At 32.8% G+C, this 69,684-nt stretch overlaps 2 protein-coding genes across 28 annotated transcripts; both read left to right on the top strand.

Annotated features, from left to right (window-relative positions):
• The first annotated feature begins 9,420 nt into the window (after nt 1-9,420).
• LOC126736853 (cyclic AMP-responsive element-binding protein 1) lies at nt 9,421-69,263 on the top strand. Of its 27 annotated transcripts, XM_050441440.1 has the most exons (10): nt 9,850-9,915; nt 25,006-25,178; nt 25,850-25,909; nt 26,758-26,820; nt 34,545-34,682; nt 42,932-43,061; nt 49,397-49,489; nt 56,043-56,174; nt 64,230-64,486; nt 64,539-69,263. In XM_050441440.1, the coding sequence occupies exons 1-9, from the start codon at nt 9,876-9,878 to the stop codon at nt 64,457-64,459; spliced, it is 1,059 nt and encodes a 352-aa protein (XP_050297397.1). In that variant the 5' UTR covers nt 9,850-9,875; the 3' UTR covers nt 64,460-64,486; nt 64,539-69,263. The 27 variants fall into 27 exon arrangements, with proteins under 27 accessions (XP_050297434.1, XP_050297502.1, XP_050297558.1 ...); XM_050441477.1 differs by lacking the exon at nt 9,850-9,915 and adding an exon at nt 9,421-9,624 and having other exon boundaries at nt 64,230-69,263; XM_050441545.1 differs by lacking the exon at nt 9,850-9,915 and adding an exon at nt 9,425-9,624 and having other exon boundaries at nt 25,006-25,091; nt 64,230-69,263.
• Nucleotides 56,763-57,746, top strand: LOC126736999 (uncharacterized). Its single transcript, XM_050441663.1, has one exon. The coding sequence runs from the start codon at nt 56,804-56,806 to the stop codon at nt 57,662-57,664; it is 861 nt and encodes a 286-aa protein (XP_050297620.1). The 5' UTR covers nt 56,763-56,803; the 3' UTR covers nt 57,665-57,746.
• Nucleotides 69,264-69,684: the final 421 nt, after the last annotated feature.

Genomic DNA, 69,684 nt, shown 5'->3' with positions numbered 1-69,684 from the left:
TTTCCCTATTTCTTTCATATTTTATCAAGTTAACAAAACAAAAAGTACAAAATTAGAAGAGAGGGAGGGTTCTTTCCTTTTTTATGTCATTGAATATATATCCATCATATATAAACAAAAGAGGTCTATAAGATTTTTTTTGGCATATTCTCACAGGATATTCAGCAATTAAACAAAAGAAGTGAAAGAGGGAGGCTATCTGTAAAATATAATATATTTGCCTTCTAAATTAGTCAGTAAAGGTGACGTCAGCGTTGTCACGCTGACGTAAGCCTCGGCGAGAGAACAAGCACGCGCTTACGTCATCGCCTAGGGTCGTCGTATCTGACCTTTTCTTCTTTTATTGTTCGGTGCATAGATTTGCGGAATTTAAGCCTAAATTACAGATAATGTGAAAAAAGAATCGAAGAATTCTCAATTTTTAACAAAAAATTAATAATAAATCGGGCGTGTGCGTTAACTAATATTATTAATAATTTGGATAATAAACAATATGTAGGTATATAGAAACGCCATTATTCTTGTACCAGTAAAGCAATAATTCTCTTTCAGTTATTATTTTTTGAATAAGCAATGGAAAACGCTAAAATGTTAGGCAAATTAGAAATCGCAAACGAGCAAAATACGAATTAAATTTAACTGAAGTTACGAGGGTTACACAGTAAGATTGAGAGAACATGGAGTTTTAGTCTTGAAATCCGCCCAGGAATGCGTCATTTAAATTATGACGTGCCATTAATTTTTTTTATTGAAGAAGTCCATTTTGGAAGTGGACTTAAGTAATGGAGTGAATGATTAAAATGGAAGAAACTTTCTTATAGAGGCAAGTCTTTTCTCCACCAAAAAAGCGATTTCAAGGTTGATTTCGATGAGATAATTTATCATAATGAAATGTTAAAATGCGTTTAAGTAGAAACATTACTTATTAAGAGATTCTGCTTTAATTTATGAGTATATTTTGTTTTCTTTTATTTTAAATAGATTTTTATAAGCAATGAAAAAGATTTATACTCTATACAGTTTGAAAATTATAAAGTAAAGAATAACGTATAATTTCTGTCAGTTTAAATATATCTTACTAAAAAAATATTTGAAGGATAGGTAAAGAACTTTCAAAAATTATTTGTTAAACTCCAAGAAACTAATCTCTTAAGTCATAAAAAGTAAGGTTTATTCCAATAAAAACCTGGCTAACATTGCAAAAACTCTGTATAAGCTCACGGAGCTTAAAATGGTATTTAACTGACTAACTGAACTGATTAGGGATTTGACATGCAGTCGATACTTGAATGCTTCTAGGGAAAGAAAATGTCAAAATTCGTCGTGTCAATATGTCGAATGTATTTCAAGCACATGAAACTTTGTTTTTTAGTTGACTTAGGAGATATGTACAATCGATCTGTTGATGCAAAAACATAAATAAATCGTTGGCTTGCTGCAAAAACTCATTAAATCAAAAATGAGTTTCTGGAAAAATCAATTGTTTACTAATGCCGATGGTTTAGGTGGTTTTGGGAAAAAATCATTTTGTAGTTTTTAGTTTCCGGCAATAAAATATGGTTTTGTGTGTTATTTTAAAACTATAACAGTAAAATAATAATGAAATAGTAGTATTTTGTTAATCAATAATTGAAAAGAAAAATATAAAATGTGACTTAGTGAGTTTTCATTTTATGTGAAATATTATCAAATTTCTGACTTAATGAGTTAATTTTTATAAATAAACTTGATGTTGAAAAACTAGTAAACTTTTTTTGGTAATATACCTTTTTTTATTAAAAAAAATACAAAACCTAATAATAAATTTTGTTAAACATAATGTAACTAAGAACTAAAACGTCTCCCCGTCTGAGTCAGAATATCCAGGTTCAGGAATCACATCCTTCAATGTTGTGCTTATTGGCAGCGATTTATACCAACCATAGTACTCATTAGGTATCACTCCTTTTTCGCATAACTTTAAAAGGTCTTCTTTTTTTTTAACGGATATTGGCAGCATAGTTTTGTACAACTTGCTTATTTTCGAGGTACTATAGTCAATTTTTTGAGTGGCTCTCGATTTTCTTTCAATATTAATGCTTTTATATTCACCAAAATAATCATAGCGGTATTCAAGAATACCAGGCTGTATTTTCTGAAATCTGAAGCACTTTACTTTCAACCAGTTTACTTTATCATTATTACAATCAGTTGTCTTATTTCTAAATAAAGTCTTGGATAAATCCAGTAAATTAAGAAATTCATTAAACTTAAACTCTTTGGTGATGAATGGATCTCCAAATTTATTTCGGTTACGTTTGGATCTAGCTCGTTTAAAAATACTTATCTAGTCATGGAGTACATAAACTGGTTGATATTTTTTCTCTTTTTCAATGGCACTGTGCATGGAATCAACCTCCATGTAGCTGTGGCCACTTTCTAAGAATTTATGCTCTATGATATCAACCGCAGTTGTTTGAACAATATAAAGAAATAGAGCAGCAATATTCTGGTTTCGGTTTTGTCCACCGCATGCATCCGAATATAAGGTTACGTGTTTTACTTCCGGCTTTAAGCCTATAAACCAATATACAGTGATGTTCCAATTTCACAGTCCATGCAAAGCAGTATGCTCTGTGTGGTTCTGGAGCTTTATAAATAGTTAAGTTATACATATTAATTTTTCGGCTGTAATACATCGGTGAAACATCGGAAGATGGAATCTGTAACACAGATTGTAGATCGAACGTAACCATGATAAATGCAGAATTGTCTTCCAAAGCAGCTTTATCAACTTCTTCTGATCGGGCTGCTTCGTTTTTCCGAGTAATATGATTTTGGTATGTATCTTCCAAGTTACAGCGGTCTTGAATGTTAGAATCTTGATACCGATTACAAGTTGCACACTGATCTTTTTTTGGCTTAAAAAAAGAAATATTATAAGATATGCAAAAAATTTTTCTATATGCATGGGAAGAAAATGATTTAAAATTATTCTTTAAACAGTAGGCCCGGTATAGGTCGTACATCTTTAAGATTGATAGCTTACGATCTAAGCAGAGTCGTTTTGAAGATTTTCGATTGTAATGACTTTCCATTGTTGGAAAACTTTCAATGTGGGCCTTTACAATATCTATGTCAGAATCAGAAGTTTTATTAACAGAAGCTTTTTTTCCTCTTCCATCTTCACCTTCGAATACACCCAAAGAATTTCTCTTTTTAAAAGCTGTCAAAATAGGACCATTATTTATATTAAGCGTTTTCATAAAAAATTATTGACAAATTCTTATCTTGTTAGTACCTTTATAGAAAACAGAATTTTATTTTGACGTTTAAAACTCACTAAGTCCCAGTGATGGCACCACATTTATTATATAAAACTCATTAAGTCACTTAGTGAGTTTTTGCATGAATTCAAAACAGGCTTAATGACTTAGTATGATTTTTATGGACTTCTTTTTTGGTACTTAGTGAGTTTTTAAGCGTTTAATATTTGGTTCAGTGATAGAACAACATTAGACTTAGTGATATTTATCAAAATCTCAAAATCTGAAAATATTGACTTAGTGAGTTTTTGCTGCAAGCCGACGAAATATTCTAATAAATTTAAAAATATTCAAGACAAGCATTTTAACTTTTCTATTCTAATATTTCTCTTCTATTCCAAATAATCTATGAGCCCTAGCCGACAATGTCCGTTTTGTTTTTTGTTCATTGTTTTTTGTTTAATTAAGGTTAATTTATTCATAAGGTAATTAAATATATTGTTTGCACATTATGTTAACCAAATTATTTTTATGTACTCAACAAAATCAGGAAGGAAAAAAATTTCAAAATCAGGCAGCACCGCATTTCGAAATACTGGGTCTACAGGCCATCTAGTTGAATTAGAAGTTTTAGCTTTTTGCCGCGTAATCGCGTCCTCATTTACATATTCCTCAAATAAGACACTTATAGATAAACGAATCAATTTTTGGCTATGTAGGGTAAAAAGTTTGTATTTTGTGGACTGCTTGAGAGGAATTGTTACATAGACATCTTTTGTAACGAATGAAATAAACTATAAGATAAAAGGAATGCCACATATTGTAACCGAAAATGAAACTTTCATCGCCAGGCTTGTTTCTAACATCCAGTATTGTCAGCACAACTTCTGAAAAGCCTCAATCACTCACAACAATAATTATTTAAAGTAATTATTCCAGATAGCGGTAGGTAAAATAAGGTTGTATGTCAAATTTAAATCGGCTAGACCACCTTGCTTCGGTCTGGAGTAAGAAAAATAGTGATCTATTCTCCTTGCACCAAATTGCGCATAGCGATGACTTGGCCTTGAACATGCCCAGTAGGAAAAATATTCTTTTAAAAAATTAAACGATGTTTAGAAACAGTCAAAGTTTCAATAATTTTGCCATAGTGCTCACGAAGTATTTTTTGATGTGAACTCTTAAATTCAGACGTTGTAAATTTAGATATTTCCGACTCCTGATTATACTAATAATAATAAGTGTGAATATATATTCACACTTATTAGTATAGTTCGGATTGTTTTCCATTTTTGATCATGTTACTTGGTGGCCTATGGTTTAGACGCGTGCCTGTGAATCTAGAGGTTGCTGGATCGTTCCCCACTGGTGACATTTTGCATTTTGACTGGAATTGTTGGCTTGACCTGGCTTTTCTTTTGTTGTTGGTTGTAGTGTGATCTGTGTAGGTCTAGGTAATGAGTTTTGTGGGCGTTCTTTTTGTTTTGTGAGGGGTATCTTAATGTATTTTTTGGGCCTGATGATGCTCCGGTAGGAGCGAAACACGTGTGGCTTTAAAAAAATTATATGGATTTGATGAGTGTTTTGTGTTTTTACCTTTGTTTTGTTTTCGTTTGGTCTCTTAGTGAAAAATGGATGATACCTTTCTAGTTGTCCTGTTAAGTTTTCTTCAAAAAAGTGTGGCCCTTTTACTTTATTTTCCACGGTTCCAGCCCAAACATTAATAGATTTACGGTACTGTGTATCAGCCTCAGTTGTCCAGTGTGGATTTGACACTGACCAGTACCGACAATTTTGCCGATTTACGACACCGTCTAAACAAAAAATTACTTCATCCGAAAACAAAACTCGTAACACAAACTGACGGTTATTATTGCAAATGTTCATCATTTGCCCGCAAAATTGGTTTCTTCGATTAGGATCGTCCTAATTTTATAAGGGTGGTATTCATTTGCTTTTAAGATGCATCTTACTGACGTTCCGGCTATATTATTATGAACTGAAATTTGTGAAGTTGCACTGTTTGGATTTTCTTCGACGGAGAGCAGAACGTTTAATTTTGTTTCTTCAGAAATTTTTGGACGACCTGATCTTGGCAAATCCCTAACATGACCTGAAGTGATGAATTTGTGCTCTATTCTACTAACTGTTGACTGAGAAATAGGATGGTTTGGGTATTTGGCATTAAACACTTCACTTACTTCTTTTTGCGTGCGCACTCGATCCCCGTACCCTAGCATCATGAAAATTTCAATTCGTTGGGTTTCCGTTAAATTAGCCATAATTTATTCTGATAAAAACTATTAATTTTCGAACTCTCAGTGACATTTGAAAATGGAGATTCTTTACAAGTGCAACCATGGAAATAGAAACAATTGGCAGTGTTTATAACATTATTTTTGTCCTCGATTTTACCTTAATTTGTAAATAGACGTACTCATTTGTTTTCTTATTATTTAAATGTAAATATTTTGGAAACAGTTAAGTTTTGAGATAAGATAGGTGTGTTATACGAAACTTGCTTGGAATTTCGCCTATATTTCATAAATGCAATAAAAAATATAGCATTCCATTTAAAAAAATGACCGATGACGCCATATCTTTTTTTTTTTGTTCAACTCTGTATACAAAAAATTATGTGAAATAATGCGCCACTTAAAATAAAAATCGACGGGTCCGCGCGTTTTCTCAAAATATCATGTCTCTAATTTTTATCGAATTTATGCGGAACTTTAGGCGGTCACTGTATAGAGTTGTTGATAGAATAATATATTTTTATTATATTAACCGTTGCTAATTACAAACCCTGATAAAATTATTTATACAGGGTGCTCGAAAAATAGACGGATATTTCAATGGTTGATTCCTTGTAAAAAAATATGAGAAAAAGTTTCTATAAACATGGGTCCGAAAATGCACAGTTTTCAAGATTGAAATTTCGTCTCATTTTAGTTGAGGATTACTTTCTTTCATAAATTTTAACGAAATTCATAAAGAAGTCAAAGTCAAAAGTCAAAAAAGTTTATTACCAAAAAAATAGTTATAAATATAATTAGCTACATGAGAAAATAAAATTAGCAATTTTTGGTAAAAGGAACTGCTTCGCGATTATATAAAACCGATAGCGCAATTTGCGTGAAACAGGCCTTGAAAACATTATAAATAAACACAAAAAAAAATCCTAATTAACCTAAAAAAGAACAAAACTAAAACTAAAACTAAAAAGGGCAGAAACAAAAAATGGCAAAGCAATTTGGCTGGCATGCGACGGAAGGCAACAAGAATAGACAAAAAAGAAAGATTGGACAGCCCAGCTTATCTTTGGTCTTAGTTGATTTTGCAGTTTATACTACTAGGTATCTACTACTAGTCATACTACTAGGCATCTCGTTGGGAGTCGAGAAGAATTTGCTTAACCTTGGTGTAAAATTGATTAAATGACAAATCTTTAATATTATTTGGCAAGTTATTCCACATTGTAACTCCGACAACCGAAAATGACTTGTGGAAGTTACTTGTTCTATGTTGAGGTATCCTAAAATTTCCAACATTACGAGTATTGTGTAAATGCGAGAGAGTAGTAAGGAGAGAGTAGTAGTAGTCGAGTAAGGAGAGAATGAGGCTATTGCAGAGATAATATTTGGTTTTACTCTTTAAGACATTTTTAAATCTGTACAGATTTCTAAGACGCATATAGCCTATATTTAATTTGTTCTTAATGTGTGTCTCAAAACAAAAGTTAGAATCTAAAGTCAATCTTAATATTTTCATTTCATTGACAACTGGAATTTTTTCTCCACTAATCTCAATATTTATACTTTCATATAAGTGTCTCAGAATTCCTGACTTACAGCCATATAAAATGATGTTAGATTTAGCAGGGTTAATTTTTAAGTTATGCTCATTGGAAAAATTAACTATGTTAAGTATATCCGATTTAATTTTTTGCTCAGAAATATTAAAATTTAAAAAAATTAATGGCATGTATATTTGAGAATCATCAGCATATTGTTGTAATTTACAATGTTCAATACAGTTAGGCATATCCGCAACATAAATCGAAAATAAAAGAGGTCCCAATATGGAGCCCTGAGAAACACTAACTTAACTTATCCCAACTTCATCCCAAGGAGCATTGAGTGATTTATAGTATCTTTATGCTTTGCTAAAATCAAGCACCGCCATGCAAGTACTTTGTTTATATTCTTCGTTAAGTCTTATATTATCTAACATTCCCACCAGACTAGTAGTTGTACTATAATTCCTCCTAAATCCTGATTGCGTATCTGGAAGTATACCAAATGAGTTAACAAAATTATAAAGTTGTTGGTGAATATGCTTTTCTAGAATTTTAGAAACTTCTGATAAAATACTTATAGGCCTATTATGCCTTATTATGTCTTTTAGTTCTTTTGGATTAGAGATTTTTGAAATGGGTCTTATAAGTGCTTTTTTCCAGATATCAGGATATACATTTGTAAGAATGCAAGTATTTAAAATGTTTAGAAGTGGTTTTTTACAAAAAGGTAGGCAAAGCTTGATATCATTTATACAAAGTCCGTCAGCTCCTATAGCATTTGATTTTATGGTCTTAATTATACTGTTAACCCTTTCTTCATCAAGAAGACTTAAATTTAATTCTCGAATACTATTATTCCATTTATTTTCATTGTAAAAATTTAATTTGGTTTGTGATATATTATTGTTAATTTGGTTGATGCATTGAGAAAAATTATTATTTAGGGCTTCTGGATTACTAAAATTACAAGGCAAATCGGTATTCTCTGATTTAGTTAGATGTAGTTTATTAGCATTCATCCAAAAATCACGATTTTTTTTTTGTAGAAAGTGTGTTAAAATGTGATATTTCTTCCCGCTAAATAGCATGTTTTGTATAGTTTCGCAATTGCCTATAATAGTTTAAATTTAACTCGTTCTAAGTTTTATTTTTTTTATATTTTCACAGTGCTTTATCTCGGAGCTTCATAAGCAATTTAATATTGTCCGTTATCCAAGGAGTAAATGGTTTATTTTTAATAGTTTTAGTCTTAATTGGTGCATATTTATCAACTAAACAAAGTATATTGTTGTTAAAAGCCACAAGTTTATCGTTAATGGAATTTAGGTAATATATACTATCCCAATTAAGTCTTAAAGCGTCATGCTCAAATAAATCCGTATTAATAACACTATAATTCCTACATTTCATTTTAAAATGTCCCTCTTTACTTTTAGGAAACTCAAGACAACAGAATACTAAGTTGTGATCGCTAATGGATTGTGGCAAAGACAACGAACCGACACCATTTATTGGGAAATGTTTATTTATAATAATGACATCAAGTAGGGTACTTGTATTGTTAGATATATTCCATCTTGTAGGCTCGGTTATTACTTGATTTAAATCAAATATATTTAAGAGCGCTAATAATCTTTCAGACAGATTCAGAGATTCATCAGAGATCAGAAGTACAAGAAAAATCACAGATCTAACGCAACTATCTCAAATTCTTACCTATATGTAACTTTCTATTTTGTATTTTTGTAAACATAACCTCTCAAAAACTTTAATTGTTTTGTTTCCCTACAATTGGCACAACTCAAATTTGTCATCGTGACCAACATCGAAAAGACACAACCACTATAAAAATGGCGGCTCCCTAGTAGTGGTCATTTACTTTTAATTTAATTGGCAGTCCAGGTAAAGTCCAGTGCAACGATATATTAGAATGGTCACCCGTCAAAACACCAGCATTTTACTTCTCAAACAATGTAAATAGAAGGTGGATGACATTGTTTGGCAGGTGGAATGCTGGTGTTTTGACGGGTGACCATTCTAATATATCGTTGCACTGGACTTTATATTTATTAAGTTCGTGCGTCAATCACATTATTTTGACGTAAGGAATTTACTGTTCTATGTCCCATTACTTTCGGGACACCCTGTAAAAAAAGATGTCTTATTTTGAATCCAACAATATGCTCTTAAAATATTTGCACCGAATTTTGTAGCACCCTGTATAAAAACTGACTTTAGCCTAACCTAAAACTAAAACTTATTCATTTGTTTTTCCCTAACCCGAATACTTTGGAAAAGCCCCCCGTATAAAGCGCGATTGAATCGTATATTCGCGTAGTCGGTCGGCTGCCGATGCGATACATAAACGACAGACACATGCGACGGGCACATCCGGGACGTAGGGGAGCGCGAGGGGGCCACCGCGACCCACCGGATCCGCCATCGCTGTGACGCGCACTCGTGTTCAGCGTTCAGTTCTGACGGTGTGACGACCGCCCAGAAATTTGACGTGGCTACTACGTATACCCAGTTTTACCCACTCCGAGTGCAGCAAACTTGGTGACGAGGAATACGTAAGTGGTAAGTGTTTTGCCCAGCTGAAGAATAATAACAACTGACATAATGGTACAGGCGGCCCTTCTTCGTCCACATCCCAAATAATCACCTGCATAATCCTATGAAATGCTGCTTGCAACTCGTTTTACCACTTTTCTTCAAAAGGTAGTGAATATGGCGTCATATCTGTGAATAGCTTTTAAAATTAGATCGCGCGACTACCGAATGGCGCTCCTATGATCCAGTGAATTGGTTTATTTAACGCGCCAAATTTAATGAAAACAACGTTTTATCCGTGTCTGTGTTATGTATGTGGTGTGTATGTTTTGGCTAAATTCATTTACAAAATATTTGGGGTTATGTTGTATAATTTGTGGCATAAAATTTAAAATCGCGCCCCGTTTATTAGCGTTGTAAACATTTACGTCATCTACTAATCCGAGCTTTTCATAGTTTGCGGTTTTATTGCCAGTGATATGAAATGCGCGGGCTCTTGATTTTATTTAGTTAAATATTAAGTTGTTTAATTTTACTATTTAATACAAGTGTCCAATTTTTTCACAAATCACGATTTGTTTTGTTTAACCATACCTGACCTTGCTTAAAATAAACTGGTATTATGAATGTATCACACTTAAATATTAGTAATAATTTTTAAGTGTGATACATTCCTTTCAAAAAAGAGACTTAAAATCGAAAATAGAAAACCATGGGTCACAGCAGGCCTCAGAACTTTAGCTAAAAACCTCCGTTTTTTGGCTAAGCTGTGCAAGTTTACAACTAATGCAAACATTATTCTTTATCATCAGAAATATCGTAGTCTATATAGAAAGACGATAAAAGCAGCTAAAGTTAAATATTATAGAGACCCCTTGAATATGTCCTCAAATAGGCAGAGAGAATGTTGGTCAATTATAAATGACTTCAGGCATTCTCACAAGAAAGTTTCAGAACCAGAAATAAGACCAAATAGTTTAAATGATTATTACTGTAATATTCCTCATTTATTGCTCAAGGATGTGAATACTTATATTGATCCTTTTATATTCAACAAGTGTCACTTCAAAATTCTTTTTTCTTTTATCCTATTAGCCTTACTGATGTTAGAGATGCAATTAAAAGCTTAAAAAACCATAAATCAGCGGGAGCTGATGGAATATCATCAAAATTACTACTCCTTTTGCCTGACTCAGCATTGAATGCCTTAGCTTCTGCCATAAACAATTCCTTTCATAATGGGATCTTTCCAGCATGTTTGAAGGAGGCAGTGGTTATCCCTCTTTATAAGGGTGGAGATGTGAGTGAGCCTTGTAATTTCCGTCCAATTTCTATATTATCTACCCTCTCCAAGATAGTTGAAAAACTTGCAAAAATCAGAATTTTATCTTTTTTGCAACATAATTGCATTTTATCTGCAAATCAGTTTGGATTTCAAACGGGAAAAGGGACTCATGACGCTGTTTTCGGCTTTTTGGAGAGTGTCTATGTGTCCTTAAATTCTGGAGAGTCCGCGGCGGCAGTGTTTTGCGATTTATCCAAGGCATTTGATTGTGTATGGAATACTGCTGTCTAAGCTCAATAATTATGGCTTTAGAGGTGTGCCATTGCAATGGCTGGAATCCTATCTGTCTAATCGTACCCAAAGAGTTACAGTATCTGGATGTTTATCCGATTCCAGATCCCTTAAAACTGGAATACCTCAGGGTTCAGTGTTAGGACCACTATTATTTTTGTTCTATGTAAATGATTTGGGTTCATTAAAACTGCAGGGCAAAGTGGTTCAGTTTGCTGATGATACCACCATTTTATGGAATCATAGAGATTCTGATAATGTTAGAGCCCAGGTTTTTAAGGATCTTAAGATTTTATCAGAGTGGTGTGCTGCAAACAGGCTTGTATTTAATGTGGGCAAAACCTTTATTATGGGATTTAAGTGTGACGTTCAGGGCCTTATGTTTAGTGCAAACTCCCCCTTGCAAAACAAAGAAAGCTGTAAGTTCCTTGGTATTACCATTGATGGTCGCCTTCGCTTCGAAGATCATATCCTAAATCTTGCATCAAAATTATCCTCTGGATGCTTTGCAGTAAGAATGGCGGGGCATGAGCTTGGAGGGGTAGTTGCACGTTCAGTGTATTTTTCTCTTATTGAGTCCCATCTTCTTTATGGCTTGCCTTTTTGGGGTTTAAGCAACAAGAGATTATTAAACATTTTTTATTTATTTATTTATTCATCAATGTATATAACATTTCAAGTACTTATTAATAATTAACAGTAGTCTTAAGTAAAAACTATAATACTAATAAACAATACTGTGCTAAACATAATCCAAAGAGTGGGAGTAGGGCACTATCCCAAGATAGTATATATTTATTTAAAGATGTACTGAAAAAATCAAGATCTTTTGCAAATCTATTCACTGTAGAAGCTATTCTATTTATAGGACTGTTTAGTAGATAGGATGTTCTGCAAAAGGGAATGTGGAGAAGCGCCTGACCTCGTGTTGTGTAAGAAGATACATGCAAAGAGAAAAGGCACAGACATTCCGGACTTCTAACAATACCATTCAGAACCTTAAACGCAAAGCAAACATCAAAGAACTGCCTTCTACTTGATAAGGAGTTTATGCTCAGGTAGGACATGGTCTCTGAACAGGTAAGATCCAGGCCTGACTTCATAAGAGTATATCTGGCAAACCTGATAAACTTGTGCTGGATATTTTCAAGCCTCTCAATGTGAATCAGAAAATGAGGTGACCAAACAATATTGGAGAATTCGAGAAGAGATCTCACCAGGCAAATCTATAGTGTCTTCAATGCCGACACATTAGTAAAGTCTTTGCAAGATCTTTTGATAAAACCAAGCAGTTTATTAGCTCTATTTACAGTATTTTCGAAGTGGTGGGAGAAAGTAAGACTCGGGTCCAGAAAGACACCCAAATCCTTGACTGAGTCAAGCTCCTTTAAGGGGATACCATCAATAACATATTGACAAGGAGGGGAGACCCTTAAACGAGTAAACCTCATAAACCCGCATTTCTTAACATTCAATGACATTTCATTCGACTTACACCAGGAAAACACTCTGTTTATATCTCTCTGAAGCACCAACTGATCCTGAGAGGAGGAAATCCGCCGAAAAATTTTCAAATCATCAGCGAAGAGCAAAAACTTAGACTCCAGTAGGGAGCCGAGGTGATTGATAAAGAGACTGAATAACAATGGTCCCAAATGGGAGCCCTGAGGGACCCCTGAAGTTGTCAAAAATGGGTTGGACAAAAAACCACCAATTTTAACACACTGCTCTCTATCCATCAGATAAGACTTGATCCAAAGTAAAAGAGATCCGCTGATGCCGAGATCTGAAATATGAGAGATAAGAATATTATGGTTGACCCTATCGAAGGCCTTACTAAAGTCCGTGTATATCGCATGTGTTTCATTACCGTCGGCAAAAGATTTGAAGATATAGTTGCTAAAAACAAACAAGTTTGTATCCACAGAACGACCTCTGGTGAATCCATGCTGCTGATCTCCAATTATTTCCTGAAATGTGCCAGATAGAACCACCTCTACACAGTGCTCGAACAGCTTAGGAATTGCAGAGAGGATACTAATGGGACGATAGTTAGTTATGTCACTCTTATTCCCAGATTTATAAATAGGACATACATGAGATAGCTTCCAGTTCTCTGGAAAAGTTCCAGAAGTTAGGGACAAATTGAAAATATGAAAAAGTGGAAGGAAAAGGGAATGGCTGCATTCTTTCAAAAGCCTGTTTGGAATTCCATCGGGACCCGCTCCCTTTCTGCTGTCCAGTTTAGCCAATGCTGTTTCAATTGTAGTAGCACTAAGGAACACGTGGTTGATATGGTTAAATTTACATGAGGTATCGAGACCGTCAGAGGCATTAGAAGGGTTAGTATTCTTGTTAAATACAGATAAAAAGTGGGTGGCAAAGAGATTTGCAATAGAAATACCAGTATCGGCCCTGAGATCATGAAGGAACATCTCATCTGGAACGGTAGAATCGCTTTGATTGGACTGAAGTCTTACAAATTTCCAAAAGGTCTTGCTATCGTTCTCTATTGCATTTTCGGCTCTTTCAATGTAATGTCTGTAGCATTCACTGGATAATGAACGGCATTCTGAGCGCAGAACACTAAAACTTAAGTAATCAGACAAAATAAACATAATTTTTGTGATTCAAAAAAAGGCAGTTAGATACCTATGTTCCGCTGGGTTAAGAGATTCTTGTAAACCTCTCTTTATATCTCAAAAAATCCTAACTCTTTTTTCTCTTTTTATCTTAGAAACAGCTACTCTTATTCATAAATGTCGTAAACCTCCCTCTGACACTGGTCATATGACTCGCCAGGTTAACGATTTTCCCTTACCAATCCCTACATCCTCCCTCACCAAGAACTCACTTATATACCTTAGCAAAAAAATTTACAACCATGTTCCTCTATGTATCCGACAAATTGTAGAAGTTAAGAGATTCAAAAAGGAATTAAAATCACTTTTATTATCCAGGGCATATTATAGCCTTGACGATTTTTTTAATGATACCTTTTAACCTGTGCTCTGACATCATTTTAGTGTTTTAGTTTTGTTTCCTGTTAAATAATTTAATTTACTTCTTCTAAATTCTGTTTTATTGACAGCTTTACTTATTTTTTAATGAAATTTATCAAAAAGATGCTTTTTTTTTTCTCAATTTGTTTTGTTATGATTAATTTTGGTAATGTGTGTAAATTTTATGGTAAAGTGTTTTAGATGTTATGTTTGTTTGAAATTTAAAGTGAATTTGGAATTTTTTAGTTTTTAGGATGCTTGTACACAAGATTTTGTTGTCTTACGTAATATAGCACATTTTCTTTCTTTCTTTCTTAATGGTTTTAATACATCATTTATGGGTTAAACTTACACCAAATAGGTCTTCGAGACTTATAGTACAAGTTATTACAGGATAAAATTGCCGTTAAATGACCCCAGAACTTGTTAAATGAACCCAAAAGCCTAGGTTACAGCATAACTTATCTTATGTTATTATTTTGATAATCTATTGAAGGTTATGAAACTGACCTTAGTGATACTTTTCATATGATTGTCAGTTCAAGTCTTACTATGATTGGTCCAAAAAATAACATTAAACATCACCTAAGATAGGGTAAACTACCCAATGGTTGGCACTTTAAGGGCCAAATTATGGACCAACTGGTAAAGTTCCTGTGTGTTATCAGGCAGATAAATTCTATCCTCTCCGTAAACCTACCTGTAGCTGTAGGAGGAATTATGAACCAAATTTTAACCTGTTAAGTAACAGAAGGTTTACAGTTTTGCAACATTGTAATTGTTCTGGTCCCTACAATAATCTTAAGAAAAAAAGAAAGATTAGGGCTATTAATCTCCGGTCCTGAGAAAATAAATAAAATAAACAAAAATAATGGAAGTATTTGGTTTTTAATTTGTACTAATAGTTACATGTACTTGCATACTTGTTTTGTGCCAAATCCTATATTCTTTCTTTTAGTACTAGTATTAATAGGTATTTGCATTCTCGCTAATTGTTTGTAAATATCCCATCAGGCATTTGCCAGTGAATCACAGTACAAAGCTTTTGAGAAACTGTATACTGTGCAGTGACTTTGGTAGAATTTTAATCAATTTTTTTATATTATTTTTTTAGAGGATGTCTCAACAACCTGATAAAAAAAAGAGGTTGGTAAACTTTTCTGAAAAAGAAGTTATTTTGCTCTGTAGTTCAGTAAGTCAATGTGCCGGTACAATTAAATCAAAAAAGAATGATGCAACATCTTGGAAAGATATTGAATAATTTTTGAACAAAGTATAAGGGTATAAAAAAAGATATAAGAAAAAAAGTAGCCAAGAACAAACAGGAAATATTTAAAACTGATGGTGGTAGTGCAACAATTACACCTCTTACCACCTATGAGGAAATTATTTATAATTTAATAACACTGAGTGTTGAGGGACTGCCTTTAAGATATGATGATGATAGTGACAGAATATAGTGGCTTAAATTTGATGTTCACCTATATGGGATCTCTTAGATGTATGTTTTTTTTCATTTCTCAGTTACATAACAGTGGCTTAATCAGCAAAGTTGGGCACTACCATATTAAATAAAGAGAGATTTAACCAGATGAAAAATACTCATTCAGATTAAGAACAAAATTTAGAATATCATACACAAACTTCTTGCAAAACTAAGCAACCTCCAACTCTTTGAAAAATTTAGGTTATAAATTTCCTGGTAAACCTTTTATACACTGCTTTTTCCTGTTGTTAACTTATTCTACTGGTAAGCAAAAATTATCCCACTGGTAAGACAAACAAAAAGTTCATATTTCAATTTTTAATGTTACCAGCAGGATAACTTTTCCAGACACTTTACCAGCCAGTCCATAATTTGGCCCTAAATGAACCCTATATCAAAGCCTAGGTTACAGGATAACTTATCTATTTATTTATTATTTTGATAATTTATTGAAGCTTAAGTCACTGAGGTTAGTGATGCTTTTCATATGATTGTCAGTTTGAGTCTTACTGTGATTGGTCCAAAACATTAATTAAACATCACCTAAGATAGGGTAAACTACCCAATGGTTGGCACTTTAAGGGCCAAATTACGGACCAACTGGTAAAGTTCCTGTGTGTTATCAGGCAGATAAATTCTATCCTCTCCGTAAACCTACCTGTAGCTGTAGGAATTATGAACCAAATTTTAACCTGTTGTTAAGTAACAGAAGTTTTACAGTTTCGCAACATTGTAATTGTTCTAGTGCCTACAATAAAATTAAGAAAAAAAGAAAGATTAGGGCTATTAATCTCCGGTCCTGAGAAAATAAATAAAATAAACAAAAATAATGGAAGTGTTTGGTTTTTAATTTGTACTAATAGTTACAGGTACTTGCATACTTATTTTGTGCCAAATCCGAAGTTCTTTCTGTTAGTACAAGTATTAATAGGTATTTGCATTTTTGCTAATTGTTTGTAAATATCCCACCAGACATTTGCCAGTGAATAACAGTACACAGCTTTTTAGAAACTGTTACTGTGCAGTGAATTTGGTAGAATTTTACTCAATTTTTTTATATTATTTTTTTAGAGGATGTCTCAACAACCTGATAAAAAAAGAGGTCAGTAAACTTTTCTGAAAAAGAAGTTATTTTGCTCTGTAGTTCAGTAAGTCAATGTGCGGGTACAAGAATCAAAAAAGAGTGATGCAACATCTTGGAAAGATATTGAAGAATTTTTGAACAAAGTATAAGGGTATAAAAAAAGTCTAAGAAAAAAAGTAGCCAAGAACAAACAGGAAATATTTAAAACTGGTGGTGGTAGTGCAACCATAACACCTATTACCACCTATGAGGAAATTATTTATAATTTAATAACACTGAGTGTTGAGGGACTGCCTTTAAGATATGATGATGATAGTGACAGAATATAGTGGCTTAAATTTGATGTTCACCTATATGGGATCTCTTAGATGTATATTTTTTTTTCATTTCTCAGTTACATAACAGTGGCTTAATCAGCAAAGTTGGGCACTACCATATTAAATAAAGAGAGATTTAACCAGATGAAAAATACTCATTCAGATTAAGAACAAAATTTAGAATATCATACACAAACTTCTTGCAAAACTAAGCAACCTCCAACTCTTTGAAAAATTTAGGTTATAAATTTCCTGGTAAACCTTTTATACACTGCTTTTTCCTGTTGTTAACTTATTCTACTGGTAAGCAAAAATTATCCCACTGGTAAGACAAACAAGAAGTTCATATTTCAATTTTTAATGTTACCAGCAGGATAACTTTTCCAGACACTTTACCAGCCAGTCCATAATTTCGCCCTAAATGAACCCTATATCAAAGCCTAGGTTACAGGATAACTTATCTATTTATTTATTATTTTGATAATTTATTGAATCTTAGGACACTGAGGTTAGTGATGCTTTTCATATGATTGTCAGTTTGAGTCTTACTGTGATTGGTCCAAAACATTAATTAAACATCACCTAAGATAGGGTAAACTACCCAATGGTTGGCACTTTAAGGGCCAAATTATGGACCAACTGGTAAAGTTCCTGTGTGTTATCAGGCAGATAAATTCTATCCTCTCCGTAAACCTACCTGTAGCTGTAGGAGGAATTATGAACCAAATTTTAACCTGTTAAGTAACAGAAGGTTTACAGTTTCGCAACATTGTAATAATTGTTCTGGTCCCTACAATAATCTTAAGAAAAAAAGAAAGATTAGGGCTATTAATCTCCGGTCCTGAGAAAATAAATAAAATAAACAAAAATAATGGAAGTGTTTGGTTTTTAATTTGTACTAATAGTTACAGGTACTTGCTTACTTGTTTTGTGCCAAATACAATATTCTTGCTGTTAGTACTAGTATTAATAGTTATTTGCATTCTCGCTAATTGTTTGTAAATATCCCATCAGGCATTTGCCAGTGAATCACAGTACAAAGCTTTTGAGAAACTGTATACTGTGCAGTGAATTTGGTAGAATTTTAATCAATTTTTTTATATTATTTTTTTAGAGGATGTCTCAACAACCTGATAAAAAAAAGAGGTCAGTAAACTTTTCTGAAAAAGAAGTTATTTTGCTCTGTAGTTCAGTAAGTCAATGTGCGGGTACAAGAATCAAAAAAGAGTGATGCAACATCTTGGAAAGATATTGAATAATTTTTGAACAAAGTATAAGGGTATAAAAAAAGTCTAAGAAAAAAAGTAGCCAAGAACAAACAGGAAATATTTAAAACTGGTGGTGGTAGTGCAACCATAACACCTATTACCACCTATGAGGAAATTATTTATAATTTAATAACACTGAGCGTTGAGGGACTGCCTTTAAGATATGATGATGATAGTGACAGAATATAGTGGCTTAAATTTGATGTTCACCTATATGGGATCTCTTAGATGTATGTTTTTTTTCATTTCTCAGTTACATAACAGTGGCTTAATCAGCAAAGTTGGGCACTACCATATTAAATAAAGAGAGATTTAACCAGATGAAAAATACTCATTCAGATTAAGAACAAAATTTAGAATATCATACACAAACTTCTTGCAAAACTAAGCAACCTCCAACTCTTTGAAAAATTTAGGTTATAAATTTCCTGGTAAACCTTTTATACACTGCTTTTTCCTGTTGTTAACTTATTCTACTGGTAAGCAAAAATTATCCCACTGGTAAGACAAACAAAAAGTTCATATTTCAATTTTTAATGTTACCAGCAGGATAACTTTTCCAGACACTTTACCAGCCAGTCCATAATTTGGCCCTAAATGAACCCTATATCAAAGCCTAGGTTACAGGATAACTTATCTATTTATTTATTATTTTGATAATTTATTGAAGCTTAAGTCACTGAGGTTAGTGATGCTTTTCATATGATTGTCAGTTTGAGTCTTACTGTGATTGGTCCAAAACATTAATTAAACATCACCTAAGATAGGGTAAACTACCCAATGGTTGGCACTTTAAGGGCCAAATTACGGACCAACTGGTAAAGTTCCTGTGTGTTATCAGGCAGATAAATTCTATCCTCTCCGTAAACCTACCTGTAACTGTAGGAATTATAAACCAAATTTTAACCTGTTGTTAAGTAACAGAAGTTTTACAGTTTCGCAACATTGTAATTGTTCTAGTGCCTACAATAATCTTAAGAAAAAAAGAAAGATTAGGGCTATTAATCTCCGGTCCTGAGAAAATAAATAAAATAAACAAAAATAATGGAAGTGTTTGGTTTTTAATTTGTACTAATAGTTTGAGGTACTTGCATACTTGTTTTGTGCCAAATCCGATATTCTTTCTGTTAGTACTAGTATTAATAGGTATTTGCATTTTCGCTAATTGTTTGTAAATATCCCACCAGACATTTGCCAGTGAATCACAGTACACAGCTTTTTAGAAACTGTTACTGTGCTGTGAATTTGGTAGAATTTTACTCAATTTTTTTATATTATTTTTTTAGAGGATGTCTCAACAACCTGATAAAAAAGAGGTCAGTAAACTTTTCTGAAAAAGAAGTTATTTTGCTCTGTAGTTCAGTAAGTCAATGTGCGGGTACAAGAATCAAAAAAGAGTGATGCAACATCTTGGAAAGATATTGAATAATTTTTGAACAAAGTATAAGGGTATAAAAAAAGTCTAAGAAAAAAAGTAGCCAAGAACAAACAGGAAATATTTAAAACTGGTGGTGGTAGTGCAACCATAACACCTATTACCACCTATGAGGAAATTATTTATAATTTAATAACACTGAGTGTTGAGGGACTGCCTTTAAGATATGATGATGATAGTGACAGAATATAGTGGCTTAAATTTGATGTTCACCTATATGGGATCTCTTAGATGTATGTTTTTTTTTCATTTCTCAGTTACATAACAGTGGCTTAATCAGCAAAGTTGGGCACTACCATATTAAATAAAGAGAGATTTAACCAGATGAAAAATACTCATTCAGATTAAGAACAAAATTTAGAATATCATACACAAACTTCTTGCAAAACTAAGCAACCTCCAACTCTTTGAAAAATTTAGGTTATAAATTTCCTGGTAAACCTTTTATACACTGCTTTTTCCTGTTGTTAACTTATTCTACTGGTAAGCAAAAATTATCCCACTGGTAAGACAAAAAAGAAGTTCATATTTCAATTTTTAATGTTACCAGCAGGATAACTTTTCCAGACACTTTACCAGCCAGTCCATAATTTCGCCCTAAATGAACCCTATATCAAAGCCTAGGTTACAGGATAACTTATCTATTTATTTATTATTTTGATAATTTATTGAAGCTTAGGACACTGAGGTTAGTGATGCTTTTCATATGATTGTCAGTTTGAGTCTTACTGTGATTGGTCCAAAACATTAATTAAACATCACCTAAGATAGGGTAAACTACCCAATGGTTGGCACTTTAAGGGCCAAATTATGGACCAACTGGTAAAGTTCCTGTGTGTTATCAGGCAGATAAATTTTATCCTCTCCATAAACCTACCTGTAGCTGTAGGAGGAATTATGAACCAAATTTTAACCTGTTAAGTAACAGAAGGTTTACAGTTTCGCAACATTGTAATAATTGTTCTGGTCCCTACAATAATCTTAAGAAAAAAAGAAAGATTAGGGCTATTAATCTCCGGTCCTGAGAAAATAAATAAAATAAACAAAAATAATGGAAGTGTTTGGTTTTTAATTTGTACTAATAGTTACAGGTACTTGCATACTTGTTTTGTGCCAAATACAATATTCTTTCTGTTAGTACTAGTATTAATAGGTATTTGCATTCTCGCTAATTGTTTGTAAATATCCCATCAGGCATTTGCCAGTGAATCACAGTACAAAGCTTTTGAGAAACTGTATACTGTGCAGTGAATTTGGTAGAATTTTAATCAATTTTTTTATATTATTTTTTTAGAGGATGTCTCAACAACCTGATAAAAAAAAGAGGTCAGTAAACTTTTCTGAAAAAGAATAATAAATTATTTTGCTCTGTAATTTAGTAGAAGTCAATATGCAGGTTCAATTGAATCAAAAAAGACTGATGCAACATCTTGGGAAGAAAAAAATCAGGCCTGAGAAAATTTGACAGCATAGTTTAATGTAAAAAACCCTGTGTCAGGGATGGTTCGAACCTTGAATGATCTTTAAAGTATGAGGGTATAAAAAAAGATCTATATTAAAAGAAATATTTAAAACTGGTGGAGGAAGTGCAACACCTCTTACCACCTATGAGGAAATAATTTATAATTTAATAACACTGAGTGTTTAGGGACTGCCTTTAAGCTATCATGATAATAGTAAGTCACAGAATATAGTGGCTCAAATTTGACGTTCGTATGTTTTCTTTTCATTTCTCAGTCATATAACAGTGGCATAGCCAGCAAAGAGGGGCAGGTGAGGGAAGGGTGTAACCTTACCTTGGGCATTATCATTTTAAATAAAAAGAGATTTAACCAGATGAAAAATCACAAAATACTCATACATACTAAGAACAAAATTTAGAATATTATACACACACTTCTTGCAAAACTATGCAAGCTCCAACTCTAAGAAATTTGAGGTTATAAATTTCCTGGTAAACTTTTTATACACTGCTTTTTCCTGTTGTTAACTTATTCTACTGGTAAGCAAGAATTATCCTGCTGGTAAGACAAACAAAAAGTTCATAATTCAATTTTTAATGTTACCAGCAGGATAACTTTTCCAAACACTTTACCAGCCGGTCCATAATTTGGCCCCTATTTCTTCTTGATAATGAGGTAAATTTTTGAATTGCCAAAGATACTATTTTTGAAAAATAGTTATAAATAAATTAAATTTATAGTAAAAAAAGTCATATTTATTATAATTAAATAAAACAAGAAAAGGGACCATTTGTCTAATGATTGGCACCTTTTAACCTAATATTGGCACCCACATTTGCCCAATTATTGGCACCTCTGTTTTCTTTCAATTTGTGTACTTAACAATAATTAGGCATTTACTATAAATAAAAAACCTAATTTTAGGTAGGTACTGTTTATTAAGGTTTTTTTTAAAGAACCGTTATAGGTACATATTTTGAATTTAAAACACATTTTTATTTTATATAAACTTACACATTAACTTAGCTGAATAATAAAAACTTAAGTTATTTTCATAAAACATATAAATATTTACTTAAGAACATTACTTATATTCTTTTAAAGGCAAGTTCCACACTAAAAAAGTAAACATTACAGTTAAATACTGTTTGATCCTCTTGGTTGACCTCATACATGTTTTAAGTTTCTCTTGGAGCAAGAACTTTTTCCATGTTAGAGGGACAATTAAGAAAAATCTTCTCATCCCATTGAAAATCCTTGGGCCTGTAAAATATTCTCAAATACTTTTTCCTCAAAGTAGACATAAATATCATTAAACCACTTTTTTACATCTTGCTTTGATACCCATGCTGATGCTGCTGTTACTGTCAAAGTCAAAATATACTTTATTTGCTAAGTTTACAAACTTGTGCTAAAAGCTTCCTAATCCTAGAATTTACAAGACTAGTAGTTATTTGGTTAAACTTAAAACAGGATACAGAATCCATTATGATTTTACATAGGAGCATATTTCATATCATTAAAAAAAACTAAAAAAAAAAAGAACAGAAAAAGCAAGAACTAACATAAAACAAGATTGGAAAAAAAATCTTATCAACAGATATATAATTAGTTTTAAATATTAAAATGTATCATTAAAATACTCTTCAATGCTGTAGTAAGCTCTTGGTAAGATTAATTTCTTTAGTTCCCTCCTAAACTTTTTAAGGTCTGTACAAAAAGGAAACATGATTAAATATTTTATGACTTATAATAGAGTTTGTTGTAAGTGAGGAGGTGGGGATTGGAAGAGATAAGTTGTTTACTTGAAGAGGATTATGACTGGTGCAGATTAGAGGATGAGAGATTAGATAGAGCCGATTTGTGAATAGGAAGAAATTTTACTCATCTTTCACCTGTCTGGCAGAGGTTTTGATGATTAGATTAAAAAGATGTTTAAATGGTTGTAAAAAATAATCATGGCAGTCCTTCACGATATATGCCGGAATGTCACCAGGGCCTATTGCTTTATTAGGTTTAATCCTGCTGACCGCTTTAAGAATTTCTTCCTTGGAAATCATTTGAGTGCAGAAAAATGATATCTCCATGAGTGAACAGTCTAAGTCGTTGTCAATTATAAACGCTGCCCTGAAAAAATTATGAATTCCATCAGCAACCTTTTGAGAACCTGAGTAGGTTTTGCCCTTAAAAGTTAAAAAGTCAACGATATCACGCTGAGATTTAACAAAAAACCAGCACAACTTAGGATTTCCTTTTAAACCAGATTCCACATCCCTTAAGTAGTCAGCATAGACACCTTTAATTTTGATCTTTATATTTTTACAGCAGCTCTAGTGGATCCGAATCCGTATCTAGTTAGTTCCGTGTTTTTTTAGGAGAAATTTGTATTTGAGCTTGATAAAGTTAATAATTTCTTTGATAAAGCATATGGGATACTTAATTATTTGGGTGGTCTTAGAGATGGACTTATTAAAAATATCCGCACAAGTAGAATAAAAGACACCCATAACCATATATTCACATCTGAACAAGACTCAAGGTGTTCCCAGCTCTGAGAGGCAAAAAGATTATAATTATAAATTAGCTTTCTTAAAATTAAATTTATTGCTAGGTTCAACGTTGCAGAATTGTGGACGTTCCTTAAGCTTGAAGCAAACGCTTAATTAAACATGGATGGTGCCCGTCAATAGGAACACAGATCCTCTACACCTTCCATATGAACACCATCGAAAAAGGTTTATCGTAGCGAGATTTTTGAAATATATCTTTTTTAAGCAAAAGTGATTGCACAATGCATATTTTAAATAAAAAATTAAATTATACCAAGCAAAAAAAAAATCAAAATATTTCTGATAGTGCCCTCAATGATATAATTAAAAAAAAGTTAATTTTAAGGTTTGGCAATTAAAAACATTGTCCAAACTTTGTTAAAAACAAAGATTATGATTAATGCCAAAATTAAAGAAAATTGCATTATGTTCATCGCCCTCTATCTTGGTTCTCTTTGACTTCTTTAACCTAATCACATTTTTTAAGGAATCTGTTATTATTTACCATTATTTATAGCACATCCTGTATATGCCAAAAAAATACTTTTAATAAAATCTGAAAATTTTTCATTGTGCTTAGTCACACTCATCTATTTATTTAAACGTAATCATTTACCGAGTTTATACGAGTACCTTGGTTTAGTGCAAGTCGGTTTAACATAATTCGCATGTATAAACATCTACACCGCTTGAGCTTAAATCGATATAAATAAGTGGATGATCCGGTTTAAAATACCTTGTAAACATCTGACAACACTCACACCATTTAACTCCCAGTGCTACCAACGCAAATGTGCAAATGCTTTAAAAAAATAAATAAACAGTTTAGACGTTAATTTTTTGCCAAATTATTTTGTTATCACTTGTGTATCAAATGGTATACTTTTCAAGTAATAAATTAACTAGTCAGCTCAACCAATTTATTCCTTAAGTCCTAGGTTGGCAATAGTAAACAGATGCTAAATCTTAAGGTGGAATCCCATGCTTAACACTAGCCAAACTGAATTATTTCTAAACCGGTTTAATAATTAATTAGTTTCGGTTGTAAGACGAACATGTAAATGAATTGCACATGCTTCAGTCAATCAAATAAATTATTTAATTCTTAGGTGATTTGCTAGATTCAGCTGAACGACATGACCCAAGTAAATGCCACCATTTTGACCCTGAATTTAATCGAAGTCGATTGTATTTTATAATTAATTAATGATAAAACGTCTGATTTCAGGTGCCGAAAGGCTTTACAACATGGACGCGATTGAGGAAAAGTGCGATCCATTATCGACGGCCCCAGAGAGTCCAATAGCATCATCGGTAGGGACCATCATTAACAACAACAACTCTCAATCCCATCTGGTGGCAGCCACTAACATTGTTCAGCTTACCATTCCCCATTCGCAGGTAGGGGTTACATTACCCCCGCTCTGCTCACTATCATTTTATTCATACCATTTAGTCATACATTTATGTTTATTCCATAGTGTCTCTTATTTTTCTTTGAGTATGGATCATAAGTGTAAAGTATAATGCCCAAAAGATTATTAGTTAAATGGGTTAATAAGACATACAGCTAAAAGACTATTGTTTCAAATAAATCATTTTACTTTTATTATGTACACTATAAAAATAGTCCTATGATTGGCGCCTGTGGTGTGACACTCAAATCACAAGACAGTTTTACCACCAACCAAAACTCTTTATTTTACTCTCGACGCGTGTTTCCCTAATGATGTTAGCATCTTCAGGAGAAGGTTATAAAAGATTAAGACAGTTCAATATTAAAATAGTTTTAATTGCCTCCCGAAGTTTATCGTTAGTGAAACATGTGTCGAGAGTAAAATAAAGAGTTTTGGTAAGTGGTAAAACTGTCTCGTGATTTGATTATAAAAATGTGTGCAGTTAAATCTTAAGAAATTTGGTTATAATTTGCACGCTTTATTAGCCACTTATTATTTAATCATTTGTCATATCTTCTTATGATGTCATTCATTCATTACCAGTGCTTTTGTAAACTCTTCATCTAATCTCATTTATGTATTTTAGTAACACAGAATTTCTGTTAATTCTTATAGGCAATGATGCCCTTTAAAATCCCACAAAATATGTATAAGGAGCACACAGATCTGAACCAAGTAGGTAATTTTATATTGCTTTTGTTCAATTGGGTGATTTCATTTAAGGTGAAAATAGTCTTTGTCCTGCTTTTGTGTTCCCACAGGGGCTTCTTAAATGCTTAAAATATCTTCAAATTTTTGTCCTCATCCCTTTTTACGTTCCATAAACAACATTTGTGTTAATTTAACTGGAATACACTTGACGATACCTCATAAAATTTTTAATTGAAGCCAGATATAAGTCAAGTGGATTAAAACATTTTTTTTATCATTGGGGCCGATGTATAAAATTTATAATTGTTGTAGTCCAAGTTATCGGACATCAAGAGGAAATCAGTTTTCTTTGCAGTCAAAAATCAAGTTCAATCAAGAAATCAGTTCCTTATGCCACTGCGTCATATCTTGTTATGTAACCCTGCTGACGCTATTTAACAAAATATTCAGCTTAATGACATAGAAACAAAAGATAACAACACCTTTATAATGTGTATTCTTATCAGGAGCAAAAAATCTATTTTTAAATATCTGTGCCTGACAAAAATGATAAATACTATATAATTTTTGATTAACATGCATAAAATATGCTAATTTTAAGTATGTAAGCGAGAGAAAAAACTTATTTTCGGGTTTTGGCCAAGGTTACGGTTTTTCAGATTTTAAACTACAATTATGTCATTGAGGTTGAAGCTTTTTCCGCACATGATATGAATTCCATGATTAATTTAACCTGAAACAACAGTTTTCTTTTTTCATTTTCACCGCTTTCGTCACCTTCGCTTTTGTCAATAATTTTTATTTAAGCGGGATTAATTTGTTGCACGTTTTACTTTTGACTGACATGCATTTTTTTTTGTTAATACTTATAGACACTGATGCCCTTTAAAATACCACATAATATTATGTTGAAGGAGCACACAGATCTAAACCAAGTAGGTAAATTTTTATGTTTTTTTTTGTTTGTTTTGATTTCTTTTTTTACTTGGGGTGATGCTTATTCGAATTCTTGTTTTCTGTTTGTAAACTTCTGACATCGATTTCCACTAGTGGCTTAAATTGGGGACTATTTCTAGAATTTTAACACCAGATACAGTGGCGAATGAAAGTATTGCAACATTTTATTTTTTTATTTACATTATCTACGGCCAAGAGAGTATTCTGTGTATGTTTGTCAAACCTCAACTATTTGTGTGATAAAGCATAAAAAACGTGAAACTTTTGCGGATTGTAAGTCTGTTTTGTTGTTCACAAAAATATGGAAACATTTTATGTAGTACTCTATAAAATTTACTTTAGTTATTGCTTGTCCTTAATTACTTGTAGTTTACCAAGTACAATGCCAAAGTGCAGATAGTACGACGCTGACTTTAAATAAAAAAAGTTATACCAAATTATACCAAAAAGGTGTGAATCAAATCGATACTTCTAAACGTCTTGATGTAAAGGTAAATAAAATTACTGTAAATTAACTTTCTAAAAATCTTCTGGAGTTTTTGATATTTAGGAGTTTAAAGTGAGACCCTAGGTGCCAATCTCTTTCTTGGACTCTACCACGTAAGAAGCCGAATATTTCTAAAATTATTACGTATTGAACTTGGATGTTGGATAACATTCGTACAGAATATTCTTCTGCATATTATTATTTATGTTTCATAAAAAATATTCTTAGTAGTTTTGGAGATTTGGAACTTTAAAGTGAGACCCTCAGGTCCAAGTCTCTTCCTTCAACTGTACCTCGTAAAAAGCCGGATATTTCCAAAACTATTGCTTCAGTCAATTTGGCTGTTAAATAATATTTATACATCATATTCTTCAAGAGATCTAAGGCTCTTCATTGAGGAGCATTACATAAAAAGTTAAATATTTACAAAACTGTAAATTGAATGACTTTGAGTATCAAATAACATTTGTAAAGAACATTTTTCTGTATATTACGCTTTTTGTTTCGTTAGAATATTGGCACATGTATTAAAGGGCAAATTTCAGCTTCTAAACAAAAGGTTAAGAGCTGTTGCAGCCTGGTAACTAAAATACTAACCTACAACAAACACAGGTCACAACCTTAAGGTATAGGTGTAATACAACAAATGTGTAAATCTAGGAAGTAATACAAGTTCAGGCATAGATAATAAAATGTGTATAATAGTAACAACTAAACCTAACTCTTGCTACCTAATATTTAATTGACTATAAGCAATAGGTATATAAAAATATAAAGTTGTATGGGCTTAACACAATATTAGAACAAAGTAGTTATAAGCGTTTTCCTTGTATTATTTCGAAAAGCATTTATAGATGGCGAGAGGTTCGGTATATGTTCATTCACACAAATTGCAATATTATAGGAAAAGCTGCGTTTGAAAATTTCTTTGCGATGCCGTGGGATCTCCAGAGTATTTCGAAATATATTTTGAGATATTGTCAGTAGTTTTTGAGATTTGGTACTTTAAAGTAAAACCTTGAAATCCAAATCTCTTCCTTCGACTCTACCACGTAATAAGCCTGATAGTTCCAAACCTTTTGCTTGACTCAATTTGGATCTTCGATAACATTTGTAGAGAATATTCTTCTAAATAATTATGCCTTATGTTTCAAGAGGGTATTCCTAGTAGTTTTTGAGATTTGGGAATTTAAAACGAGATCCTCAGATCTAAGTCTCTTTGTTGGATTCCACCACACACAGTCAGATATTTCCAAAATCATTGCTTGAACCAATTTGAGTGTTAGATAACACAGGTACTGAATATTCTTCTGAATATTACGGTTTTTGTTTCATTAGTATATTATCAGTAGTTTTTGAGATTTGGGATTTTAAAGAAGACACTGAAATCGAAATCTCTTCTTTCGACTCTACCACGTAATAAACCGGATAGCTCCAAAACTATTGCTTGTATATTCTTCTATGTGTTACGCTTTTTGTTTCATGAGAATATTCCTAGTAGTTTTAGTCTAAGGCTCTTTATGGGACACCATTACATAAAAAGTTAAATATTTTCAAAACTGTTGCTTAAATCAATTTAAGTGTTGAATAACATTTATACAGAATATTTTTCTGCGTACTACGCTTTTTGACTCATAAGAATATTCGCAGTAGTTTTTGAGAGTTTGGAACTTTCAAGTGAGACTCTAAGATCCAAGTGCCTTTCTTGAACTCTACCAAACAAAAAGCTGTTTTTTTTTTCATAAACTTCTAAAATATAAATACAAAATCTGCAAGAAAAGTAGTTAAACATGAACATGAAATAGCGGAGATATTAAATACATACTTTTCACAAATTTGTTGCAAAATCTTCATTCAAATATAAATCAAGAAGAAATACAAGAGACAATGTATCTTGACTCAGCAAACAGAGAAGAAATATCAAACTTTATATATGAGTTGAAAGTCAGAGATCACCAGGAGAGGAAGGCATTACTAAAAAAGACATTTTACAACTCCTTGATGTTATTAATGATGACATTGTTGTTATTGTGTATAACATCTTGAAGACTAGATTTTTCCCAAAGCAACTAAAGTTAACAAAAATCACCCCTATACATAAAAAAAGTTTGTCAAATTAAGCCCAACAGTTACAGACCAATATCAGTCCTAAAGACTTCTTCAAGAATACCAGAAAAAGTGATAAAGAAAAGATTTTAGGGAAAAATATTATAATTTTTATCCTTACCAATATGGTTAAAAAAACAGCGCCAGGCAGAAAGTAGCGCATATCGAACAACAATTGACCATTGGGTGTGACAAGAAATATCCGTTGTTTCATCCACTTCTAGAGAAAAGCAAGTGGATTGGTTTATTTCTGACTCAGTGGTTTTATTTAAAATATGGCTTATTGACTCTATTAATTAATTTTGCACCTATTAATGGAAAACAAAATACAAGGCCAACAAAACAGTTTGTTTTTTATTTCGCTCCCGGTTAACCATGAATATTAAATTATACCAATTTTCGGAAAACGCCCTGTTACTTCCCGAACTAATATTTATAAGCCCCGACATTTTAGGCAACGGACGACCTTTATTTTTAATACAAATTTGTTCTTCAAACGATAAAGAGGAAAACCCATGCTCCCTTGTCTCACGCCAGTCTCCTAGGAGTTACAGCAAACTTACTTGAATATGTAGCAGGTGAACTTGATAAAAATAAACATATCTTAACCAAGTAAAACCAAATAAAATTGTCTAAAACCATATTCATATATTTACAAAAGGCTTTTGACACTATTGGGAAATACATTTTGCTCAATAAACTAGATATAATGAGTTGTGCGCCGAATTGCCCACAACTCTTAATATCATACTCAAAAAATTGAAAACAATTCACACAAAATTCTTAAGTTAAGGTAAAATGAAAATCCTGCAGTCTCTCTCCACTTATTTATTAAGCATTTAGTTATTTAAAATTCCCTAAATGTTTGGGACATAGTGGTGTCCATCATCAGGGGATAAAAGGATTAAAATTGGTATTGGATATATGCCCCAGGGTTTGATTCTGGACATTCGAACAATAGAATGTAAATAAATAAAATTAAAAAAAAAACAATAATAACAAATAGAGGGCTTTTGACATGGAATCAAACCCTGGGTCGTATATCCTTAATAAATAAGTGGAGGAAGACTGCAGGATTTTCATTTTACGTTAACCTACGACTCCACTGCAAGTATGGACTATTTCTTCAAAATCAAAAAGTATTGGTGTTGCCAGGGTTGCCAGGGTTTAGTGGTTGGGCCTCTGAGGCATAAAATTTGGCAAACGACAAAAGAATCCGTCACTTGCATTCAGCTATTAGATCGGAAAACTTAATATAACCAGCATCAGAATTACTATTGACATAAATATAGTGAGCATGTTTCCTCACCTAAGTTAATCTTTCAAGGTCAGATGAAAATCATTTAGGAAAGTTAAAATGAAGGCGTCATTCATAACCCACATGATGAAAGATAGGATCACTTGCTTTTAAAATAATTTAGCTCCCTAACATTAGAAAAAAACAAATTTAAAAATATACTACGACTATTGGGAATCTTATTATGCTAATACAATTTTAAAAAACCTAAGGCTTGCACACTATCCACAGTTGGACGACCACCAGGGGTATATCACTCTGGTCACTCCACTGCATTGTCAATCTGCCATGTTGCTTTGGGAAGATTCTAAGTACCACATACATTAGCTTCAAAATTCCAATTGTATAATACTTCTCGTAAAGACTGAAGAGAAGTAGACTCCACGTACCACAAACCTCACTTAATTGACACAAGATTTATATTTGCTCTAGTAGGTTTTCATTAATAGTAATTGAATGTGGATTCTATATTATTGCTGAAAGAGACCAATACACCATCACTACTCAAATTTGCACTAGATTATTGGGATCTATTACACCTGAAGATACTAAAACCGTCACACTTAATTTCACAATTAAACGTATTATAGTTTAAGTTGCTCTCCAAAAAAATACTAGGTATATCATAAGATTAATAAATTGAACCTAAATAGGTCGCAAATAACGATTTGGATTGTTTTATAGATGGCTTTGTTGTAATAAACTGAGTACAAATACAAGTAAAATAGTATATATTATGATTATAAAGCATAAAAATAAACCAACCTGTGGTATAAACTTGTAACTTAACTGTAGTGGAAGCAAGAACAATTAAGCAACTTTGATCTTAAGATCTATTTACAATAATTTATCCTTGATATGTCGATTTACGTACATAACTTATTATATATTTATATAAAAAAATAATGCTCTGTTACCTAAAAACTCAGAAGCCTAATAATCAGAACAAATAATAGTAGGACAATGATATTAACCATTGAAGCTTAGAGATACCAAACAGGATACTGAACGATCAAAATCAATAAAGTAATTTGAAACATTAAGGTGAAAAATGTACACTATTTCTAGTTATAAATGGAAGACTATGCATACTTCTGTTAATAATATCCAAAATGTGAGGTAAAAAAGTTAGCTTGGCATCGGAATAACTAACTAAATCTTTAACTGTATCAACTGACCTAATTTCATTATTCTTGGTTGTGTTTTGATAATTTTCACTTAGCAACTTTTTTTTAATTCAACAGAAAATTATGCCATTTCCTCGCCTATTTATTTTCAACTCGGTCATGCATATAAAGCGTAACCTGTCTGACTATTCTTTGTCTAGAGGTACCCACTATGAACTCAGGCTTAACTTAAATTTAGATTTACCCAAACATAAATAAGTGGCAAACAGCCCAGTAGTTTTACCAATTAAATTATACAATAATCTTAATCTTCCTATTGAAATAAAAAAAAATTGAGAAGGTTAATCATTTCAAAGCTTCATTGAATGAAAAGAATTTTAATTAAAAATACCTTTTATACGGTAACAGAATATTTAAATTGCAGCGTCTCGTCTTCACTCCCATAATTCGTGTTTGTTTGTTTGTTAAAAGCTCTAGTTTTCTTATATTCTTAGTTTTTAGTTAATTCTAGATTTTTTTATTGTTTTTTCTTAAGACCTTTTAAAAGTTGTATGTTTATGTTTTATAGTTTTATTTTTTGACATTATCCAATACTTATTTGTATGAGTCTATGGAAATAAATATTTGAGTATTGAGTAAAAGAGGAGAACCCTGCAGTACACTGGCTATGATACTTAACTTCTCTGATTCATCAGTCAGACAAAAATGACTAACCAATATAACTATTTCAAAATCGGACTATTGAAGCCATAGATTTCTAATTTTTACAGTAGCATTTTATGGGAGACAGTCGAAAGTCTTTGGGAGATCGCAAAACACTGCCTTGATGAGGCTTAGATCAAGCTTCTTCAACAGAAGAAAAATACCATCACTTGTATTCTCGGCACACTGAAAACCAATTTAAGCCATATTTAAGAAAGATTTTTTTCTATTTTAAAGCAAGTTTTTCATAATTTTTGAGAGGGAAAGAAGTAGGAATAGGTCTGGAATTTGCAGGAGTTAAAAATGGAAATTACTACAGAAATTACTATCTGCCTTTGTTATGGATTACCCAACAGAATACTGATCCTTAACACCCTTCCCAACTAGTTAAGACTGGATTTCAAAGGAAAAAATCGAGTATTGGGTTGGCCTTCCCGATCACCTGATTTGAATCCTTTAGAGAATCTTAGATTTTGTTTAGCAGCACTCCAATGCGGAAAAATGAAATTAAAAAAAGAAGAACAACAGATAAGATGTAGGTCTAGTTTCTAGTTAATAGAGAAGGTGATGCCAAGCAGTCATTAAGGCCAACTTAAATAATTTTTAAAAAAATTATCGAATGAATAGTAGTTTTTGGTTTATACTTTAACATTGTTTCCATACTTTTGTTAACATTTTTTTGTAGGAGATATTTTTGAGCGTATTACTTATTTCTTTTACTGCTCGCTATTTTGCTTTCCATCGTTTAATACACAAATGTCATTTAATAAAAGGAAATGGTATAATTATTTAAAAATATATATTATTACGTTTGTTCGCCACTGTATATTATTTTATTAATCGGTAGTGAATTCTTTTTCAAATTGACAAGTTACAAGTAACGGTGTAACGGTACAAGTAGCAATTTTTAGTAGAATTTTTAACTGAAATTAGGTCACAAGTCTGCTATAAATTAGGGATAAAAATTGGTACTAAAAAAAAGCCTTATACCTGGACAAGGCTAGTCGCCATCACAAAATTCTCTTCATTTGTATATAAGTTAAATATTAAATCATCTTATATATGAACTCCAATAAAGAAGAACAGAAAAAGAAAAAAATGGTACAAATCGAGATACATACATTATGCAGGTGAAGCAAAAATTTATTTAAATTAGATGTGCGTATTATACTTACAACTAAAATAAAATATTTATTTCATTTTAGCAATGAAATAAGGTATTTTTTTTTATTTTAGCAATTATGATATTTAATTACACCTTATTGACAAAGATTATATATAAATAATGATAACACCTCACATCACCAATTTTTGTTCTTATCAGCGCGTATTTTAAGCGTACAAATATCTGAATTTTTTCATTATTTCGAATTAAAAATTCATCAGTTTTTAATGTAAAAACCACCTCAAAGTGTACCTAACATATTGCTAATAATTGCTATTATATTACAATAATACCTAACAATTAGAAACCCTATTAACAAATTCCAATGAGAGCCCTAGAATGCAAATATTTAGATTTCACCCTCAAATAAAACCCCAAACTCATCTTTCTTATTTACGGGAAATTTCCCATTATTTACCGACATCAAGTACATTTATTGTTAAAAGAATATGTAACAGTATTTTATGAATATGCATGAATTTTATAATAATATTCATATATTAACATATAATTTATACGAGTGATCCCCGTTAAAAAATATGGAACATCCATTTAAAATATTACAACAATTTGTTACACTGGTTTGTTTTGTAAAAATAAATAAAATATCAAATTAATCTTCCTTAGTTGCGGAAAATTTCCAATTATTTACCGACATCAGAGTACACTTATTACCGTTAAAACGATATTTAACAGTATTTTATGAATTTTAATCGATTTTATATACATACATTAACATATAATTTACACGAATAAACCCCGTTGAAAAAAATTAAACATCAATTACAAGAATTTGTTGTTACACTGGTCTGTTTTAGGTACAAAGTGTCATACAGCCAAACCAACAGTCGGTCATACAGACAGCAGCCAACATAGCGCCTATTAAGGGAAACGTTATTTTACTCAGCAAACCGAATTCTGTAATACAGACGACGCAGGGTCTACAGGCGGTTAGGGTAAGTAAGAACTTATTAATAAGGACTTTATGAGCTATCACTTCACATCTTAGGTTTTATTGGTGGATCTAAATCTTCAGTAGAAATAGGTACTTGCTTAAACCTGCTCAGTTGTGACTTACTCAAATTATCGAATATGTTCTTTTTCTTTCTAACTGTTTCTGCAGAGGCAATCCTTTTTCTCAATGTATGACTGACACTTTGCAGTTTCATTACAGGTTCTCCTTCTTCAATTTTTTCACAAAATTATAAGCATATCGACGCTTAAGAAACAATACCTCTTATCTCCAAACCTTAAACTTACATAAGTTATAACATTTAAATGATCTTTCATTTGTTTTCATATATTTTGAATAAAAAAATACTTTCCTAATTGTACTGCACCTTTAGAATACATTTTTCGTTTTTAAATAGAGATACGGGGTATTATTTTTTAATTATTGACATAAAATATTTAGACGAGGTATTATCATAACAAAATAATAGCCACAATCCTTACTGAATTGGTCTTTATTAAACCAATATTAATATTTTAACACAAACTTAAAAACAAGTTTTCACTTTAAACAAGATAAACCAAGTCTAAAATAATTCACGACGCAAGAACAATTTACTGATGTGGAAAGCTGTCATAAAAATCGTGATATTTCGGTAAAACTTTTTTTCGGCTTTTATACAATTTCGGTGGCACAAAATTCAGGCTTTGGTTCTCCAGTCTTTTTATTCGATCATCTCAAATCTTTGTAGTCAGAAAAAACACACATTGTACATAATTTTCCGTTAAATATTTTATACATCGAATTTCACTGTGATTAAACCTGGCCTGAGTGATGTACAAAGTTTATGGTTTGCATAATTCGAAAAAAAAATCGAATTACGGGTATTTTACGTCTGCCGTGCTTCTTTTGTAACAGCAATATAACCTGAAGAAAGATGAATGACTCTGTTTTTTTAACTTATTTTAATTATTCTTTCTACCTAATCATTGCATGTATAGAATCACACTCTATCTGAGTATGCCTGGATTCTAAATACTTTTGTTCTATTATAACGTTGTTATAGTAGAACAGATAGTTTTATAGAATTGCGATTCTAGTATCAGTCCAAACCATTATAAGTTTTCCAAAATTCTTGTGGTGATTGATATAATCAATAAGGCGACTAGCAAAAATGGAAGCTACGAGCTTGCCATTCGACCAATGGCAGGTAGCATCATGAATAGCCAAATTAAATATTGTGTAGTTATGGACGCAGAGCTTAGTTTTGTAGTAAAGGGTGTTTTTTTTAGAGGTTTGGATTTTAAGTTGTCAAAACTGTTTCTGGTGATTGTCAATTTGACAGTTGGTGGTGTATTCGTGGTGAGTACAGTTTGCCATTTCACAATGAATAGACTTACTCCAGAACAACGCTTTCAAATTGTGCAAATATATTTTGAAAATCATAGTTCAATTCGCGAAACTTATACCGTGCGCTGCGTCCATTTTACGGTCGACATAATCGGCCATCCGAGCAAGTTATTCGAAAAACCATGGATCGTTTTCGTACCACGCATACTCTAGTTGATAATACGCATCCACAAAGACGCCATACAGTGCGCACAGAAGAAGTTATTGCTGCTGTGGAGCGTAGTGTTGAAGAGAGCCCGAATGAGTCGATTCGCCATCGTGCACAACAATTGGGGCTGTGCCCATCTACTTTGTGGAAGATTTTGCGGCAAGATCTTGGCTTGCGAGCTTACAAGATCCAACTCGTGCAAGAACTGAAACCGCGTGACCATTATGCGCGCCGTATCTTCGGTGAATGGGCGGAAAACAGTATTCAGCTTGACCCATTTTTTCAATCCAAAATTTTGTTCAGCGATGAGGCTCATTTTTGGTTGAACGGCTTCGTCAATAAGCAAAATTGCCGAATTTGGAGTGGAGAAAATCCAGAAGCTTTTGTTGAGACGCCCTTACATCCATTAAAAGTCACAGTTTGGCGCGCTTTATGGTCAGGAGGAATCATTGGCCCATATTTTTTTAAAGATGATAACGACCAGAATGTTACAGTCAATGGAGAACGTTATAGAGCCATGATTGCCGACTTTTTTGTTCCTCAGTTGAACCGACTTGATGTGGCAGAGCTTTGGTTTCAACAAGATGGTGCAACATGCCACACAGCGCATGACACTATCAATTTATTGCGGGAAACATTCCATGATCTCATAATTTCACGCAATGGACCTGTGAACTGGCCTCTACGATCTCACACGCCTGGATTACTTTCTTTGGGGATATGTGAAGTCACATGTCTTCAAAGATAAACCACAGACGTTGGATCACTTGGAAGCAAACATTCGCCGCGTTATTGCCGAGATACGGCCCCAGATGCTTGAAAACGTGGTCGAAAATTGGACTTCCTGATTACGCTACATTTGAACCAGCCGTGGCGCTCATATGCCCGAAATCATTTTTAGGCACTAATGGCATAACAATATCTTTTAAATAAAACCAATACCATGTCAATAATTTTTTTTTACATGTAAAAATTCATTACAATTTTTTTTTATGTCACAAGCATCTTTCTTGGATTGGAATATAGGGATTTTTTTGATACAATGTATCAAATACGTGCCTACTTAAGTGTGATATTAGTTTTTCTTTACAGTACTGATTAACAAACTGAGACATCATTGTAAACACTGGTTCCATGTATAGTTTCAGTTTCAATCAGTTTGTTTCTGGCAGTAATGAGATGGCAATTTTTGGATTCATTCCACTTATCACATTATCTTTTTGTTTCTTTTTTTTAGTCTTTCTTAACGTATCACTTCTCTCTGCATTTCTATTCTCTCTACTCATGTGAATTCGTTGTTTTTTTTTACTCGCGTAAGACACTACAACACATTTTTTGATATTGAAATAAAGATTGTTTATATTACACCAGACATTAGACTATGTATTCTTTTGATTAAAATCTAGTTATAGCTACAGATTGACATCGATTTTTAAGATAACACCTTAAAAGATTTATAAGCGACTCAGAGATGCCCATACGATACATTTTCATTAATAGGAGAGTGTGATCTAGTTTGTCAAATGCTTTTGAAAAATCCAAATAAATGACATCTATCTGAAAAAATCTTCGTCAATGGTTTTTGCAATAAATTCAGTCTTTATAGTTGACGCTCTAGATCGTTTGCTAAAAAATCCGTGATGACTAATAACTAGTTTATTTTTAAGTTTGGAAAAAAGAAAGTCGTGAAGAATAATTTAAAAAATTCTTGAAAAGTTACAATTTTGTCATTTTTGTCGCCTTTTTTAAATATAGGACAGGTGTTGATTTAGATTTAAGTTTCCGAAGTGCTTGCAAAATGTCCTCTTCAATTGTGCTGTCTATTTGTATAATTTCATTATTTATGTTAAATATTGAGTTTTTTGAAACATTGTTGCCATTTGAAATCATCAAAAAATCCGTATTTCTGTACCATAATTATTAATTAAAGCATTATCATTATAAATATTTCCTGCATTTGACGTACAAAACACAGTGCTATTAGGTACTAATTACAGAAACTTAATTACATTAAATTCCAATTACAACAATTCGAAAAATCTCGCCTAAACTTTGACGTCAACTAATCGATTACCCATTGCTAAAGTTAGTTTTTCGGGCTATAAATTATAATTGTTGTTAATATAAAATAATGAAGCGGCGTGACGTAACTCGCGATTCCAATTGTATGGCAGTAATTAATTCGACGAGTGTATCACTTTTGAACCGTTTTCGCTTTTCGTCGATTGTCATTCGTTGCCGGATATTAATAAAATATTTCGAGTGTCGGGGCGAACCTTTTTTTTGCGTTTTTTTTTTGCATATCGATGTAGGATGAACTAAAAAGTGTTCGTTTGTTTCGCTATGGATTTTAGCAGCCGTTGGGAAATGTGTAAGTTATCATTTTGTGTAGAAATGATCCATTTTACTTACTATTTTTAAACGAACTTTAGTGTTGGTATTAATTTATATAATAAGACGTATAGTGTTTACTAAAAGCTTTCATTATTTTTAGACGTAGATAGTGCATTCAAATATTAATCTAGTTATCTATTATGTAAACAGTAAGAAATATTTTAGTGAAAAAGTACATTTTAATTTAAAAATGCTAAGTCACAATAATTATTAATGTTAAATAGAAATTTGCAGTATAGCATGTGTCAAGACTTACTGTTCACGTTAATGATTATTATACTAATTGCGTGCATTTACATTAATTATTGTGGCATAACTATTTATTAAATTAGTATATGTTGAAGCAATTAAAACGTTGGAACAAATGAAATTTGGTTATAAGAGCAAATTCACCGGTCTAACCAAAACTTTTAAATAGGATACTTTTATTATATTATTCAGTATTTCCACAGACAATAATATTCTAAGAACAATAATACTGCATTTATTTATTATTTTTATTTTAAATGCCATGAATGTGTTAACAGTTTTAATTTTAAATCAAACAATCACGGATAAAAATAGTTTTTATTGTATTTTATTTAATCACATTCTCACTTTTAAGCACTTATGAAATAGAGTTTTTTTCTCAATAATTTAATATGATTTTTTGAATCGGTTGATAGATAAGCCCATAAAAAAAACTAAGTCAAACAAACACAATTAATAAAAGACACGACTGCCAATTTTTTTAACTGACACATTAGACTATGTATCAAAGGTCATATTTACTATTTGGGAATAAAATAACAAGTTTTCAATGTAACACAACTTTTACTATATTTTAATACTACATACTTCATTTAATTAATTTTAAAATAAAACGATACATTCCGTTAACATTTACCTAGCATAAGGAAAAAAGGCCGTCAATACAATTTATGGAATAAATTTAAACTAAATGCATATTAAATTGAAGAAAAAATATTTGGTTTATTTTTAATTATTCTAATAACAAATTTTTTCCATGTCACATCTTTGGAGAAATAGTGACGTAAGTGCAAATTTATGAATTATTCGTTATTATTAATTAATTAATAATATTAATTAGTTGTTATAAATATCTTAGTTCAGTATATTTTAGTGAACTTATGTATACAACGTTTTTGGTTTTTGTGTAAAGCAACCCCTCTAAAAAGGAATTAATAATTTCTCTTTATTTAGCAAATATGCTACATATAAGTTACAGTAGGTTTAAATAATAAATACAATATTGATACACCTATAAGTAATAAAATACTAATGTAAAATACAAAAATAAAAAACACTTATGGTAAATATAAAATAGTAAGAACTCAATTACTAAATATGACTAAAATAAATAAATAAAACTTAAAATGTAGATTGGGGTTAAAGTCGTATTACAATATAAAAATGAAACATAAGACCTAATAACTAATTTAAAATATGTGCTCTCAGTAAGCGTTTAATGCGCTTGATGTTATCACAGGTTTTTATGTTATTCGGTACTTTATTAAACTCTAGCAGACCTTTGTATAGCACCGAATTGAGCATTTAAGTAGTGTTACATTTATAAGATAGTATAAAATCTGTACAATTTCTTGTATTATATAGTTATGGACATCAGGAAATATTACTAATTTGTCACAGATATATCTTGGTAAAAGGCCCTTTTTAACTTAAATATAAACATATTAACGTTAAATACTACTCGCTGATGGACGGACAACATATTTAAAGTATTTAACATTAATTTAGTTGGTGTATACACTACATTACATTTAAAATTGTCCCTATTGCCGTATTTTGGATTTTTTCCATCTGGTAAATTTTGTATTGTGGCAAATTATACAGGGTATCCCGAAAGTAATGGGACATAGAATAACAGTATAATTCTCCTAGTCGTCCATAAGTTCTTTGAAATAATTTATGGTTTGGTTGTTGTCTACCTGGAAATATTTCCTGATATCTGCGTCTTGCATGCCGTCCATTAAAATTTACTTGCGCGTAAACACAAAGCATATCACGCATCTCCAAATTGGTAAACAAATTATGCCTAGGCATTACTTAAAATCATTAAACTTAAGAGAAAAACTTTTTTACTCGTTTTAAAAGTTTTATTTCACATAGTTTGACATAAATAATTTAAACACTTGTCTCCAACGCCAACTGCCAAAGATGCGATTTATATAAAGAAGTAAATAAATATTATTTTTAAAATTTTTTTGAAAAATGGTGACTATGTCGAAAATGGTTGCTCATGGCGACTTAAATAAGGTATACACTTTTTATGTAATATTAAAAAGAAAATTATTTTGTTACTTTTCAAACCAATATACGCAGATGCAAAAAAGGTATAAGGGAATTTAAAAAAGTAAAAACTAACGCAACGAGCGTCCTCTACCGAAAACACGAAAACTGTATACGAAATTTAAATTTTCTTTTTAATAGACTCGTTCTAATGTTCTATGTTCTAAATTTCATGCCAGTATGTCATTTGGTTTTAAAGGTATCTGGTATTAAAGTTAGGATAAGGCAAGTTGACCCCAATCACATTATTTTGACGTAAGAAATCTACTGTTGTTCTATGTCCCATTACTTTCGGGACAGCCTGTATAACAGCGTTGAGCAAAACTGCAAATGGGGAAATGCTATGGCATTATACAAAGAAATCTTGGTAGACATTTTGGCCTATTCTTGCTATAAATCCCATAAATCCAATCTTTGCAAATTTTCTCATAATATAGTCTACGTGCGTTTTAAAACTTAAGTTATAGTCCATTTTTTTTTTCTCAAGTAAAACTGAAATATGTCATTGTTTCTGTATTTTTTAATTTATTTATAAATGGAATTATCAAGAAAACTCATGTTTATAAAAAATAAACTCGAAGCAACTTTCTGTAAAAACCTTAAAACAAAGAATTGAAAAATGTTCGTAATATTTTGACTTAAACTTATTAACAATGTTAGTGTTGATAAGTTTAGGTTTTTTTTTCTTCCAGAAACAGGAAATTGTAGGTTTGCTTAACTAACACTTGTATTATTGTTGTTCGAAATTACCATCTTCTTGTCTTATCTAATGCGCTCTCTGGCTATGTGATTTACGATTGCTGAAACCCTTTCTAATATTCCGGGACTTATGCTTTGAAAACCTTTCAAAATTCTCGCTTGTAATTGCTGCAGGTCAAGTACAGCAGTAGAAAAACACGATCTTTTACTTACCGTGAAAGAAAAAAATTCGGTGACCTTGAGGCCAAGGGATTGGACCATGAGTAGAAATTTCTTTAAAAGTGAACTTCTTTCCTAATTTCTTAAGTACAAAAGAAGAGAACCCATTTTTTTTACCTAATATTGCATACTTATTTCTAAACTAATAAAAATAATAGTGGGTAGAGTATCCCTTATTGGCGCGATATCGGTTTGGCATGGATTCCGAAAGTTTCATAATGGTTTCTTTTTCAATAAAATTCCAGGCTTCTTGCACAACTTTTATTAGATCTTTTTTACTGCTGCTCTAATGTTATCTTATACGCCGGTCTAGTTCCTCCCCGAGGTTCCCAATAGGGTTAAGATCGGAACTTTGTGCAGAACCCTAATGTTTTCTGATTAAACCATTCTTGAATTACCTTTGATTTATGTTTAGGGTTGTTATGCTGCTGATATATCCAGGTCAATGGAAAATTATCCTCAGCAAATGGTAGCATTAGATTTTTTAGAATATCTAAATACACAAATCGATCCATAATACCTTCAATAACACAATAACACCGTACATAGAAAAGCAACCCGGTATCATGCAGGATCCACCACCATGCTTTACCGTCATTGCAATATAATACTAACACGGCGACCAATTCCGCGGTACGACAAACCATCATCTCGGTAGGCAATAATTCGAGCCCTGTCAAAATCGCTAACATGGTGATAATTTTGACGTCTTCGAATGCATTAAAGGTAAAGGCGAAAAGGACATTTAACTCATCTGCCGCTATTTCAGATTTTGGTTTTGACGTATTATATAATTAAATGGGTCAAACTGTAAAATGTTTCTACCCTTCTATAAAAAAAAAAGATAAGTGTTACCCGGTATAATAGTGCTACCCGGGTTTTCAGCTTTCCCAGATTCTTTAGCTGCTCCCCACTGAAGAAAGCCAAATCAATTTTTTTTTTGAATTTACGGTTTTATGTTCATTGATCAACGTGCCAAAAAAAAATCAAATAAAACCCTTTAAATTTTAAGATATTAACATGAATTCTTTATTTAAATTGGTAAACATACTACATATATTAATTTTTTCTAGGTAGTCGAAGCTGCAGGGAGCGACGACAGCTATTCAGATGAAGAATCTCCGAAGAAAAGGCGGGATCTGCTGACGAGGCGGCCTTCATACCGGAAAATACTCAACGATCTTGGCGGGGGTGAGATTGCTGGTATGTGGATTTAAGCATGCTTCCTTTCCACACCTTTCGGCTTATTTTCTTTGAGTTTTCTCTCATTTAGGCGGTGGATGCCACTTGTTTTGAGGCCAAAATATACTATTAATTAATCAATTATATCCTACTTTTTAAACGTCTACCAGTCAAAATACTTAATCGAGTTTATTGGTAGTATATCAATTCTTAAAAGTATAGTATCCACTTCCTAAATACTTATTATCATAATTTTGCTGATTTATGATCATTTTATTCCGGACTAGTTTTTTTAGTTCACTTAGAGACGTTTATTGCGCAAAAATTCAATATTCATACATACACATTGAGAAAGTTGTCCCTCCCTCAGGTTTGTTAGAACTTCAGTTATTTAGCTTTGCATGATTATTTTAAGAGAGGTACTAAACGTGCGGCCGTAGAGAGTTATCATTTTTATTTCTATTATATCATTTTCTTATTCGATGGAAGTACCAAGGGAATTTGAATCTTTAAATTTTCAGTTCAGTAATGAATAATATTGATATAATATGCTGACAAATGTAAAAACTATATTTTAAAAAAACCCTGTTTAAAAGTAGATATTGGCTTCATTTTATTCCCAGCAAAATAATAATAATCGTGAGGCAATATTTATTCATAGAATAGACAGTGCAAAAATAAGCATTTTACCAGGGCACACCAGAATAAACACCAGATTCTTTGGTTTCAAAAGGCATGGGGTTAAAAATATTCTATTTTATTACATAAATTCCATTGTATTTTATTACATTCAAACTGATACAATATTTATTTTAAAGTAGTCTTCCTAAAAACTTGAATATATTTTTGGTATTTCTAGCGGATTTTAAGGATGAATTTAACATTTTAATTTTTTAGTGAAACCTTTAAAATATGTGTTACAAAAACCTTAAATTTAAAGGGATATGATTACATTTATAACGAAGGCAATATGAACAAAAATTACGGAACGATAACTTTCTTCTGTTGGTGCCTGCGATATCGGTCAAAGGTCTTGAAGCAGTATTGCTGAAAAATTCTGCAAAGATGGAAGAAGGTTTGAAAAAAAATTGTTCGAAAATTGTGCAAAACTGGAAGAAAACTTTGCTCGCCAATTCAAAAAGTGAGCTTGGAGAAAAGCTAATTTTGAATCCAACTTGTTTCAGAATATCAGTAAGACGCTGGGAATCCAGAAAGCGAGAATCACTGCACTGCACCCGCAGTCAGATGGCATATTGGAATGAATGAGTAGACGGAACCATTAATCGGTATTTGGCCAAAGTAGTCTCTAGCCACCAAAGAAACTTGGATGGGTTTCTTTATTTGTTTCTGCTGGCCTATGGATCGGCCATCCATGAAAGCACAGGAGAGTCCATATTCTTCGCGTGGTCCGTACGTTTTTGATATTAGGTGGCTTAAGTTTAAGGCCTTGTTGCCTTTTTTGGAAACAATTTGGATATGGCTTGCAAGCATAATTTGTTGTGACCTGCATCATCTCCTTTGCACTAGTTTCTACATGGATACCCAAAGCATTCGCGTATTCGGTCACAGTTACGCCTCTGGTATACTTATAAATAAAGAATCCCGTCATAATAGACAGTGTCGGTCTTAAAACTGAACCCCGTGGGACAGTGCACATTACAATTTTTTGCTGGTATGCTCCAACGTTTTAAAATCAGTGTTCGAAATAATTAGCCAATATATTGAACAATGTTTCTTCTCGTTAGTTCTGTGAGAAACCCTTTCTATGAAGCCGAGTTATTTCTTCTAGTGGTAAGTTGTTAGGGCCTGATGCTTTATTTGGTTTAATTTTCTCAACTGCGCTAGTCAGAACATTTGTGGTAAATAATGGGATATCTGCCTTTCCTACTATATAACTCGAAAAATTCATCCATTATCCCAAAGACGCTGGTCATACAATTTTATAAAAGGTAAAAACACAAAATCTACAGCATCACAGAAACATTTAATAAAATGATAAAGGTTACATGTTTTAATATAATTCAACCTCACCGTCCTCACATAAATTTGCTGTATTACACTCTTTAACATCCCACTTTCTCGTGAAGCTTTTAAAGAAGAATTCCTTACCATTAAACAATTAGCAGTCAGTAACTTTTTCCCTCTTAAACCTATATATAAAATGTATTTTCAGTATGTGAACAAGTATAAATTATCATTTAGGTCGTTTACTTATTTTGGACCAATCTCGTCCCAACTATCCCGCTTGTTTTCTCCCTTTGGCATAACCCCAGCTTTTAAAACCAATAATACATTAAAAAGAAATCAAACTAAAGATAAACTACCCCGCCTATCTTCTCCGGGAGTTTATGAGATTAGGTTTAAAGAGTGCCCTGCAGTTTACGTCGGCCAGTCTGGTATGAAGATTGCTACTAGGATTAGCGAACACAAGTCCCAATATAATAAATTTAAAAATACCGATATCACAGTTACCAGATCGGCTTTTGCTAATCACCTCCTCGACTCCAAACATAATTTTCCTGACAGCCAAAATATAAAAATACTTCATCAGTGCAATAAAAGTAAAAAACTAGACTTGCTGGAGACAATCGAAATTAGGAAAGCTTTTAAAAGCCCAGATCTGTCCTGTTTTAATGAAATGTTTGAAAATAACGGCCACCTAGTTTTTAATAACCTTAAATAATTCTAGACTCTCAAATGATTGTTAGATTTCTGAAATGTATAAGGTGATTTGATTGGCCACTTTATTGTAAGCGTTGTTTATTTATATGTTAGATGTTTTATGTATGTTATGGTAAGTTTTTGTTGAATTTTCCTTTCTTCGGGTTAGATCATCTTAATTATTATAGGTCTGATTATGCTCTAGTCAAGGGAAACATGTAACCTTTGTCATTTTATTAAATGTCTCTGTGATGGTGTAGGTTTTGTGTTTTTACCTTTCCTACTATATGCCTAGGTCATATTTCTACCTGATGATCTGGAAAAAGTCCTTTAGCTAGTTCGAGTTGGTTTCCATTTGGTAGATTTAACGGTGATGAAGTCAATTTGCTGGTTACATACCCCTTGCCCCATATATTGCGTTGCCATCCCTGCTTCTTCAGCAGTTTTCTTCCAAGCAGCCTTTTTTGCATCTCCTATAGCCCTTTTTAATGCATTTCGATCCTGCCTGTACGTGTCAGCGGTAGATCTTTTCCGTGTCTCATCTTTGCGCTTGTTTACCCTGATTAAATTCTTCTGATACACGTGCACCTATATCTGGCCTCTGCTTCTGGTGCCCACTAGTACACTACTGTTTTTCTTCCGTGCTTTTAGGGAAGCTTTTTATACAATGATGGTACATTTTTCAGCAGTCTTAAGCTGCCTGTTTTTGGAGGCTGAAGTTGTTTGGAGATCTCTATGGACATTAGGTCTGTTTTCTTTTTTGAATCGCCAGCCCTTTCTTTCGTTTTATTTATTCCATATAGCTTATCCTGATGCTGTACATAATGTGTTAAAGATAGCTGAGGTCAGGGATAGCTTTTCCTTCATAATGACTTCCCAGTTCAATATATTGTTGATCGGGTTTCAGAGAAATTTATTACCGCTTCCATGGTGTACAAGTTGAACATTTGTAGATGTCTTCCTCTGTCCATATTCTCTTGCAGGACCGTGATTTTTTTAGTTTTTGGTTTTTGATCTGGCATATATGTCTGGCGCTTATATGTTGCTGAGCGGAAAAGTTTTTAAACCTCGCACTTTTGTCCTCACCTGTCCTGAGTTTTCACAGTCTTAGCAGCGGGCCATGTTTTCACAGTTCTGAGCCTTTTGGGACACTTTCATTAATATTTAAAATTTCTGAGTGGGTAGAACCTGTACCAACTTCATACAAACGACATATTGTTAAAAAAACTTGATAGGCAATTTAATGCAGATCCCAGACTTCTGGGAGTCATCCACGCAGTCAAACGCCCTAGTGAGATCACAAAAGATCCCAGCAGGGCATTGCTTCTATTCGAGATGATCTATCTGTAAAATATGTAAAAATGCCGAATAGTCGTCACAGTTAAACAATTCTTGCTAAATTCAAACTGGCATGGAGACAGAATTTTATATTTATCAAAGAAATTACTATAAGATTTAAAAAACGAATACCCGATATACTCGGTACAGTACTGACAGTATTATTTATATTATTTTTTTAGAATAGAACAACCTGAGTTAAAACAGAGAAACCAGAAATGTCATCAGTCAGATAATTTTTTATTATTTAAATTTTTTGTTAATATATGTTTTAGTTCATTTTCCGTCGATGCGTATAAAAATTTTTGGATTTCTGGCTATGTGAGGCTCATATTCCAGATACTAAAAAAAAATATTAAAATAATTGGCAGTTCCTTAGGATTTTCCTCCCTGCAGCCGTTAATATTAATTCCCAAATTATTATTTATATTTTTCTTTTTGTTAGTGATCTCGAGAAACTATTCTTCATGCCTCCCTGGTTATATTTTCTGATCTTTTTACATGATTTTGGTAATATTATTTCTGTGTCGTTTCTTCTTAACATTAGACAAAGTATTTTAATGCTTATATGCTTGAAAATAAATGAAATCTTCTTAATTATTAATCAATTCGCATTTTAGTTAACAAACATGAACATAATTAAAAAACCCAAATTTAAATAACTTTCTATGTTTCCCCGGTATGTGACTGTCAGCGGCCATCATGGATTGCCACATCAACGTGTGGGAGGAGCTTAATTTTGACCTTAAAGTCACGTGACAATTTGCTGTCTGAACCACGACAAATCACGTGATCAATAAGGGGCGTGACTTCGTTTCGATTATTACGGGAGCTTCTCATAAAGTTAATGATGGTACAGTTACATATTATAGACAACCGAAGCTGCCAAACCCAATATACTAATAAACATCAAGATTCACACCTAACGGGGAAACATAATATTGAATTTATTATAAATACAAAAACATTTATTATAAATACAAGCTGGAGAAACCGTTTTAAATTCTATTTACGCCCATTTGCCAAGAAACCGTATTAATTAAGCAATTTCTTTCGGTGAAATATTTATTATTGGTAGTTACGACTGATGAAATATGGTAAATTGAACCCTGATGATAAAGATGCAACAAAATTATCTTATTAAATAAAACAATCAATTATCAACAAATATATGTAAGTTGGTTATATTATGATTGCTTGGTTGAGAGTTTCAATCAAATCAGTCATAACTAAGAATGATATAAATATATATGTATATAATTGTTATGGCAGATGCTCGCATCAAATATCCCTTAAAATAACCAGGTAAAGACGACTATCTGCACAACAAAATTTTTAAGAATAAAAATAAGAACAAATTGTTGTCTTATTGCCAAAAATGAGTAAACTGAATGGAATTTTTAAAGTGTGTTTTTTACTATTCATAATAAATTTACAAAACGGTGTCAAGCAGTTTTTAAAGCATTTGTAGACTGTGAGCTAACTAAGGTGATAGGAAAATGTTTACAAATTCAGGCCAAATATTTGTCGAAAAATAACTACTAGAAAGCGTAATATTTTATTTTAAAACTAAAAAACTTACACTTTGCATTTACAATTTACTAAATAACTGTCGAAAAACATTTGTATAGTGGTAGTTAACGTGTTAAAAAAATATTGAATTAAGTTTGATCCTTTAACGTTAAATTTTCCAGTCTATTGGTTTTCCTTGGGGATAAATATGACAAAAATTCCCTGAAATTTTGTGAGCTAATTATTACTGAAATCCTTTTCAATTCTTAAAAATTCAATAATTTAATACCTTATAACGATAACTCTTTTACGGCTTTGCTATGGCTTGCAACTCACAACCCTTTTCCTATTTTATTTCACTAGTAGTTTAAGATACGTTTGCATTAGATAAATCTGGTTTCTATTATGGCATGTTTTCTAGTAGATTAAAAAAAATGTAAGCTCAATTAAGGCTGATTGATTTAGTTAAATTATTAATTAAAGAGATTTTGAGCGTACATTTTTCTGCAAACCCATTGTTTTATTATTAATTTTAATTTAAAGTTTCAATACAATTTTTTTTATTTTTGAAAATGCATGCTTATGCTGAGACTATTTTAGACTTCCTTAAGGGTGATACTTCAGAACTGTTCTAATTCCCAGCAAATTTAAATAAAAAGTATCACCTTTAGATTCTACACATTCAAACTTAAATAGGGTGTTTTGTGGTATGGGATCACAAATGTACTTACTACACCTATATCAGCAAAAAAAAGCAGAATTAAAATGTAAAAACAATGGGCCAGTAAGCAAAATTCTTAGTTTTTTGTAAAAGTGTGTTGCAGTGAGCGTTTTCTAAATTAAAGGTTTTGTTACGATGTTCGCAGAGCCCAAGGTCGAGCAGAATTCCTCGGAGGCTGACAGTGAGTTGTCCTCACACTCAATCCCATACCACACAGGTTAGTTTTCCTTTTTTTTTATTTATTTAATGTTTAATCGTAGAAAACCAATAAATGTAGGTGTAGTCCTTTTGCTTGGTTGAGCATTAAAGCTACTATCTATTCTAAGCATGGTTAATTTTAAGGACCAAATCTCTGCTTTTGATGTTTTCAATTATTATTTTCTCAACAAAGTAGTTTTATAAAATCAGAGATGCTGTTTTAATATTTGTTAACTATTTGGTGAACTTCAATTGCCAAAGCATAATGGAAAGAAAAGGTAATTACTTTAATAAGCCCTTGAGGTATCCACAAAATTGTAATGGCTATTTTTTAAGACTAAATGGCTATTTGTCAAAGTTTTGTATTTTTTCTAATATTCAATTTTTTTTTCTTAAACTCAACTCACAAACTGCTCTTAAATTAATTATTTTTCAGATCAATATAAAGGGCACACTGGGGTTAAGTTTGATAGTAAATTGGTCCAGCTGGGTTTAAACTTCCTTGAGTTACAGCTACTTTGATTTAACACTCATCACTAACACTAACATTTTCATCACCCATTGCATATTGATACTGCAAATTTAACGATAATTTGAAAGGTCTGTTAGGCATTTATATGAAGATTTCACTCTAAGCTGGTGTATTTTTTGATAATCATTTTCGTATATGAACTTTTCTTGCGACTCCAAGGGTTTTTGAGACACGGCCTATTTTGTGAGTCAGGGCTCTAACCTAGAGCTATTTACGAGGGTCATTTAAAAAGTGTCCGGTCTTTTTAAGAAAAACGCATAATTCAAGCCAAACAAAAATTTATTTCTCGACATAGTCTCCACACAAATCAATACATTTGATCAAACACTTTTCCCAACCCTTCAGGCTATCAGAAAAATAATCTTTAGGTAAACCTGTACAAAATACAAGTTTACTGCCTCTTCCAGTATTTGACCCATATTTTCTCCCTCCGAGAAATTTTTTCAAGTTGGGGAACAAAAAAAGTCACTCGGAGCTAGGTCTGGTGCGTACGGTGAATGTTGAAGCAATTAGAGCTTCAATTCTTCCAATATCGGCATTGCGACCATGCACATGTGGAGTCGCGCGTTATCCTGATGAAACAGCACCTTCTTCTTCGCCAATTGTGGTCGTTTCTTTTTTAAGTTCCGCAATAACGCACCGTAATAGGGTCCATTGGTGGTTTTTCCTTTTTGAAGGTGAGCAAATAATTACACCACGGCCATCCCAAAAACTGTCGTCATCACTTTTCTGGCAGAAAGAACGACCTTTGCCTTCTTCGTAGCTGGTTCTTCCTCCCCAATCCACTGCATTGACTGTTGTTTAGTTTCCGGAGTATAGTGATGGATCCATGTTTCCTAATCGCCGTAAAAACTCGCCACGATTCTTTTAGAACCGCTGTCTCGCGCGACATATCCATCCGTACGCGCTTTTGATAATTTTCTCATGCACAAATCTTCATGTAATATCTTATGCATCTTATGCATATCTCCTTAGAATATTGAATGACCTTTCAATGTTCTAAGACATATTCAGTCGATCAGCCTCAGGAGTTTCTTTAATAGTTAATCGGCGATCTTCCATCACGATTGTGTGCACTAAGCTGATGACATAGTCCGCGGAAACAGTTTTTGTACTATTACGACCGCGCTTAAACTCGGCCATCCAATGTTTCACGGTTGTAAATGAGGTCGAAGATTTACCACACACCATACTCGGAATCTAACTCTTCTTTCTTACATGAACAGCTACAAAGGACCCAATACATCGCAGCTATACAAATCATCAAATATTGACGACTATGAATCAGCTATGTTATTTTATTTCTCCGTTTGTTGCCGGCGATTTTATAACTTTCGGGTATTTTACATCATGTTTTTTTTTCGAAATACTGATGAAACCGAAAACGAGAGTCGAAACATCTGAAGATAATGAGTAAATGTTAATGATTTTGTTATGTTTTCATTATTTATAAAAACCCATTAAGGATTTATTCTATTTTCTTACTTTTTCAATATATTATAATGTATGTATCATGAAAGAACCTTATTGAATTCTTTTCATTTCATCAATAACATGCCAAGAAGCTGGCTATGCACATGAACGACAATATAGGCCTGCCTTCACGTAAGTCCGTCTCGTTCGCACTTACGAGAATGGCGTTTTCGAATTTTATTATATGAGCCGACCATCAAAATAAGATGGCTAGGTGCATATTTATTTACCCAATTATGAAGGAACTGTATAAAAGCCATCTGAAAGCCGATCTGAAGTCAGTCGACTTATAATGGCGTTTTTAACATGAGCTGGCAATCATTTCGTTTTTAGGATAGTATAAATAATATCCCATAAAAATTTCAAGTGATCTGAAGTATGATGACTAAGACCCATTTTTCGCCAACTTGACAAAATAATATTACATGAAACGGACTGTTATTGTTCAGCCAGTCCGGCGGTTTTTGTTTTATACAGGGTGTAATATAAGTGATGACTTTAATTTTAAGGGGTGATTTCTTGTAATTTTTTAATTAAAAAAGTTTTTTTGTCCTTTAAATTTTCTACATATTTTGCTTCGTTTGGAGAAAATAATTAAAAACGATATCTCTGGCCTCCATAAAAAAATGAGTTGCTTGAAAATTGTTCTTATTTGGAATAATATGTACATGTATAAAAATAGCTCTAATGGGAAAATATCGATATTTTTACATTTCCCAGGTACTGCTAGTTGAAAGTGTTTTGGTGCGCCAATAACTATAAATAACGTCGAATTAGCTCAAATGCATTTTATTTCTGGGCTTGCAGAAGCTCGTCGACTTTATCACGAACGCTTTCCCAATAGATTTATTTCATCAGAAAGAACTTTCATAAGACTCCACGCCTTACTGTGCGAAACTGGATCTTTAGCTGCTCATGCTGAGCGCATTGGTAGACTGAGAATAATAATGACTCAACAATTAGAGGAAGCAATTCTGCAAGCAGTGTAAGACGATCCGATAACAAGTACGCAAAGATTATCTTTACAGTTTGACATTAGCTACCGAACTGTTTGGAGGATTTTGCACTCAAATTTACTTTATCCATACTACATTTAACGGACGTAAGCACTATTGCCAAGGATTTTCCTGCACGGGAGTTTTGCAAACTTTACGTCTGAAATCATATTCATAGATAAGAAAATTTTTCACGGAAGGCCATCACAAACTTCCACAATAATCATTTTTGGGACAGCGAAAATTTCCAGGCCATTGGAGAAAGTGGATTCCAACAGCAGCTTTCGGTGAATGTTTGTGCAGAAATTCTTGATGATCATCTTACCGCATTTTCTCCCTTCTTGGCTGGTGACACTTACAGACAATTTCTAGAAGAAACATCGCCAGGTCTGGTAGGCGAAGTAGCACGAATTCGCTCGAAACTAACTATCTTAATAACACTTTCTCAGCAATGTCGGGGTCGGGGGCAACCTCAGCTATGGCCAGCACGATCCCCAGACCTGAATCCTCTGGACTATTTCTTTTAAGGATATCTGAAATTGCTTGTCTACGCCAGTTGTGAATGAAAATGATTTAAGAAACAGAATTGTAGATTCTTCTAATGTGACACGCAACATTTCAGGAATATTCCAACATGTGCGACAGCCGATAAGAAGAAGTTTACATGCTTGTATTGACAATCGTGGTTTTCATATCGAGCATTTGATTTAATAAAAATTTGATGAAATTTAAAACTCAAGTAAGTTCTAATTATTTTTCACAGAAATTAAGCGACCTGCAAATAAGCCGAAGGATACCTTTAAAGTTAATTACAAACTTATAAAATATCAACAAATTCAGTAAACGTTTTTTAGATTTTAATGAAAGATCGATTTAACAAAAAAAATAACACCCTGTATCTCGAAAACGAAGTGTCTTCGGACATACATTTATGTTTATGAACTTTTTTGACCTTCATAAACCCGTGGTTAAAAAGTTAAATTTAAACACCAAATACCGAGTGGGGTCTAAATGTACCCCAACATTTTTTTTTGGTTTATTATATTTGTTAGCGTTATTATTAGGGTATATTAAAAATTAAATATATTTTGCTTAAAAAAAAACATATATATTTTTACATAAAAAAGTAAAATGTTTACATAAAAAACAAAAATAATTATGAAACAACCATTTTAGTGACATTTTAAATACCGATTTAATTATTACAATTTTTACAAACTGTTACATTATTTGAATGTTCTGCACATACCAATTGATTGAAAAAGTTTCGAGATTTCCTGTCTTTACTTCTGTCGCATAAGAAACATCGCTGCTTTCTGCCAATAACGGGAACAGGTTGTTCGTTCCTTACGTTTAATTCTAGCAAAATTGTTAACATGGATTTTTTTATATTGGAATATAAGGACTTGTCATTTTGGTATCTACTATTTTTTCTAATTAATTCTTGGCCCAACTCAACATTCAACATCCAGCGTTGATGCCACCTATGTGCAACAAAAAATATTGCCATCGGCCGCCAATTACTTTTTCTTTATGTCGTGAATTCCTTCACCAATTTATCTGTTGTGTCCAATGCACCCTTTCTTTTATTGTAGTGTAAAATAATTTCTGGTTTATAATTAGTTTTTTCTTTACTTATTTTGCCATCATTATGTTCCGTGGATAAAAGAATAACTGCCGCATTTATTTTTGGCACGTAGGAGACTAAGGTTTTATTTTCCATGAATGCAAACATGCTTGAAAAGTCCTTCTTGTATCTTGCAAAAATAAACCCTATATTCTAAAAGAACTACTTCCATTCTCTTGGAATATGAGGTTTATTTTTGCGCAGTGTACCACACAAGGTAAGGTTTTTTTCTAAAAGCTCATTAGGTAACTCAATACTGGTAAAAAAGTTATCAGTAGTTATTCCATATCCTGAAGATAAATGGTTTACCAGGCCCATCTCTACTCTTTGTCCTTGGCCTTTCTCCGGTTTGTTTCCTACTTTGCCTTAAATTAATATTCTGTAAAAAGGGTTGCATATTCGCTGTATATGCCGAACTACAATCAGCTAGTGCCTAAATTATTATGCGGTATTTGTCCGGCTTACTCTTCATTTAAACCAAGAAAGAAGCCTTGCCTCGGAACGGGACTAACTGCTCATCCACGCATAAGTGTTCAGATTAAAATATTTTTTTGCAATTTGTTACAAAACCATCAAAAACATCTCTTATTGGGGCGAATTTATCAATGCGTTTTCTTTCGTCTCTTGTTTCAAAATTGTCGAATCTTAGAAAGCATATAATTTGTTGGAATCTGTTGCGAGACACACATCCATATCTTGTGACAAAAATAATTCAAAAGCTTCTTTTATGGTGGAAAATTGGGAACTATATTTAGTCAAACCTGATGAAACTTTTTTAGTATTACATTTTCGTCTCTTGATCCTCGTAGTAAAAGAAACCCTTGTCCACACACTACCATCTTAAGACGAATAAATTGGATGATGGGTATAAAAATTTACTGACGGGCCTACTTTATCTGCAGAATCTGTCGACTCATTTTCCTCATCACTAACTTGTCAAACGTCATTTATCTCATTAGTTTCAGTCACTATGTCGGTCTCCTCAATATCACTTGCCCCCTTCTCTAATGCTAAATCGTCAAAATAAGCGTCGTAATGGTCCGTTGCTAATATCGCCAATCGTTCTTCGTCACTTAACTTATTTTCATTTCAAAACTTCCGCGGTTCACTCATTTTTATATAGGGATACTTGACAATCACTGTAAACGTGACTAAAAACACTAAAATTATTATACTGAAATAAATACGTGCAAAAAGTCGCTATTAAATAATTTAGGAATCCCCGAGAGCGTTGACGCCAGGAATCGGGAAATCTCCGACGTTTGAACAATTTGGGGTTTATTTGTAACCCGGTTGGTTTTTAACGTGGGCAAAATTTATACCTGTCGTTAAATACCGAGCGGAGTGCAGCTGAACCTCAAGCAATAAAACTCTATTATTAATTACGTACAATAAAAAGCAATTTATTCAACATTTTGTATACCAATTTAGATATATATTTAAGAAACATAACTCGAAGGAAATTAAGTAAAAAAATATATTTTAGAAAATATAGCGAAAAATTAATGTCTGGGGTACTGGTGTGTCCCGTTCGAGTTTATGAAGGTTAATTAAAAAATTACAAGGAATCACCCCTTAAAATTAAAGTCATCACTTATGTTACGCCCTGTATAGGAATCAAACTCGACTGAAAAAAAATCCCAATAGATCTAAAATATTTTTTGGTCTGATGAGCTCTGTGCCTATAAATTATGCTCTATCAATGATTTTGACTGCAAAAAAGTCTAAATGGATCTTAAATTTCCTAAAATACATCATTCATTCATATTTTAAAGGTAATGTGAAAAAGTGCCACCAATACACCATTAAAACCTTCATATAAAATGAATTCTCTATTGAACAAATTTTTAATGTTCTTGACATTATGGAGACATTGGCACTTGGTTCAAATAAGTAAACTCACATAAATTTAAACAAATCAATTAAAATTTCGATTTTCTTGCAGTTCTACCAGCGACAGCGATACAAATATCAAGCGGCGAAGGCGGCCAGGGTATTCACACCTTAACGATGACCAATTCAACTGCGGGCGGTGCCATCGTTCAATACTCACCTGGACAAGAATTCTTTGTTCCTGGTAAGATATTGAGCTTTCATTAAAAAAAAAATAAACACATAAAAAGATCATTCTCTTGCTAATTGGCTCGTCTTCACTGGATTTACTTTCTACTGTATTAGAAATCAGGTGCGATACCTCTTGGTCTCCTTGTCGTAATCAAAGAAGCCTTAAAAGCCCGTTTTTCTTAGGAATAATAATATAAATTTCTTCTGCGAAGGTTCTTTACCTTCATAACTATTTACTTTCCGCATTCCTGTAAGGGTAGAATTATTTTGGTTAATTACTAACTGCTTAATGCCTGCCTAATGTCTTTGAAAAGACGACAAATATTAATTTGAGAGAGATTTTAGTAGCTATAAACTACTGAAATTGAAATTTTTTTTACGAATCTAATCACCTAATTACCAACCAGAAACTCCCAAATTAACATCATTCCACTGAAAAGTTAAACAAGGACGGTCGAAAACATCTAATTTGCTCGATATAATATATTATTTAGAAGGTCGGTAAAAAATACCGTGAATCTTCAGATAAAAGACAAACCAGTTTACAAGCGATGAATTACAAAATGCGGGGAATTCTCCTTGGCCAAGGTCCTTGTATTATTATTATTCTGTATAAATACCGGCGGCATATTAAATACGTGTATGTTATTGTTGTTTTTACTACGAAACATGTTGGTTCTACTAGTTTTGCTTATTGTGGCTACAGTGGCTAAGGCAGAGGCCACCAACTGTGATTCCAAAGGTATATTGGTCTATGAAGATATCGGGTGTAAGCCAGTGTTTAAGGATAATAACCAGCAATGCCCTTATAAATTTGATTGTGTTTTTGCACAGCCCAAAAGTCCCGGGGCTTGCCTTTTTAAGGGGCGAACCTACAAGTCTGGAGAGCACATAGATTCAAACTTGACCTACTCGGGTTGTAGTGTGGGATGTTTTTGTACGGAGGGTTTTATCCATTGTGCCGTACTGGATTGCCCCGAGTACTTTGGTGGGCTACTTCAAGGGTGCTACCATAGTTACGAACTAGGACAGTGCTGTTCTACCGGGACGATATGCGAAGAAAAAGAGAAAACTTGTGAGGTAGATGGGGAAATTTACAAAATAGGACAACCGTTCTACCCGAAAGACACTTGTCTTAAGTGTGTTTGCCATGAGGGCTTTATTAAAGGCCAATACGATGAAAAAACTTGCATGAAGCAAAACTGCAATATTCAAGTTAACTACCCTTTAAATACGATTCAAAAATGTGCCCCTGCTTATTTTAAATTTGATGAGACAACTAGAAATGCCCTCTGTTGTCCTAACGAATTTATTTGTCCAGATGAAGAAGAATCTCACGAAGTGATTACTGTTGAAGACTCGTCTGATTTAAAATGTACATATGGCAATAAAACTCTTCAATTGGGCCAAGGATTTATGAAGAAAATTGAGAAGTATGGCAAAGAGAGGAAGTTAAAATGCGAGTGTGTTCTACCTCCGCTTCTTACGTGTAAAGAAGAGTGATCGATAAACGTTTGTTCCACTTTAATACATTAAATATAAAAATTACATGTTAAAATTTATTAATAAACCATTTTTATTTTAATGTGTATTATTAATGGGTATATTTTTAGTGAAGAATGGTAGTATTAATAATTTATAAAAAGGAATGTAATGTTGTAAAAGCTGTTGATAATAAGAATTAATGGGTCTGGAAGAAAAATGAATCTAAGATAAAATTCTGAAAAGAATTTATTTTAAAGTTTTCCCTGGCAATTAAAGTCCTATTTAAAGGATAATTCGGGGAAACAACAATTCTCTGGAAGTAAATGTTTTTGTGAAGTACTTTGCCTATCCAGAGCATATTAATCTCCTGGAAATATTTTTTTCTTTTAGTTCATTTCAAAGAAGAAAATTTAGTTTTCGGGATAAGGCTTCTTCCAAGAAATAAAAAATTGTTTCCACACTTACAGTACAATACTTTCAGTTGTGGGAAGAAATATAAAATGGTGCAAACTGCCTGGAAGTATAAAAAAAAATTATTATTTTACTTAGCTAGAGCCTGTTAATCACGCGGAAATGTTGTTTCCTCAATTTTATTTCATATAGGAAAATAGAGTTTTTGCCTTAAGACATTCCACTATAGGATTCGGCATTCGTCCTCTTTATTATTGGTTGATTTGAATTAATCTTGATGCCGCTAAATAATGACCCGAGTACGGTGCCGAATCGTGTAACGGAATGCTTAGGCGGTCCTGAAATCCAGAATGTTAAAATGATTTTCATGTAGGTCTTGTATAAACTGTATAGGTATTTTTTTTAACTTTTTTTTCTTATTATGAGCAATGTTTCTTTATAATTTGATTACCTCACAATATGACGGTTAATATTTTAAATATACATCTAAAAATAACTGTCAAAAAGAATATGATAAAAATGTAAACTATTTTTCTCTATTTTTAACAGTTTTAACTCTATCACCTTACTCTATACTCTATCACCGAAAAATAAGGGATTTCAACCTAAAACCTACTTTTCTATTACATGTATAATTATTATATTGATCCTACATGATTGGTGCTCCACCACATTTTAGACGAGAAGTTTATGAACATCTAAATAATGATTTTTCGAATATATGGATGTGGCACAATGGACCCATTTCTGGGTCTCCTTGCTTCCCAGATTTACCGCCTTGCGATTTTTTTCTGTAGGGCTATTTGGAAAATCATGATGGAGCAGTAAATATTAAGAAAAAAACAAAAAATTCTTGTAATTTAATTAAATTTTAAAAGTTTGTCAAAAGTTGTGGAGTCGCCTAGCAAAATTGTGTGTTGGTAGAACAAGTGGTGACCATTTTGAACAATTTCTGAATAAAGTTTTTTAAAAATAATGTTCAATAATGTGAAGTAACTACTCTTATTATGGAACTTTTTTATAGGTGATTTTTGGTATGTTAACTTGTTTTGCAAGCAAGTTTATAGATCCATTTTTTATCAATGTACATCCTCTGATACACTTTCTGCCCATACAATATCTGATCACAGACTCGTTTTTGTTGACTTAAATTTAAAATCTATACCAAAACTTGATACGTATCGTTGTTTTAAATTATTTTTTATCCAATCTCTACAACTTACCTTGGATGGACGTTATTTATGATAATGATATAGACTAATATTACTTTTTTTTAGGGATTTTTAAACACAGTTTTTGATATTCATGAGTGACAAAGTCTTATGCTCCGTAGCTAACAGAAAATTTAAAAATAGAGATAAAGCCGTACAAAAATTTAAGCGCACTAAAGAACCTCAAAATTGGGACCGATACAAACAGCTGCGTAATTTTACAGTTTCTGTACTGAGATCCGAAATCAAGGCATATCTCAATTTTATTTCTTGGCAGAAAAACATAGAAAAAAACATGGTCATCGCTAAGATCGTTAAATGTCCTAAACTCAAATGATAGCAAGTTATCACCTAATTTAACAGATCCAAATTTAATAAACCAGCATTTTTCTCAATTTTTTAATAACAGATCTAATGACTGTGACGAAACTATAGAATTTTATAAAAACAACAAATTCAGCGCGGTAAAAAAACTTTTCGTGTGTGTTATAGAAGATGTTCATTAAATTATTCAAAATAAGAAAACTTATGATTGAGGCACAATAAAATCACGTCAGCTATGTTATAAATATTGCAGTCCAATTATTGATCCTTATATAATATTATTAACAGTTGCATAGAACAAAATTATTTTCCTCGAAGTTGGAAAACTGCAATAGGAATACCTTTACCAGAATCAAAAAAACCGGAGGCCTTTAATAAAGGACTTGCGCATTATAGCAATTTTACCTGACTTTTCTAAAACAATGGAGAAAACTTTATAAAACCAGCAGTACTCATATTTAAATGATAATGGTTTGATTTCAGAATTGCAAAACGGGTTTCGCAAAGGCTCTTCCGCATCCTTCACCTTGGCTTTGGTAATGGATGGTGGACATGAAGTATTTTTATACTCTTAAACTACTTCAATGCGTTTGACAAAATAAATTATCGACTCTTGCAGGCAAAGCTAAGATATTGCGGTTTTGACGTCGACTCATTGCACCGTATTTTTCAAGTCACGAAAAGTGTTTGTTAATGGTGTGTATTCAGAGTCTAGTGCCATATCAGGAGTACCTCAGGGCTCAATTCTGGGTCCACTTTTTATTTACACGTCTAAACTTATAAGCTCTCTTCACGTCGGAAAAATACGAGCCTTTGCTGACGACACCCAGATGTACTGTCACTTCTCTTCAAAATACTATTAATCCAGGCTATTAGATGAAATGAAGACCAATCTGCTGAAAAAATCCCACCTGGCTGAATTTCGTACCAGAACTTCTTTTCGACATTAGTAATCATCCCTCACAAGTCTTCAGGAATCCAAGTGAAGCTTTTTTTATGGGGAGTCAAAGCTCATAAAGCTCATAAAAAACACTTTTTTACAAATGTCGAAACTATCAATCTACGATAAAATGAGCTATTACCTTTTTTGTTCAGTATCAAATTCCCCACAAAAAAAGGTTTTACGCATTCAAGTTCGAGTCAAAGCGTGTTTTGAACTCGTTTTCTCGTTGAATATTAATGGTAGGGAATATTAATGGTATTCCCCCTCTAGGTCACAGAGCACAGCTGGCACTTTTTTTCTACGGTCGTATGTGCGTCACTGTATACCTTGCTGTGTAACATTGACATCATTTGACCAGTCTTCAGGTCAGTAATCTATTATTCTCCGTTATATACAGACGTGTAGAAAAATTTTTTACAGTTTTTACGTGATATTATTTACATAGCTACTGAAAAATGTCCATAAATTGCATTATTTGACACAAATCGTTGTCAGACAAAGCGAACTATTGGTGTCGAGCACGGTATTAAAACCTTACGTGATGCCAGTATTGAGCGAAATGATGAATAAATTGTATTTTTGCGGAATGTCGATTCGATCAAAATACATGTGATATGTCGTGCAAGTAGCATTACTGCTGCTAAAAAGGAGGGAGATGCTGAACCCAGTACCTCGAGTGCTAGCACTCCTTGGCAAAGAATGCGTTCTACCGATAGCGAGCAATTTGAATTTGATCAGAATTGTATATTTTGTGGAATGAAGTGTTGTGAAGAACATGAAAAACGAATGAGTCGTTGGCGAAAAATCAAGCAGGTCTCCACATCGACAGTGCTTGCTTAAAAGCGTAATGATTCTCTTTGTAGGCTAGTTGAGAACTGTATTATTTATGAAGAAGATTGAGTATCAGTAAATGCGAAATATCATAGCGAGTGCTACGTCTGTTTCGCGCGACCTTTATCATTCCAAAAGCATGGGGGATCCCAAGATATAAGGATCTCTTCAGCAATAAAAGAAAATTTCCATTACACCGAAAACAATAATGACTGTCAATTCACGTTATCGTTGATTTTGTTCCTGACGATGTTACTGTGAAATCAAAACTCGTTGAAAAGTACGGTAAAAGTTCGGCATTACCACGAAGAGTCGAAGTTCGACTATGATTTGCTTCTCCGATGTTCGTCATGATATCTTGAACAAAACCTGGTATGAAAATCGAAAATACGATGACGACCCTTTAGAATTTTAGATGCCGCAGCAGCAATCACTCGCGAAGATATCCAATCGAAATCTATCTATAGTAATTAATTTCATCTTGCAAATCAAATGTTCAATAATATTAATGAATATATTCTGGAAAGTTTACAATATTTATTCGAAAAAATCATCATTTAAACTAAAAAAGGAAAGCTGGAGCCACTGAAATTAAAGTGTAATGCTTTGAGTCAGTGCATTGTGTCAGCAATTTCTACCACGATTATTTTTATGGTTTTTTTGCATAGAAAATTCGGGTCTAGGCGTATTTTTGATATATTATCATGCTTGGGATTATTACCATATAAAGATGCACTTTGCTATGAAGTTCACGCTATTCATCATCCTCAAGCGTTCAAATTACCACCTGAAACTGGAACACTTATACAATTCCCTGCTGACAATGCTGATTTTGATGTTTATACAATCGATGGTCATAAAACCATTCACATAATACAAAAGGAGTAATACAAATGATTACACCACTAACTTGAGTCATCACAGAGGATCCAATTGCAATATTGATGACCATCCCAGCTACTGAAATTGTAAAAATTGCCGAAGTTCCAATTAAAGTTTATGAACATTATGGTAAGACTAGGTTGAGCAAAATTACCATGGAAAATCTCGATTATAATGATTCAAGACCCGTGTTATTTATCCGCAAAATTGATTTGTTTTGGCTATGTCTCAGGTTGGAATAATTTTATGGAGTTATTGTTGACTGACGAACTCAATTTTTCCATCATTTCGATCAATACTGGCGTCATGTAATGTTTTAATACCGCGCTCTGACAACGATTGGTGGCAAATAATGCAATTTTCAGCCTTTTTTCGGTAGCTGTGTGAATAATATCATGTAAAAACTGTAAAAAATTATTGTACGTCTGTATACAACCAAGAATAACAGAATACTGGCCTGAAGACTGGTCAAATGACGTCAATGTCTTACAGCCAGGTATACAGTGACGCACATGCGACCGTAGAGAAAAAGCGCCAGCTGTGCTCTATAAATCACAATAGGTCTATAGGCTCTATAGGTCACAAGGGGAAATACTAAGCCCCTACTATAAAAATTCAACGATAAAACGATTTCAAAAAACCCTTTGACTCAAAGTTTATAATTTTTGACAGTTACCACACTTTGAGCGCAAATTTCTGCAAATTGGAGGAAGATCTTTATGAAAAAAATGCATAAAACCTTTTTTGTGAGTAATTTGATACTGAACAAAAAAGGCAATAGCTCATTTTATCGTAGATTGATAGTTTCGACGATATTTGTAAAAAAGTGTTTTTATGACCTTTGACCTTCCATAAAAAAAGCGCCACTTGGATTCACGGGAACTTTTATGGGATAAGTCGAAAAGAAGCTTTGGAAAAAAATTCAGCCAGATGGAATTTTTTTAGCAGAGAAAGTAATCGTTTTGGACTATATGTTACTTGCGACGAATCTATTAATCATGAACTAAACAACCTAAAAAGTCTCTCTAAAAAACACGGCCTTCAACTAAATTCATCAAAATCAAAAATGAAGCTGTTTGCCAAAAAAAATCAAAACGAGTATTTAAAAAATAACATTAAAATCAAAATAGAGGATCAAATAGAACCATTTTGTAATTCTGCTCTTAACCTGGTTGTTATACTTGATTGTATCGTATTCAAAAGTGCACAAGACATGTCTAATTTTTAATTTAAGAAAATCAGATCGCGTATCAAATATACATTTAATGAATTGAACTGGCTATATAAGTCTAAGTGTAGAACTCATCATTTGGGTATTTTTTTCTGTATGGTTTAATTGCTAATTCAAAATTCACATCTAAATCTCTAAAAATTAAATTCAAAACCAATTTGAACGTCGATGATGTAAATACCAGAAAATTTAAACACATCATTCCTCGACATAATACAAGAACATACAAAAAATCTTTTATTTATAATGCGATTAAAACATGTTACTGATCTACTTTATAATTTAAGTAAGTTTAAGTCAAAGTTTAGGTTGTATTTATGTAGAGAACAGTTGAACTCCTATTTTTTTAACTCTATTAGTATAGCGTTCTCCAGAGGGAACACGATGTGGTTATGAAATGGTATTTTTTGTTTGTGTGCAGTCCTGTGCCAAACAGGTTTATTTTTCTTCCGTATTCGATAGAATCAAGAGTATAGAATTTATTTTTAGTGTGAAAATTTTTTTTGGTTTCTTCTTATTCAATGTATGATTATCAAAATTCATTTACTAATTAGAGCAGCCTTAAATTGAGTAGCCTTAGGCTAGACTTTTACGTTATTACATTTATTATAAGTTTTTTTTTTATAAAAGCCGATTTACTATTATTATTATTATCATTATTTGACGAGTTCTTCAAGGTCTTAAAATGAATTACTTAACATTGAAAACACCCTGTAAAGAAGTCTATGTAATGAAGTTTATTATTTTTAGTAGTGACGCAGGGCGGCGGTTTGGGCCAAGGGGGCGGCGAAGACCAAGCGCGTAAACGGGAGATGCGACTATTGAAAAACCGAGAGGCGGCACGGGAATGCCGGCGAAAAAAGAAAGAATACATAAAGTGCCTGGAGAATCGGGTGGCGGTGCTGGAAAACCAAAATAAAACCCTCATCGACGAGCTGACGGCACTTAAAGAACTTTACTGTCAACAGAAGACGGAATGAGAAATTGCACACGTTGTTTTTTATTCGGTACAGTATATTGTACATTTATACGGGAGACATGTTGTACATTTACTTATAGGTGACGGACACGGTATCTCAGCTTTTATGGGATTTGTAGAATATTTCTTGAAAGAATTTCTGGTCTTAAGGTGGGTTCTGATTGACTGATCTGAGTGGGTGGGAAGAGACGAAAAATGTTATTATTTAATGTTTTCATGCTTAGGGTAGCGACATTACTTGCCCTTAGAGCAATTATCGTCAATTAACGAAACGATTTGTTTAAATCAAATAGTATGTGGAAAGGCTTGTGACAGAATACGTGTAACTTTAACCTAAGCCAATGTAAATATAAAATAGATATTTTTTTTACCCAAACAACCTTTCGCTGTTTACCAAAACCAAGTTTTTTAGGGTCCTACTATATTTATATTTTTTCAAGAAAAATCTTGTTAGTACAGACCTGCAAGAGTGCCTTGTATAGATGTGTAGTCCATTTTCTAATTTTGTATTAATCAAAGGATATGTGGTCTTCAGTTTGTAAAACTGGTTGAGGGAGGTATACGTTTTTACCCACGGGTTTAATTTTATTTGAGCCATAATCAAGCAAGTTGATTGGTTGTATGAGTTTAAAGCGCTTAAAATGAATAACTTAATATGAATTCAGAGTCTCTAAGATTGGCCAAAAGAGTTAAGTTTTGCTATAGATCAAGTATATAGCAAAAAAAGAGCTTGACCAGATATTGGATTTTAATAAAAAATCTTTTAATAAATTATTTTTTTTTAATGGTTAAAGATTTTTTAGGGGATTTTGTTATCGCGGGTGCAACATTTAAACGCATTTAAAGTTTTTTACTTGTAAAATGAAATAAAATTTCAATAAAATCCTTCTTTAAAGGATAACATTTTAACCTGTTTTATTTTGATTTGTTAATAAGAATTCAATTGAAATACATAAATAATTACTAGGAATTTTTTAAAAGCTATCGCGGGTGCAACCAAATTGGTCCACCATTTTCAAGATTCTGAACAAAAACACAAAATTCTGTTAAATATTGAACTTTTATTATATTATGCCTTCATATTTAAAAGCCAATACAATAATTAACCAAACTAATCATTGAAATGATACAAAACTTAGTATAATAGCAAGAATTTTTTTACTTTTAAAGCGATCGCGGGTGCAACATGTCTAGCATAAGTGAACATAAACCTTATTATAATTATATACATGGCAGAATTATAACATAAGAATAATATGTATTACCACCTAGCACACTTACGTGTTATTAAAGGTTACTATTTCTTTTCAAATACGTCAATATTCGTCGAAAATTCTATTAAAATGTCATTGCCATCAAGCTTCTTTTCTGGCACTTCTAATTTTGCGATAATGTCTTTAAATTGAACGTCTGCTATGTCATTTACGACTTCACTGAAGCGTTTGCCATCAATCGTCTTCAGAAATTGTACTCTAACGTCTCCATCTTCATCTATATCGCTCTGGCACACACCCACATAGCGATATTGTATAACATTTTTGCCAGACTTACAAGGCAGCTGTACCAGTATATACGAACCAGCGCAAATGTCTTTTGATGAGAGACCAGTGACAGCACTACTCGTACTTTCAGGAAATGTTTCTGCTGGTAATCTCGAGGCAACAGACGTGGTCGGAGCGTTATCTTCCCAAGATTCCTCATCGGACTCACTATAAACATCGGAAACGCTGAGTTTTGTCCTATGTGGTGTGAAGCATGTTGTCTGATCAGATGCTGAAGGCACAGATACATTAGGACACAATTTTTTGTCGGGAAACAAACGTATGAGAGGTTCTAAATCTTCATCGTCCCAATCACTTTCTGTAGTAGTGGCAGAAACATCAGAGCACAGAGTTTCTTTGTCTGCTGAAAGTAGAAGTGTAGGCTCTAAATCTTCATCCTCCAAATCACTTTCCCTTTCTGAGACAGATTTTAAAACCAGTGTCCTGGACAAGAGACTGAGAAGTTCGTGACACAGTTATGCTGTTGCCCTCTTTAGATTTGAAGAAATGTTTTGATTGAATGCCTGGTATATTCTTCAGCCCTTCCTAACTCTTATCTAACATAGCCTTTTTAGCTTCAACTTGTTCCTTAGATACAAATATAAAATAAATGTTGGTAGAGAGACTGCGCGCAAGGTCATAGAATTCTTGGGCACTGTTTACGATAGCTCTTCGGGACTTCACAGCAATCCACACTGATCTTTTGACACTTCCCCCGATTCCATCGACTGCACCTTTGCCATGTGAGGCAGCAAAAAAGTTTCATTCGAGGTGAGTGAATCCATGTTCTACCTTGAGTTTATTTAAGCTTGCCATTACATACCGATTCTTGAATTGAGCTCCGCAATTATCGCTGAGGATATATATAGATTTAATATTGTCGTTAATTGACTTGATATACTCAAAAAAGAGTCTCTTCTGTAGTTCTCTTGTTCTCTCTGTAAGTATCTCTTCTGTAGAAAGAGATACACTGTGTATTTACTGTGGTTTAATTCATCACTTACTATGACCACGGAATGAAGTTTGTCGAAAGTCCAAATACAGCACGTAAAAAGCGTAACTTGTCCATGAGTCCAATGTGCTGATTGTATTTCGTCTTGACTGACAAGCCCATAGTTCTCGACAAAGTCTATTTGTACAACGGCTTTCTCGCTGGTTAGGTTTTGTTTTGCATTTTGAAAATACTGGGACTGAACATTTTTAATGAAAAAATGCAGCTTGAATCTAGCGGTTATCACGTAGTTCATCTAGCGCTGCATCAAAAGGTTTGCTAACTACGATCTGTTTTGGTCTCTGGTGCAGAAAAATCCATGCTTTCCAATTAACACTAGGATTTGAATCTACGATAATATCCCAAATGTTTGATTCCTTGCAAACATCGCAACTGTTGGACATGCAATCTTCATTATCCACACTACATCATACCTGGTTCAGCAGTTCTCGGTGTGCTTTTGGGAAGTCTGTTGCATATTTTAAAATTGCGAGAAGAAGGTTAATATAATTTGAGTGTGTTGTACATACACATACATTATGAGGCGTATCGTTGATAGGCAGAATGTGAGCCGGTCTTTCTTTGTAAAAAAGAGTTTTACCAATCGATGTGTCCGGGTAAGTGGTTTTAAAAAGTTCAAAGGCCTCTCGGATGCTCATAACCATTGTTCTTTTCTGGATTCTCAACTTTGTTCCCGAATTTGACTTTATGGATTTTACATCTTTTATTCCAGGCATTTGTCTGCTAATATCGTCCCTGCCAGAAAAAATCACAAATCTGTTTCTTGACTTCATCTGTGAGTTTCCAAGGCTTTTTAGCGAAGTCATTGTTTTCAGATACAGCAAGTTGGTATTCAGCAGCAATTTTTTTTACAACTTCCACTACTTTATTTGGGCTTGCTGGTAGATTACGCCTCACTTTTGCTACTGCTTTTCCCAATGTGCGAGGACTACTGTAGCTAGCACCTGTTTTTTTTATTTTTTTCTTCTTTACGACGCTTTCTGCGCCTGCATTCTTTCTCTAGATCTGATTCTAGCCAACAACTTCAAATCTTCATCTGTCTCCATTTTTCTTTTCATTGCTTCTCTTCGATTCGAATCACGAGCCCTTTCTCTTCGGAGATGGTCTGCATGAGGTTCAGCATTTTCTTTTAATTTTCTCCTATATTTCTGCGAAGCAGTTTCTTTCTGTGGTTCTTCTGACCTCTTATCCATTTTTTCTATAAAAAAAGAGCAAAATATTAACTTATACCAAGGTTTAAGTTATTATTTTGCTCTTAATCAGGTTGCCTGGTTACTTTATTATAAAATATATTAAATGATATGCGATAATATTTATAGTTAAATAGGTTGCACCCGCGATCGTAAAATCGCCATCGCGGGTGCAACCAAATTGAGTCAACGTTTACTTAAAATCAACTTAGAATATATTCCTACTTACGATTGATTAAAATTTCCCTCTGGTTTCTTCTTACTATTTATAAAGTGTCACAACGTTAGCAAATTACTTCTTTGAGAAATCTAAACTTGTATATCTTTTAAATGGCGGGTGCAACAAGCTATCAATAGCTTTTTGTAGTCAATAATAGTTAAAAGGTAATAAGGTAATAACAAGTACTTATTTGCCTTTGCACGAACGAATAAACGAATGTAAACACCACAATATTGACTAATAAAACATAACCTCAAACTGTCAGTAACAGCTGTTTCACGCGATGTTGCCACGTACACATTTTCCGTTTTGCACCAAACCCGAATGTAAGTGTTTTTTAACGAGCAAAAAATTGAAATATGAAATAAATAGTCCGAAAGTAGTTTTATTAGAAAATATAGATTTTCTTCTTTGCATTGACATTAAAAAAAATATCATTTACTGCGATTTATAATTCTTCGTCAAAAATCGTCTACAGCGGAATCGCCCTTTAGTAGAAAAGAAAGTATTAATATGGAACCTCATATTGTTACTGTCTAGAAATTTGTTTTGTTTTTTTGTGGTAAGGAAGACCGGGGATGGCCATATCCAATGCCACCGCTTTTGTTTTTCCATGCTTTTGTCTCTCAATGGCCTTGTGACATAAGTTAGTATGTCGCCCGCAGATCTGTTTTTTCTAAAACCATATTGTCTGTCGTTGATGTTTTTCCAGGTATTTTAGCAGTTTTGCGTTAATGAATCGGTTGCACTGCAGCGATTTTCCAGGACGATGGAAAAGTCCCCTGTACATAAGATAGGTTTTGAGACAGTCAGTCTTTTGGAGATAAGATTGTCGAAAATAAGTATCTGATACCTGTCTAATGTAATTGGATAAAATTTTCCTCTCTATTAATTACCGGCCGATTTTTTATATATCCTACATGAGCTGGAACAATATCACGGTCTATGGCCATTTCCTCGTCTTCCATTTTTTGACCGTACCTGGCCAAACTATGCAGGGGTATGTTAAAATCTCTTATAGTTTCGCATGCATTTGTAGATATTTAATTGAGTTGCACTAAAAAATACCTTTATTATTAACTAAATATTTCAAAGTTGCCTTTGTTTATATTAGCGTCTATTTTTATCTTTATCTATTTGTAAATCTAAATTAAGATCTATCTAAGTTAAATCTAAAAAAAATTAACATTACAATAAATATTTATTGGCAACTAGTTGAGAGAATAGATCAATTACCAACGTGAAGACTTTAATTTAAAAAAA

This window comes from Anthonomus grandis, chromosome 1, assembly GCF_022605725.1.
Source record: "Anthonomus grandis grandis chromosome 1, icAntGran1.3, whole genome shotgun sequence".
In the NCBI taxonomy this organism is placed as follows: domain Eukaryota; kingdom Metazoa; phylum Arthropoda; class Insecta; order Coleoptera; family Curculionidae; genus Anthonomus; species Anthonomus grandis.
Note: the sequence above shows the minus strand (reverse complement) of the source record. Positions and strands in the feature narration are given on the sequence as shown.

Bases quoted from the DNA above. Each gene is read 5' to 3' on its own strand.
- LOC126736999 (XM_050441663.1), top strand. From the start codon at position 56,804: ATGTTATTGTTGTTTTTACTACGAAACATGTTGGTTCTACTAGTTTTG.
- LOC126736853 (XM_050441440.1), top strand. From the start codon at position 9,876: ATGAAAACAACGTTTTATCCGTGTCTGTGTTATGTATGTG. The intron at 25,910-26,757 runs GTAGGTAATTTT...TAATACTTATAG, and splicing joins AGCACACAGATCTGAACCAA to ACACTGATGCCCTTTAAAAT. The intron at 56,175-64,229 runs GTAAGATATTGA...TATTATTTTTAG, and splicing joins ACAAGAATTCTTTGTTCCTG to TAGTGACGCAGGGCGGCGGT.